Consider the following 72,089-nt stretch of genomic DNA (forward strand, 5'->3'; position numbering starts at 1 on the left):
ATGGTGAGAGTTACACGTGGATATGCACACACCACATGCACACTCAAACACCCACCCACACACCCCACATCTATATGCTACACGTACACACAGGCATACATGCTATATGCACACATGTTACATGCACACACATGCCACATGCATCTGAGAGCAAAGGCTTTAAAACAATCCACCCGGGATCCATTTTGAAGCTTTATTGAAGAAGTGGCCAGGGGAAATATTCAGGGCCAAAGCCTCTGGGGGCTGGATAGTGCTGGTGAGTCATCTTCTTTCATTGTGTAATGTGAATTCAACAAATGGTGCAGAGCCAGGGAGACGCTGATTGAAACGAGTTCTCTCTGTGATGAGTGATGGAGCTGGGTTCTAGAACTGCACTCAGAAAATGGAATGAGATCTATCATGCAGGACAGGGTTGAGTTTTACATCTCAGAGGAGCTGCTGCTGGAGCCATCTCTTGTATGAGTTCTTTATGAGGCCCCTGGCTCGGTTTCTTCTTTGGGGTCATAAGCCACATTGGTGTAAGGTGGTGGAGGGGCCATTGGTGCAGAAGGAACCCCAAAGTTTGCATTGGCAGCATATGGCATGAACAACATGGCCTGCAAAACAAAAGAGATCAGCCTTCTCACCCTCACAACCATCACCTTCCTCACCTTTCCATTCTCGCTCCAGCATCTTCTTCACATTCTTTGCCACCATCACTTTTCTCAGTCCTCCATGCTTACCCCATTACCTTCCTCACTCTTCCATTCCCTTTCATCAACACATTTTTCAGCACTACCACCACCATCTTCCTCATCCCTCTAGTTCTTATAACTGGGGCAGGTGCGTCCCTGGTGGTACTCCCTGCTGTGACTAGAATTACACCAGGGATCAATCTGTGCCATCATCACTGTCAACACCCTACTCGCTGTCGGTCGGATTTTCCCTGTGGAGGGGCATGGGTCCCAGGTGTCACAGAACATGACCCTGGTCTCTTGATATAGTGATGACATTTTGAATACGGAAACTAGAAGTTCTCTTGGGTCCTGACTGCAGCAGGTTTGCGTGAGGCACTGTAGTGGGGCACCTGCCCCACTCCTGGAAAACAGGGATTGAAAGCAGCCAAGCTAGGCTGATTGGGGAAGCAGCCACAGCTGTGGCCAGCTCAATTAGGGCCCAGCTGGCCCTGATAAGAGAGCTGTGGGCCAGGAGCTGGAGCAGTCTCTCTCTAGCGGTGGAGAGAGAAGAACCTAGCTGCCTGGGAGCAGAGTACCAGAGGTAGGGAAGTGCTGGGGAAAGGCAAGAGGAGCTGGGGAGCTCCAGCCTGGGAACTCCCCAGGCTGCAGGCCTTGTGCAAGGCCTAAGCAAGTACTGGGGCTACAGAGGTGTAGCCCAGGGATAGGCAAAGGCAGCAGGTCTTACCCCATTGCCAGTGATGAGTGGCCATTACAGACTGCAGTCTGCCCCAGTGAAAGGGGGCTAGATGATGACTGGCAGTAGCTACTGAAGCAAGGTGGGGATAGAGGGTTGGTCATTCCCCTGGGAGGGGAGACCCAGAGTGGGGGTACTGCGGAGGGCAGAACCCCAGGGTAAATGGCACTGGGGTCTGGGAGGGACACAGGGGCATGAGGCAGGTGAGTCAGCAGAGGGCACTCTGGGCTGGACAAGAGCTAATTCCCAGGATAACCAGCAGGAGGAGCTGCACTGGAGAGTCTCACTTCGCTACAGGCACTTAAAAGGTTAATGTGGTAGGTCTCACTATGCCACAGAGCGTCCCTCCGTGCTCCTTGCTAGGTCTGCTTGAAAATTTCCTGTCAACAAGCTGATTTTCAAAGAAAAAAACAACAAAAAATAAACCCCCAAACTCCAAACTTTTATGTTTAACTCAATGAACTGTTTCATGAAAAGTGTCCAATTTCCTGGGAAAAAATAAACTTTTCATCCAAAAAGTGAATGCCCTAAAACTTAAGAATTTCAATTTGGAAATGCTGCAGTGCCTCATGGGAGATGCAGTTTGTTTGCCTGATGTCCCCATTCTTTGCTATGGATCAGGCTCACTGACTAGACTACATTTCCCACAATGCACCATGGCCAGGGACTCCCAGGATGCAACAACCTCCCTTCACTAAGAGGGGGACAATGTTGGAAGTTGCAGTCAGACTAAGGAGCCTGGCCTACAAAGGAGAATGGCAACATGAGGCATTCAAACTACAGCCCCCATTAGGCACCACAATCTTTTGGGTTTTGTCAAAATATTTTGGTATTTGAATTTCTGCCAAAAAAAAATTAAAAAGTCTGGAAAATTTAGACAAAATCAGGTGGGTTTAATTTTATAAAAACGTAACACAGTTTTCAACACAGTTTGAGAAAACATTAGTTTATCAGTGTGTGAGCCTACCTACTCCCAAGTCATCAAAGGGTTAACCTCATCTCAGCTACGCCCTTTACTCTTCAAAAATGCTCAGAGGAAGGGACAGGAGAACTGCTGCATGGGAGGCAGGCAGGCAGCCTGCCTTTGGGAAGGTCACAGTCACATCAGCCTCACAGCAGTGAGTTGTATTCCAAACAAGGAGTTTCCTGTTGCCTGGATTCATTTATTTCCTTGTCTGGCTAGAAACATTGTCCCTGGAGGGAATGTCCACAGCTGTAGCTTTTGGGAGGGGAGTTTGCAGCATCATGATTCCATGGCTGGTTCTATGCTAGCCCCATCAGCTGCTATAAAACAAAGACTGGTGATGATCCCAAAGGAGTTGTCCACCTGTCAGGTACTGCTGAAGCACAAGGGACTCCATCCGTGCCTCAATACATCCCCTCCACCAAGGGAGTAAGAGCTGGCTGAGCCAGGCGGGGAATTCCATGCTGAGGCAACTCTCTGCTGGAGACATCCAGTGACTTTCAGTGGCACAAAAGGGTGAGATTGCAGCTCAGGTTCTGGCCCAGTTACAGTTTCCTGTCCCCATCCCAGTCCTGTCCCTTCCCCATCATCCCCTCCCCGCCCCAGCTACCTGGCGTGGGGAGATGAAATGCAGCCCCACAGAAATTAAAACACTGACAATGAAGGTCAATGTGGAGGCAGTGAAAACTGCGATTACTTCCCCCTCCCATAAAAAAAGATTCAGTAACTTGGATCATGGTGCCAGCAGCCTCATTAGGAATCAGGGTAAAAAGGGCCAGAAAATAGGGTTATTTCCTCTGCCAAAAATGTCAACAAAAATCTATCAACCACTAAAATATTTTGATTCAACATGGAACCACAGTGCCTCATGGCAGTTGTAGTTTGGGTGCCTTATACTTTCATTGTCCTGTATGAGCTGTGTTCACTGGCAGGACTATATCTCCCATGATTTATCACTTTCCCCTTGTTTGGGAGGGGAGGGGATGTGTCACAAAAGTCCCTGTCCATGGTGCATCATGGGAGATATAAGTGCTGCAAGACACAGCCCATAATGGAAAATGATAGCACATGGCAGCTGAACTACAACTGCCACCAGGCACCATAGTTTCACTTTGAGTCTAAATAGTTTATTTTTCAGTAGGGCTGTCAGTTAATAGCAGTTAACTCATGTGATTAACTCAAAAAAAGTAATCGCGATTTAAAAAATGAATAGTGATTAATCACAGTTTTAATCACACTGTTAAACAATAATAGAATACCAATTGAAATTTATTAAATATTTTTGGCTGTTTTTCTACATTTTCAAACATATCTATTTCAATTACAACACAGAATACAAAGCATACAGTGCTCATTTTATATAATTATTATTTATTACAAATATTTGCACTGTAAAAATGATAAACAAAACAAATAGTATTTTTCAGTTCACCTCCTACAAGGATCTACAGTGTAATCTCTAGCGTGAAAGTGCAAATTACAAATGTAGATTTTTTTTTGCTACGTAAGAGCACTCAAAAACAAAATAATGTAAAACTTTAGAGCCTACAAGTCCACTCAGTCCTACTTCTTGTTCAGCCAAACGCTAAGACAAACAAGTTTGTTTATATTTACAGGAGATAATGCTACCCGTTTCTTATTTATGATGTCACCTGAAAGTGAGAACAGGCGTTTGCATGGCATTGTTGTAGCTAGAGTCGGATGATATTTATGTGGCAGATATGCTAAGCATTCATAATCCCCTTCATGATTCGGCCACCATTCCAGAGGACATGTTTCCATGTTGATGAGGCTCATTAAAAAAATAATGCATTAATTAAATTTGTGACTGAACTCCTTGGGGGAGAATTGTATGTCTCCTGCTCTGTGTTTTACCTGCATTCTGCCATATATTTCATGTTATAGCAGTCTTGGATGATGACCCAGCACGTTGTTCATTTTCACAACACTTTTACTGCAGATTTGACAAAACACAAGGTAACAATGTGAGATTTCTAAAGATAGTTACAGCACTCAACACAAGATTTAAGGATCTGAAGTGCCTTCCAAAATCCGAGAAGGACGAGGTAAGAAGCATGCTTTCAGAAGTCTTAAAAGAGCAACACTCCTATGCAGAAACTACAGAACCCAAACAACCAAAATAGAAAATCAACCTTCTGCTGGTGGCATCTGACTCAGTTGATGAAAATGAACATGTGTCAGTCTGCACTGCTTTTGATGATTATCGAGCTGAACCTGTCATCAGCATGGAAGCATGTCCCATGCAATGGTGGTCAAAGCGTGAAGGGACATATGAATCTTTAATGCATCTGGCACGTAAATATCTTGTGACGTCAGCTACAACAGTGCCATTTGAACATCTGTTCTCACTTTCAGGTGACATTGTAAACAAGAAGAGAGCAGCATTATCTCCCGCAAATGTAAACAAGCTTGTTTATCTGAGTGACTGGCTGAACAAGAAGTAGGACTGGGTGGACTTGAAGGCTCTAAAGTTTGACATTGTTTTATTTTTGAGTGCAGTTATTTTTTATGTACATAATTCTACATTGTAAGTTCAACTTTCATGATAAACAGATTGCACTACAGTACTTGTATTAAATGAATTGGAATACAATTTCTTGGTTTTTTTACAGTGTAAATACTTATAATAAAAATAAATATAAAGTGAGCACCGTACACTTTGTATTGTGCGTTGTAATTGAATTCAATATATTTGAAAATGTGAAAAACATCAAAAAATATTTAAATAAATGGTATTCTGTTATTGTTTAACACTGCAATTAATGCCATTAATTTTTTTAATCACTATTAATTTTTTAATCATTTGACTGCTCTAGTTTTCAGGTGGTCAGTGTTTTGGCAAAATAGCAATATTTTCTGTAGAAAGCAGATGCTTTCTGCTAAAATTCTCATATAGTTAAAACCCCAATTTCCCATCCAAAAAATGATTTGACAAAATTTTTAACCAGGACTAAATCAGGGGCTGTTGTTTCTTCCTTCACTGCCTCCCTCATACACATTCAGGCCCTTCCCCGTGGACACTCCTCCCATCAGGGAAGGCCCTTCATTCAGGCAAACATCTTCCCTTCCTTTCACCACATGCTCTGACTCACGTCCCGTTTGAGAGCTGAAAGACTCACGGTGTTGGGGGTATAGCAGATGGCTTGGGATGCAAAGTACGAGGTTGAGACAGCGATGGAGAACTCCAGGATGGTCATCAAGAACAGCATGATCGTGATCCCCTTGCCAGCACTCTGGGGAGCATAAAACCACAGAGGATGCTAATTAACTTTGACTGCTAGAGGTGTAACATTACACAGGACTGCTGCGAGGTGCATAAAAAATCCCTCTTTTCCCACTTCTGGGGATGCAGAAGTCATAGAATCATAGAATCTCAGGGTTGGAAGGGACCTCAGGAGGTCATCTAGTCCAACCCCCTGCTCAAAGCAGAACCAAACCCAACTAAATCATCCCAGCCAGGGCTTTGTCAAGCCTGACCTTAAAAACCTCTAAGGAAGGAGATTCCACCACCTCCCTAGGTAACCCATTCCAGTTCTTCACCACCCTACTAGTGAAAAAGTTTTTCCTAATGTCCAACCTAAACCTCCCCCTCTGCAACTTGAGACCATTACTCCTTGTTCTGTCATCTTCTACCACTGAGAAAAGTCTATATCCATCCTCTTTGGAACCCCCTTTCAGGTAGTTGAAAGCAGCTATCAAATCCCCCCTCATTCTTCTCTTCTGCAAACTAAACAATCCCAGTTCCCTCAGCCTCTCCTCATAAGTCATGTGCTCTAGCCCCCTAATCATTTTTGTTGCCCTCCGCTGGACTCTCTCCAATTTATCCACATCCTTCTTGTAGTGTGGGACCCAAAACTGGACACAGTACTCCAAATGAGGCCTCACCAGTGCTGAGTAGAGGGGAATGATCACATCCCTCGATCTGCTGGAAATGCCCCTACTTATACAACCCAAAATGCCATTAGCCTTCTTGGCAACAAGGGCACACTATTGACTCATATTCAGCTTTTCGTCCACCGTAACCCCTAGGTCCTTTTCTGCAGAACTGCTGCCCAGCCATTCGGTCCCTAGTCTGTAGCAGTGCATGGGATTCTTCCGTCCTAAGTGCAGGACTCTGCACTTGTCCTTGTTGAACCTCATCATATTTCTTTTGGCCCAATCCTCTAATTTGTCTAGGTCCCTCTGTATCCTATCCCTACCCTCCAGCGTATCAACCACTCCTCCCAGTTTAGTGTCATCTGCAAACTTGCTAAGGGTGCAGTCCACACCATCCTCCAGATCGTTAATGAAGATATTGAACAAAACCGGCCACAGCACCGACCCTTGGGGCACTCCACTTGATACCGGCTGCCAACTAGACATGGAACCATTGATCACTACCCGTTGAGCCCGACCGTCTTGCCAGTTTTCTATCCACCTTACCGTCCATTCATCCAGCCCAGACTTCTTTAGCTTGCTGGCAAGAATACTGTGGGAAACTGTATCAAAAGCTTTGCTAAAGTCCAGAAATAGCACATCCACTGCTTTCCCCTCATCCACAGAGCCGGTTATCTCATCATAGAAGGCAATTAGGTTAGTCAGGCATGACTTGCCCTTGGTGAATCCATGCTGACTGTTCCTGATCACTTTCCCCTCCTTTAAGTGGTTCAGAATTGATTCCTTGAGGACCTGTTCCATGATTTTTCCAGGGACTGAGGTGAGACTGACTGGCCTGTAGTTCCCTGGATCTTCCTTCTTCCCTTTTTTAAAGATGGGCACTACATTAGCCTTTTTCCAGTCATCCGGGACCTCCCCCGATCGCCATGATTTTTCAAAGATAATGGCCAATGGCTCTGCAATCTCATCGGCCAACTCCTTTAGCACCCTCGGATGCAGCGCATCCGGCCCCATGGACTTGTGCTCGTCCAGCTTTTCTAAATAGTCCCGAACTAATTCTTTCCCCACAGAGAGCTGGTCACCTCCTCCCCATACCATGCTGCAGAGTGCAACTGTCTGGGAGCTGACCTTGTCTGTGAAGACAGAGGCAAAAAAAGCATTGAGTATACTAGCTTTCTCCACATCCTCTGTCACTAGGCTCCCTCCCTCATTCAGCAAGGGGCCCACACTTTCCTTGACTTTCTTCTTGTTGCTAACATACCTGAAGAAACCCTTCTTGTTACTCCTAACATCTCCGGCTAGCTGCAACTCCAAGTGTGATTTGGCCTTCCTAATTTCACTCCTGCATGCCTGAGCAATACTTTTATACTCCTCCCTGGTTATTTGTCCAATCTTCCACTTCTTATAAGCTGTTTTTTTGTGTTTAAGACGAGCAAGTGTAACCCTTCTGCCCCTCTGAGTTGGCAGCAACAAGGGCCGGGTTCAGTATCCAGGGGTTCCGTTTCAATAACGCAATGCAAAACCGGCTCGAGCCCCCACCCAGTGACCTGGGACAATTACCTACCACCCCCCGGGCGCCTCCAGGAGGCAATACTTCCCCACTCGCTAGCACGAAGTCTGAGTGTAGCAAAATCCTTTTAATAAAGGAGGAACAAACCGGAAGCAAAACCCCCCTCCAAGTACATTTGGCACTGTCCTTAGGGTCTTAAGTCCAATCACCCCAAAGTCCAACAACCCAAAAGTCTCAGTCTCTGGTCAGTGCCACCCCAGAGTTCAAAAGTTTATCTGCAGAGTTCCCCCCCCCCCAGGTGGAAATGGGGGGGGGTCACACACACAGGGTGCTAAGGGACACCTTACGTGGGCCAGGGCCGACTGCCCCGCTTCTCCGTGGAGTTCTGCTGCAGCCTTCACCAGGACTGGCTCCACACCACCAGCTGTGCTGCTCCTCCAGCAGACCCGTGAACCACGTCAGCCGTCCCCGCAAACCGCTCCACACTGCTCACTGTTCCATGGGCTGCTCCAACGTGCTGCAGACTGCTCCACTCTGCCAGCTGCTTGGTGATAGATCTTCAGGCTCTCCCACTACTTAACACAGCACTCAGTGATCTCAGCTCAGTAAGCTTAGTTCTTTTAGTGACTTCAGCTCTTAGTGATTTCAACTTGTAGTAGTAGAGCCCCAGTGCCACATGGCCCAATATGAATTCAGGTCAGCAACCTCTAGATAGACTCCTAAGGGATTCAAAATTAGCTCTGCTCTTTAACAGTGGAGAGAGGAGGAAGTGCAATTGGTGTTCCAGGCCCTCAAAAGGGGCCCATACCATCAGGTACACACACCAGTCCCCACCCTCTCTCCCTTCACTGGGTTTTGGAACCCATGTCCCTTATCTAGCAAGTACTATTTAATGTAGGTTGAGTCATTTCTATCATAAAGCAGTCTCATAGTTCCTCATTCACATAATTAAGGTAACAGCCCCTTTTTTTCCTTCCTGCCCCAATAACAAAGAAATTGGGGATTCCACAGTGTGAAAATAACCATCCCATGCTGCTGTGTGTTATGCTAAGTGGAGTGGGTTTTCCAATGCAAATGCACATTCCTAAAATTCCTTTGCCCACTCCTCATAATGTACCACCAGATGTCAGGGTAGATCTCATCCTGACTCTGCTTGCATCCTCCCCCCAGCCGAGAATTTGTCGTCCCGACAAATCACATTCCCTACTATACCAACTTACTGGTCCCCTCCAAAGGGCCTCAGATAGCCCACTTTAGCTTTCACAAACCTGTGTGCTAAATGTATTGGCTCCTCACTAATCACCCCAGGTGCATCGTAAGTTAGCCGTTTCACTGGTCTTATTACTCTGTCTCGCCTATGGAGAATCTCTGTTGCTGTGGTAGGGGGGACATCCTCTTGAGTGACGGATGGGGAGGTTTCCTGTGAGTTCCCCTCGGATACTGGCATAGGCCCCTGCATTTCTAGTTCTAACCGTGGAGGATCGAAGGTGCTTGGGACATCTTCCATCTGTATGTCGCCACTGTCCAATAATCTGTGTAAGTCATTACACGGGGGTTCCACCAGTGGCTCAGGAGTGTCAGGAATGGGCCTAAATACTTCTGCCATGGGGTTTAGGGCGGAAGAGGAGGTAGTCTCTTTTGATTCAGCTGATCGAGACTGCAATCTTGTCTTCATCCTAGGATACACCATGGTTGTGTCTTCCTCCTCAGACTCACTCTCAGATGTGCTGAGTAGGGGTAGGTTAGCTGCAGGAGGCCGGTTGTCCACGTTGGGAGGTGGCTTTGGTACAGCACCTTCGTTCTGCCCAATTGCCCTGTTGTGGTCCATCTCATAAGGGCTGCCTACCAATTCCCGCACCGGAAGCAAAAGATTTCTATGCACGGTCTTTGTCTGCCCTGGACCCTCTTCAGGTTTGATCTTGTAGACCGGCAGGTCTCCTAGCTTTTCCATCACCAAGTAAGGTATTGCTTTCCATCTGTCAGCTATCTTGTGTTTGCCAGCAATACCCAAATTTCGCAGCAGGACTCTGTCCCCTGGCTGGAGCTCTTGCAGACGTACTCTAGAATCATATCGATGTTTGTTGCGGTCTGCATTCTTCTGAGCTGCAGATGTAGCTAAGTGGTAAGCATCCCGCAGCTTTTCTCGTAGTCGGGATACATATTGCTGATGGGTTTCATAGCTATCGCCATCCTCTGATACACCAAAGCACAGGTCTATGGGTAATCTTGGTTCTCGCCCAAACATCAAGAGATACGGGGTGACTCCCGTAGCATCGTTCTTGGTGGCGTTGTAGGCGTGCACCAGAAATGCAACATGTTGGCTCCAGGTTGCCTTCTGCTCTGGCCGCAAAGTCCCTAACATATCTAACAGGGTTCGGTTGAACCTCTCTGGCTGAGGGTCACCCTGCGGGTGATAAGGCGTTGTCCTCGACTTTTTAATTCCTGCTATCCTCAGCACCTCCTTCAGAAGGTGACTCTCAAAGTCTCGTCCCTGATCCGAGTGTATCCGGGCTGGGAATCCATAAACTGAGAAATATTTTTCCCATAGTACTCGAGCGACAGTGGTGGCCTTCTGATCACGTGTGGGATATGCCTGCGCATATCGCGTGTAATGGTCGGTCACTACTAGAATGTTCCCAATATTCCTCTTGTCCACTTCTAAAGACAAGAAATCAATGCATACCAGCTCCAGAGGTTTATTGCTGGTGATGTTCTTCAGATATGCAGCCCTCGTGGGCAGAGTTTTCCTTTGAACACATCGAGCGCAGGTCTCACATTTTCTGCGAACATCTTCAGCCATCCGGGGCCAATAGAACCTACTGCGGGTAAGTTCCAGGGTCCTCTCCATCCCTAAATGTCCAAAGTCATCATGCAGGGCCCTCATGGCCAGGCCTCTGTACTCTTTCGGCAGCACTAGTTGGTTCCGTTGCCTTTGTAGAGGATCTGTGATCACGCGGTGTAGCACTCCCTGAATCAGTTTTAGCTTGGTCCATTCTCTCAACAGTAGTTTGCCCTCTGGGGTAGGTGGAACAACCGCAGCTGGGCCTCGCCCCTCCCTTTTGGCAAGTAGTGTATCACGAATGTCAATATCTTGCAGCTGGGCTTCCTGCCAGTCAGCCGCATTGAGCACGGGCAAGGGAGATTGGTCCAAAGCAATATAGTTCACCGAAGCAGAAGGCACGCATTCAGGGGGCAGTCCCAAAGCTTCAGCAACGCATCCATGAAGGCTCTCATGGGCCTCCGGCTCTCTGCGACTCACGCTGCAAATAGCTCTCACTCCATCCGTGGGTATCACAGCAACTCCTGGTGCTTGTGGACGCCTGGACAATGCATCTGCATCTACATTGCTTCTCTCTGATCGGTATTGAATGCTGAAGTCATAGCTAGCCAAAGCGGCCACCCATCTTTGCCCTGTAGCATCCAGTTTAGCACTTGTTAATACATAAGTCAGTGGGTTGTTGTCTGTCCACACCTGGAACTGAGCACCATACAAGTAGTCTCGAAATTTCTCAGTGATGGCCCATTTCAAGGCCAAGAACTCCAGCTTGTGAGTGGGATAGCGTGTTTCACTATCAGACAGTCCTCGGCTGGCAAAGGCTACAGGTTTACGCTTGCCTTCTACCTCCTGGTACAGTACTGCTCCCAGACCCTCCAAACTGGCATCAGTATGCAGGATGAATGGCTTGCTTGGGTCAGCAAAGACTAGGACAGGGGCATGAGTTAGGCAAGTAATGATTTCTCGAAAAGCCCTTTCACATCTCTCATTCCACCGTGGCCCAAAGGGTTCGAAGGGGCTATAGCATCTGTGCACAGAAGGCCCTTTATTCTTGGTCTTAGATTTGTTCTTGCTGGACTGATATCCCCTGGTAAGATCATTGAGGGGTTTTACAATTGTAGCATAGTTTTTCACAAATCTACGGTAGTAGCCACTAAACCCAAGGAAAGTCTTGAGTTCTCTGTAGTTGCTTGGATGTGGCCATGTAGTGAGTGCTTCTATTTTATCAGGATCAGTACTCACACCCTCCTGGGACACGATGTGGCCCACATACTTCACCGAGGTCCTGCAGAACTGGCATTTGTCAATTGAAAGCTTCAAACCATAATCCTCCAACCTATCAAGCACTTTAAGAAGTCTTTCTTCATGCTCTTCCAAAATTCTTCCAAACACAATCAAGTCATCCAAATAAACTAACACTTGCAGTAAATTCATGTCTCCCACAACTTTCTCCATAAGACGCTGAAATGTGGCAGGTGCTCCAGAAATCCCCTGGGGCATGCGTTCGAACTGATAAAACCCTAATGGGCAGATGAAGGCTGTCTTTTCCTTATCTTCTTCACCCAGAGGGATCTGGTAGTATCCACTCTGAAGATCCAACACAGAGAACCACTGGCTTCCCAGCAAACAGTCTAAAGCATCTTGGACTCGAGGCATTGTGTACTGGTCAACCACAGTACGGCGGTTTAGGGTGCGGTAGTCAATACACATCCGGATTTTCCCATTCTTTTTACGGACCACCACAATGGGTGAGGCGTATGAGCTGCGGGACTCTGTAATGATGCCATTTGCAGCCAGCTCTTGAAGATGTTGTCGCACATCTTCCATCTCGGAGAGAGCAAGCCTCCTAGATCTCTCTCGGAAAGGTCGGGAGTCATGTAGTCTGATGTTGTGCTCTACTCCTTTTGCACATCCCACATCCCACTCATGCAGTGAGAACACCTTGGGCCTTTCACAAAGTTTCCTCCTCAGGCGATCTTTCCACTCCTCCGACAATGGTGAATCTCCAAAGTCAAACTTTGCTGGGTCTATTGTTGGAACTTGAGTCTCGCACTGGGGTTTCACAATTGATTCAGGCTCGAAGAGGTCTGCTATCTTTTGTCCTTGCTTCACAACAACATCTCGACTTGTTTCATTAGCAATCAGTATAGTCACCTTTTCTTGGGCTTCAGCAGGTAGGGTTATGACTCCACTGGGGACCAGCACTCCTTCCGGGAGCTCTCCTTCAACTGGCTGCTCTATCATTGCTAATGCCCCTTTACTGCCTTTCAGCCTGGTACTCATGACAAGCACCTCTTGCTCTGTCCTTGCAGGTACTACTAAGGGGGTTGTGCCCATGTACTTCAGTGCCCCAATCGGTAGCTCCGATGTCTCCTTTTTAGCACTCTCAATCTTCCTATAGGCTTCAGCACAAAGCGTATGGATCATCAGGGTACTCAGGTACTGGTCCCCAGCCCGTCGTCTGCAGTAATCCGCGAGCACCTTGAAGAGACTGGAGTTGGTCCCTATCAGCACAGACACATCAGAGGTCCCTTTAGGGTCAGGGCATATTAAGGCAGCTGTGTCTACCTCTTCCCTTACCCCAGCAACCTCCTCTGGGAATTCAAGGTGCACTATGACATACCCTTGATAGGGGTATTCATCCATGCTGAGGCCACACAGACCAATGCCAGTCAGTGGCTGTATAGGCAGGTGCCTAAGCATCTGTTGGTAGAATGACTGAAATATAATAGTCACTTGAGATCCAGTGTCAAGCACAGCTTTACACTCCGCCCCTTCAATCCTCACCATGACCTCTGCTCGAGGCCCTATCAGTCCTGCAGGGATCCCAGCTGGACGGTCTCTTCTGGGGGAATCTTCAAATCCTGTAGGCCTAGGTGGTCTCCGTTCCCAGACCTTCTGACAGCTACTGGGTCTCTCCCAACTGATCCTCAGCTTTTCATATACTAAGGAGGGGTTCTCTTCCTTATGGCAGTTAGCAGCACTGTGCCCATCCTGACCACACCGGTAGCAAAAGAATTGTCCTTTCCCCCTTCGCCGGGATGGGACAGTGGCTCTAGATACTGACTTCTCCATTGTCACAGTCTGAGGCTCCTTATTCCTGGAAATCTTAGCTCGGTCAATGGTGCTTTGCAGCTCAGCTATCCGTTCCGTCAGGACCTGCATTTGTTGGGCAAGTTCCTCTGTGGTGCTCACCATCAGTACACTGGCCATTTGCAGTGGCGTTGTGCTGGCTGGTTCCAATGTTTGGGCTTCCCAACACTCGCTGGCAGCCTGCCTTTCTTCCTCTTCCCTGACCTCCTTTATCAGCTGGGAGTAACTTGGGGGATGATCCTGCCGTTCTCTTAGTCGGAGATGAAGTAGAATCGGGTTCTGATACTGAGTCCCTCTTACAACTTGAGCCAGTCTGGTCTGATCCATCTGCTCAGCAGTCACTGCTCCCCTCATAACAGCTCTCTGAAGTAGTCTCTCCAGCCTCTGTATATAGGCTGAAATTTTCTCACCCTTTTCCTGTCGGGAATCAAGGAATTTACAGTAACTGTCTTCAGGGCTCTCTACGCTCCCAAAGGTATAATCAAGGGCCTCCAGGCAGTCCTTCACACTGACCTCAGGGTCAATGAGCTTCAGGGTACGAAGTACATCTAATGCTGGGCCACTAAGGCTCTCTATTAGACACCTTTGCTTTTCTACATCAGGTACGGCCCACTCCCGCAGCATTTCAGTGGTATGCTCCAACCAGGGTTCAAACTCCTCTTCCCCAGCAAATAACCTTAACTTACGACAAGAGTTTGACGTAGCATAGGCCAACACAATCTTTTCCAATATATGCCCCAGTGCTTGTGCCCAATCATTGGCTGAAGCTGCCGTCCCTGAGCTAGAAGCTGCAGGACTGGGGCCCAACAAACCCGACATATTAGCCATTATACAAACAGTAATTCCCTCAAAATATAAAGACAATTGTTTCCCAATACAGTGGAACACTCAACAGGTGCTTGCGAGGGGTACTGACCCAGGGATCCCGGACGAGCCCCCAAAAATGTAACCCTTCTGCCCCTCTGAGTTGGCAGCAACAAGGGCCGGGTTCAGTATCCAGGGGTTCCGTTTCAATAACGCAATGCAAAACCGGCTCGAGACCCCACCCAGTGACCTGGGACAATTACCTATCACCCTCCCGGGCGCCTCCAGGAGGCAATACTTCCCCACTCGCAAGCACGAAGTCTGAGTGTAGCAAAATCCTTTTAATAAAGGAGGAACAAACCGGAAGCAAAACCCCCCTCCAAGTACATTTGGCACTGTCCTTAGGGTCTTAAGTCCAATCACCCCAAAGTCCAACAACCCAAAAGTCTCAGTCTCTGGTCAGTGCCACCCCAGAGTTCAAAAGTTTATCTGCAGAGTTCCCCCCCCAGGTGGAAATGGGGGGGGGGTCGCACACACAGGGTGCTAAGGGACACCTTACGTGGGCCAGGGCCGACTGCCCCGCTTCTCTGTGGAGTTCTGCTGCAGCCTTCACCAGGACTGGCTCCACACCACCAGCTGTACTGCTCCTCCAGCAGACCCGTGAACCACGTCAGCCGTCCCCCACAAACCGCTCCACACTGCTCACTGTTCCATGGGCTGCTCCAACGTGCTGCAGACTGCTCCACTCTGCCAGCTGCTTGGTGATAGATCTTCAGGCTCTCCCACTACTTAACACAGCACTCAGTGATCTCAGCTCAGTAAGCTTAGTTCTTTTAGTGACTTCAGCTCTTAGTGATTTCAACTTGTAGTAGTAGAGCCCCAGTGCCACATGGCCCAATGTGAATTCAGGTCAGCAACCTCTAGATAGACTCCTAAGGGATTCAAAATTAGCTCTGCTCTTTAACAGTGGAGAGAGGAGGAAGTGCAATTGGTGTTCCAGGCCCTCAAAAGGGGCCCATACCATCAGGTACACACACCAGTCCCCACCCTCTCTCCCTTCACTGGGTTTTGGAACCCATGTCCCTTATCTAGCAAGTACTATTTAATGTAGGTTGAGTCATTTCTATCATAAAGCAGTCTCATAGTTCCTCATTCACATAATTAAGGTAACAGCCCCTTTTTTTCCTTCCTGCCCCAATAACAAAGAAATTGGGGATTCCACAGTGTGAAAATAACCATCCCATGCTGCTGTGTGTTATGCTAAGTGGAGTGGGTTTTCCAATGCAAATGCACATTCCTAAAATTCCTTTGCCCACTCCTCATAATGTACCACCAGATGTCAGGGTAGATCTCATCCTGACTCTGCTTACACAAGGATTTCACTGTTGAGCCAAGCTGGTCGCCTGCCATATTTACTTTTCTTCCTACACATCGGGATGGTTTGTTCCTGCAACCTCAATAAGGTTTCTTTAAAATACAGCCAGCTTTCCTCAACTCCTTTCCCCGTCATGTTATTTTCCCAGGGGACCTTGCCCATCAGTTCCCTGAGGGAGTCAAAGTCTGTTTTTCTGGTTCTTTCCTCCCCCCAGACACAAAACCACAGGGGATTCTAATTACTCTTGGCTGCTAGAGGTAACACAGGGCTGCCGTGAGGGGATGCACTGGGGAGTCCAATTCTGGAAATGCAGAAATGCCGTCCTGGTTCTTCTCTCTTCCTAGGCACACAGAATTCTCCTCCTCATTCAAACTACTCAGCAGCCCTGGTAATTGTGACGCATGGAGCCACACCACTGTCAGGAGATCATAGGATTCTGTTTTCTCCTGAGTTTGCAGGGAGCTGCGCCCCTGCGATGCAGCCATTTGTCAAGATGGAGGATCATAGAGCCTGGATCCAGGGAAGGCCGTGTGGCCTAGCAGATCAAATATTGGACTACAACTCAGAAGAGCTGGATTTGGTTCCAAGCTCTGCCACTAGCTTGCCTGTGACTTTGGACAAGTGGCTTCACTCCCTGTGCTTCAGTGTCCCCATCTGTGCAAAGTGGGATTAAATAAAATAAAACAGACATTGGAGTTCAATCCTATGCCTGCTGAAATCAACGGAGTTATTATTAATGTATATGTTGATAGCAGCTGGAAACCCTAATCATGGAACTCCAATGTCTGTTTTATTTTATTTAATCCCACTTTGCATAGATGGGGACACTGAAGCACAGGGAGTGAAGCCACTTGTCCAAAGTCACCCTATTATGCTAGGTGTTGTACAAAACAGAAGAAAAACATGGTCCCTGCCTGATATTTGACATGAGCAGGAGTTTTGACACTGGCTTTATCAAGCAGTACCAAATGAAAAGTCTGGATCTGAATGCATGGATAGTTTCTACCCTGGGGTCAAAGGCTTGGGACAATTCCAGGCACCTGGTATTTTAAACACACCTGTTAGGGATGCTCCAGGTAGACTTAACCCTGCCTCTGTGCAGGGGGATGGACTGGACGACCTCTTGAGGTCCCTTCCAGCCTTACATTTTTATGATTCTACAGCAGAGTCTGGCAATTTAACAAGATATACCTCATAGTCGTGCCTGTAATCTGACACATTAATAATCATCTCTGTTAGGAAAAGAACTATCCCAATGGCTGAGAAGATGGCGCTAGTGATGTTCATTCCCAGGCTGCCTCTCACCTGAAAGAGACATGCAAAGAGTTAGGCTGTGTGTAGGCAGAGAACAGGTTTGGTTAAAGTAAGAACCAGCTCATCTACGTGTTTTGTGAATGCTCCTACACTCATATGTTTTGGGCAGAACTTAATTGCAGAGTCACTTTTTTTCTATCAGATAAAATTGTATTACAAGCCAAAAATGTAATTTTCAACTTAATGGAAGCTGAACAAGTCTGAAAAACTTTGGCTAAGCAGAGCACTAGTAATTGCTAAAAGACACGTACTACAAGCAAGAAAGTCCAAAAAGTAAAATTGATGACTGGAGCATTTATATCATAAGTGTTGTCACCATGGAAAGACTTGTGTACTGTAACAGACAGACCCCAAAATTCTCAGAGATATGGGATGCTCACCTGGAAGTATCTGAATGATCCTGTTAAAATGAATGGGCTCCCTTACTTCCCCCTCCTCTTTACCCATTTCGTTCCTCCCCATCTCTATCTCCCTCCTCTGAACTTTGCTTTTATTCTTTAAGTTAACTTAATAATTTTGCTTTAACTAATTGATTTTTTATAAACAAATTTTGTTTGTTTGTAAATTGTATAATACAAATAATTGATTTATATTTTAACCGTTCATATTATATAGATACACATATACATAATTAAATGTTTCAAGTACAGCTAAGATTAGGTAGCAACTGGTTAATATACTATGAGAAGTTTATATATAGTTTTTTATTCTGTATATATATTTGGAAAAATTATAATAAAAATGTAATAGATAAAAGATATAAGAACCAGCCCTGAACCCTTACACTCAACTCAAACTCTGCACTTCTTTAGGAAAGTTAGATAAGCCTGGCTGACTCATATTATGATAATGGCTAGAGGTTCCAACTGAGATGGGTTCTTCATTGTGCTGGGTGCTGTACACACATACATATACAGTCCCTTCCCCAAAGAGTTTATGATCTAAAGACACAAGAGAGATAATGAAACATGGAAAGGTGAAGGGAGTTGCCGAAGGTTACTGGAAAAGTGAGGAATCAACTCAGCTCTACTGGCTCTCAGTTCAGCACCACTAGCTTATGCTTTGATCTTGCCACAACTCCGTACTTCAGCTAGGACTGAGAATGGGGAGATGTCATGAGAACAGCATGGCCTTTCTCCAGGGGTATTTTTTCTTCATCCAAAAAAAAAAAGAAAAGAAAAGAAAAGCCCAACGCCTCCCCCTGGAAATACTAGAATATTCTTGAACAAAAAACCTGATTCTTCTTGGGGAAATTGTAACTGGATTTGGGGCCTTTCACCTCTACGTGACCAGCTCCAACCCAGCCTAGTGACAAAAAATTGCTCCCATTTGACATTTCGCAGATTACGTGAAGGGGGCTGGACGTGTCAGTCCAGTTCTTATTTGGACAAGAATCTACAAGAATTTGGACAGTGTCCTCCACTCTGAAGTAACTGACCCCCTTTTTGGCTGTAAAAGAGAGGCCAAGAACTGACTGGGTTGGACTGCTGATTTAGATGCCTTTGGAGGTGGTCCCAGCAGGCCTGGGGTGAGGTGATTTGAGACTAATGTTGCACTGTCCATATGCAAGCCGTGCTAGGACAGGGTGGAGTTCTTGTCTGCCTCTAGCAGCTGAGACACATGAAAGACATTTAAGGCTCCCCATCTGCTAGCTCAAGTAGTAGAGACTTTTCCTTCTAGTGCTGAAGGTTCCCAATTCTAAGCCCTGTGGCTGGTTTAACGGTCGCTGACACATGCTGTGTATGTTCCAGGGTAAATAGGGAGCTTGATTTTTCTGTCTTAGGACCTCTTATAAGCACTAAATTCACTTAAAAATGCAATTTCATTGCTTATGTAATTTTGGGAGTTCAAAAGAACTGCCTGAATTTTAGGGCTTCATACAAGCCAAGCTGTCATATAGATACAGTTAAGGGTCGTATAAAATCCCTCCTGGGTAGCTGTACTGAATCTTTACCTGTAAGGGGTTAAGAAGCTCAAATAACCTGGTTGGCACCTGACCAAAAGGACTAATAAGAAAAGAAGATACTTTTAAATGGAGGGGAGGTTTTGTTTGGGCTCTCTTTGTTTGTTCCCTCACTGGATGGAGAGAGAGAGACCAGGCAGGTAAAACATCTCCTGACAACATACCTGAAACGAGCATCTAAGATTACAAAAATTGTAAGTAAGGCAAGGAAATGTGTTAGATTATCTTTTGTTTTAGCTTGTGAATTTTCCCTATGCTAAGAGGTAATTTCATTCCTGTTTTGTAACTGGGAAGCAGAGTCAGAGGGGAATCCTCTGTGTTTTAAATCTTTTTATTTACCCTGTAAAGTTACCTTACAACCTGATTTTGCAGGTGTGATTCTCTTACTTTTTTTATAAATAAAATTCTTCTTTTAAGAACCTGATTGATTTTCAGTGTCCTAAAAACCAAGGGGCTTGGTCTGTGCTCACATTGTAACCAATTGGTTAGTATATTATTCTTAATATATACCAGGAAAGGGGGTGAAGTGGCTTGGGGGAATATTTTGGGGGAATAGGGACTCCAAGTGACCCTTTTCCTGAATTTTTGTCTAAATCACTTGGTGGTGGCAGCAATACCATCCAAGGACAAGGAAAGGATGTGTGCCTTGGGGAAGTTTTTAACCTAAGATGGTAGAAATAAGCATAGGGGGTCTTTCATGCCAGTCCCCACATCTCTGTACCCTAGAGTTCAGAGTGAGGAGGGAACCCTGATACAAGCCTATCACACTTTAGAAGTTCACTTATCAGAACCACAGCAATAAACCATAGCAATTGGCTATTGCAGCCCTTAGTCACCTGCGAAGCCTGCCAATAGGTAGCTAATATATTTCCGAGAGTGTCTCATTGTTATCAGAGTATGGCTTATGGGGTGAATTATACTTTCCACTTAGAAAAGACTGTTCCTACTATGCAGAGAAAAGAAAATAGCAGGTAAAAGGTAAGAGGCAGAGCTGGTTACAATGTTCAAAATTTCATTGACATGAATGTTTTTGGGGAGGGGGAATGGTGAAAAAATTTCTGCAACATTTTTCATTTATTCCCCTATTTTTTGATCTGCTGTAGGTCTCACTTCAGGAAAGCACTTAAACATGTGCTTAATTTTTAGCACATCCTAAAGTCTCACAGATACTTAGTGCTCTGCTCCATAGGGGCCTCACTGGAAGTCCCTTTCTCTTTACTATTTTGAATATATTTCTGGCTACTTTAATTCTTCTAAATTTCTTCTTTTTTGCAGACTCCCTGGACCCTTTGTCTTTCTTTTGTTCCCTGGTAGCCTGGCTCCCTTTTCAGCAGCTGTTTGCAGCTCTACTTTCTTACTTTCTACTTTTCTTTTCTATTGGGCTCCTAATTGAGGTTTATTAGTCAATAGAAAAATTGAAGGTAGTTGTTGGGCCACAAGCTGCTGCTAAAAATACTGAGGTAGACAGCAGGGAGTCGTTTAAAATATCCCCTTTTCTCTTTCAGCTCCCTATTTGTCTCTGCCGTCTTCCTCTCCAACACGTGTTCCAGCACAAGTTGGTCCAATAAACGATATTACCTCACCTACCTTCTCCCTTTCGAACATTCTTTTTCCATGTTCTTGATCAACAAGCTCTCTGCTCTCTCATCAGCAACTCTCTTCCTCGATAGTGCCCTGGGTGAAGCAGAGCTAAACTCTGAGAATCTCCCCACCCAAAACCTCCCCACCCCGGTTAGGAAAGGGGAGGGAACATTCTCTAGAAACTTACCAGACAGATGTTGCCACGATTCTCAGCTGCAACCGAGAGGGATCCAGAAATGACAAACTGCCCAGGAAAGAGAAAACCATCATTCACACTTCACACTTACAAGAATGATCACTCCTCCAAGACAGGCTGTATGTGATGGAAGCAAAGGGAAAGAATGACACACTTCCCTCAGCAGGGGCAGTCATAATAATTATATCAAGTGTTGGAGAGCAGTTTCCATCTAATAATGCTGCCATCCAGGTTCATCTAAATCCATTTAAGGTGGCACCCGTGTCATAATCCTTCCCCCCAGATTCTCCTCCTCTTCTCTCCTCCTTCTGAGTTCTTGCTCCTTTTTGACAGCTGAACTTGCTCTTCTCCCCATAAACAGAGCAATGAGTGGATGGTCCTGAGAAGAGCTCAGGAAGTCACCAGGTTCCTTACCCCACCTTCCACTCAGTGCAGCTGTGCCATCCCCTGCCTATGTCTCTGCCTATGGAGATTGTATAGTACTTCCATCGCCATGGTATATGAGCATCTCCACATCTCAAGCCTGACCTGCAGTACCCCCAGCTGTTCCAGTGCTGTCCTCCCCAGACTCCCAGCTGTGCTAACACGTCTCAATCCAGACCTGCAGTGCCCCCCTGCTGTCACCTCCACACTCTGTTTTCTGTGGTGGATCAGTCACCATTTTCACTTGACAGTTGAATGGTCCCTGGTTTGGAACCTGGCAGGAGATTTGTCCTTTTTGCTGATCCACCAAGGTTTTTCCCCTCCCTCCATTCAAGGCAGACAAACCCTAATAAGGCCAGTTCAGCCAAGGGTGTCGCAAAGGGATGGAGACCTGAGCCTTGACCTCACCTTAGTAAGCTAGAGGTGCTCAGTAAGTGACCTCACAAAGGCCTGGGCCTTGACATCAGCCAAGTAGGGAAAGGTGCTGAGCCAATGACTTCACGGATGCTTGAGTACCAACATCATCCCAGCAAAAGGGCTAAGGCAGGGACTTCACAGAAGCTTGGCCCTTAACACCAGCCCAACAAGACAGTTTTGGTGAAGAGGGTGAGCAGATTGTCAAAATGCCAGGATACTTGACATGTAGAACAGACAAGGTTGGTAGCAGGGGTTGTGAGAGTGGCACTCAGGGCTGATAGCTGGTGGAAGGCCCCTGTCTTTCAAGCGTGTGTGGGAGGGTTTTATTGGGGGACTAAGGTGGCATGTGGGGAAGGATTTTTGATGCCTAGCCTGGGGCACTGCTTGCTGCAGGACAGCAAACTAATGATCCGCTCAGCAATGGCAGGAAATGGGTCAGCACATTAGATGGGCCAATGGTCTACCAAGTGACAGCAGGAAGTGTGACAGCAGACTAAGTGCCAGTTTGGATGGACTAACGTTCTACTATATTCCAGTTGAATGACATCTGCTGTGGGTTTCTTTTGGTAAAGAGATACTAGGTATTTGTTACTTATTGATGACCATAGCTACAGTCTGCATTGTCTCTTGATACGTAGAACAAGTTTGAAGTAAATGGGGAAGAATCTTGAGATTTGGATTCTATACCGAGTGCTGACACAATTCAACTGCATTACCTTGGGTGACTCCACTACCCCCTTGGTGCCTCAGGCTTCCCATCTGTAAAATGGGGAAAATAATATCTAACTCACTAATGTTTTATTAGGTTTAGTTCACTCATGTTTAGAAAGTGCATTAAGATCCCGGAAGTGTCTGTCTTGCCCTCTGTTTATCTTATGTGTATCACTATAGGTCTCATATATCGGTACAGCATTAATCATAGACAACGATTATATATCCATGTGGCCATGCTATCATTTCATAGATGCTTCCATTTATTCTACTCACAAAAAGTCCTCCCCAGAAGGGGTACCCTCCAAGAATAGAGATGGAAATGTAGTATTCGACGAAAACTGCAGACACACCCCCAAAGCCAATGTGCATCAGTCCAGTCAGGATCTGGATGGCCTGTGGGAAGAGAATGGGGCAGCAAAAACAAGCCAATTCCTTGCCATCTTGAGATGGAGCGGCGCACAATGTCCTGAGCAGAGCTGACCGCAAATTGGAATTTCCATCCTGTGGGAAATTCTGATCTTTTGACAGTTGTTTAATTCAAAATCTGAAAAAATTCAGTTTGGAAATGTTGAAACATTTCATTTCAGTTTGTCAAACCGACTTAAAATATTTCATTTAGGCTTGGTTAACGCTGGACTGAGTCTGCCTGAGTCAGTGTGTTGCCTTAGGGTAATTGTAGTTGAGGTGCCTCGTGCCCCCATTCTCTTCTATGGGCTAGACTTCCTAGCTGGACTACATCTCACATGTGGAATCATGGGACTCCCATGAGATCCCACAGTGGTTCAGTAAAAGAGGAGACCGCAGTGCAGTTTGGAACAGGGAGCCAGTCCTATGTGGAGGAATGAGGCCACCATTTGAACTTGAGGCTTTGTAGCAGCTCAGGTGGATGCAGTTTAAATGTCAAACTGAACTGAGGGGAAACATTTCAGTTCAGTTTGACAAACTGAAGTACTTTGATTTGGGAAGTCCCAACCCAAAACAAAATATTTTGTTTTTGATTTTCTCAATGGAAAATTTTGATTTTGTGGTAACTACATTTCCCACTGAAAAAATGTGGTTCCCCTAATGACCTCCTCAACAGTGACAGGAATCACACCAAAGAATGAATCAGACAATCAAATCTGTGTAAGCTTCGAAGGCTTTTCTCTCTCACCAGCAGAAGTTGGTCCAATAAATAAAAGATATTACCTTACCTATCTTGTCTCTCTAATATACTGAGACCAACACAGCTACAATACTAAATATAATAGTGGAAGATATCAAATTTGCTGTCTGAAGTGAAAACTCCACAACATGAAGAAAAAGGAAAAAAACCTTAAGAGTGACATCTACTTACTTAGCAAATTCAAGATAGAAAATATCATCCACAGATGTCTCACCATCATAACCCTCTGGCCACTACATATAATTCCAAACATGCTGAACAGCTCTTCAGACGAACTTCAGAAAAACTAAGGAACCATTTATTGCACCTCATATATTGCAGAAAGGAGCATCTCAAACAAGAACTCATCACATGCTCCCACACTGGAAGAAAAAACAAAACAAAAACACCAGGGAAGTTACCCGTAAATCATGCAAAAAATCCAAAACAACTGTCAAAGAAATCTGACGACAGGCATCCAAACTAAAAACAAAATGTAGAACCAACTACAACTACTCCACAAACCCCAGAATACCACCTCTGGGAGAAATCAATGCACCAGTACCCACAACATTGATAATACACAACAGATGAAAATCATCATTTTATCAAGACTATCCCTAACTGCAGCTGAATTATCCATATTCTCTAAGGGACTGAACTTCTTCCCCACCACAGAACCCGATACCATACTAGCATGTAGAGAACTAGAAGAATTCTTTTGACGACTCCACCTCAAAGAATTATTTCACAATGACAACACCACTCATAATTACTACATCCCCATCGACAATAAAAAAAAAAGAATCATCTGACTGGACACCACAGAACAGACAAAAATACACTCTTGTTGATTACATTGATTGCTTCAAAAAAGAATTGATTATGAAATCCTCAACAACCCTAACATCCACCACAATCTCTCTACTGCCAGAAGGACAACCATACAGTCCCAGAAATCTAACCAGAGAGTGATCCAACCAAAAAACAAAGGGGTTGCCATTGTAATCCTCAACTATGATGACTATGTTAATGAGGCCAACTGACAACTCTCCGACACCACCTACTCTGAAGAACTCAAATAACACCTCACACCACAATTTATCCAGGAATGTAAGGATATCACCTCATCTTCCCCAAATAGCTCCAAGAGAATCTCTACAAACTCATCTTCCACATACCCAACCCAGGGAACTTCTACCTGCTTCCCAAGATACACAAACAATGGAACCCCAGCAGACATATCATATCTGGCCACAGCACTCTTACTGAAGAAATATAGGAACTCATAGAAACCATCCTCAAACCACTCACCACACAAAGGTTCGGCTTCCTCCAGGATACAACCGACTTCCTCCACAAACTCCGCAACATCAACAACCTCCTTTAGAACACCACCCTTGCCACTATGGATGTCACCTCCCAATACACCAACATCCTTCACAGTGACAGCAAAGTCACCTGACTCAAATATTTACAAGACAATGGACAACCCTCTGATACCTACTACAAGCACATCGCCAAACTCATCCATTTCACCCTCACCCATATTATTTTTACATTCAACAACCAACACTTTGTCCAAACCATAACAACATTCATGGGTATTAGGATGACTCCCCAATATGCTAAACTTTTCATGGGCCATCTTGAAGAAGAATTTCTGGACAAATGCACCATCAAACCAATGATATACCTGAGCTACACTGATGATATTTTCATCCTCTGCACAAACGACCTAAACTCCCTCATAGATTTCCACCACAACTTCAACAACCTTCATCTCTGTCTGTTAAACTCTCTCCCACACCAGCATCAACTTCCTGGACACTGTGATCAGCTTCAACACTGGAACCCTACAGACAACTGGAACCCTACAGACAACAAGAAACCCATGGATCACTACATCTACCCCTCTGAACAGATTCCCTGCTGGGAGACTAAACTCCACTGAAAGGAATGGGGCTGGGACACCAGCAGAGATTTTGGACCATGTCTTTTGAGCCAGAGAAGCCCAAATGTTGCAACAAGATAATTCAAATAGGCCCCTTCTCAGGACTCTGGTGATCTTAACTAAAAAAGGTTAAGGGTTCATTTGGTCACAATTTATAAGCACCTCTGTGGGGAAATAAAATTTAGTAACAGGCTCTTCAATCTAGCAGACAATCTAGCAAATCCAATCTCTAGAAGTTGAAGCTAGACAGACTTGGACTGGAAATAAGGTGAAAATGTTTAACACTGAAGATAACTAGCCATTGGAACAACCTACCAAGAGCTGTGGTGTATTCTCCATCGCTAGCAATTTTTAAATCAAGACTGGATGCTTGAATTCAAACAGGAATTATTCCAGAGATGTTCTCTGGCCTATGGCTCTCTGGCCTAGGTCAGAGTAAATGATCCCAGTGGTCCCTACTGGCCTTAAAACCAATAATCTATTAACTCATTTATTTATTTATATAATTGTAAATAAACTACCAATCATGGGCTTATCCACGTAGACTGATGGATAGAAGTTGTAGATTGGTTGATTTCACTAGTAGTTCAAGGCTGAATGGAATCAGCTCTGCACTGCAGTAACTAGAAGAGGGACCCTTGGTTTGAAGTGTTCCTTCTCAGACCAGATCCTCGGTCGGTGTGAATTAGCACAATGGAGCTACTCTGATTTATAGCAGTTAAATAGCCATCCCCTCCTCCCCAATATGGGGCTGTTTCATTCCATTAGTTACAGAAACAGCTGGTTTATAATCCTTTCCCCCACTTTTTCTTCTTTGCTTGATTAATCCTCATTTCTCCCTGTTTGGGCAGCTAGGACGATTCATTAACCCTGGAACTCTGGGTCTATTCCCCCCGACCCCAGAGCAATGAAGTCTCAAGAAGAGGTCAGACCTATCTTGGGTCCCTGAGATGCCAAGTCACCTGATGGCACTGGCTTCTTGGCATCCTTCCCATAAAGCTGTTGGTAAAAGTAAAAAAGAAAAAGGTGGGCTCTGGAATTTGCTCATGCTCAGTCATTCAGCCACCTTTGCAGGCCCTTCTGCATCGAAATGACTCATTCTCATGGATTGAGAGAAAAGATCACACTTACCCCCAGGGTCTTGGGCTGTGCTTTGAGGAATATCTCCATCATCCCTACTTTCCTCAGCTGTGCAACCTGCTCAGCGGGACTCCCGGGGTACACTGACCCAAGAGGCTGGTTCCCAGGGTTCATGACTCTGAACTGCTGAGGCCCACATTGCACCATCTCAGGAGTCTGGGAAATGGCACCAGAGACTCCCTGGCCTTGGTGGATGATGCCAGCGCTGTTTGGGGGCATGAATACAAGCACCCCATTGGCCATGCTTCCTGGTGCTGCCATGATGATGAAGATGCTGCATAAAAGAGTGATTGGCCCAGATTAAGCCATATGTAATAACACTGACTCCTCAAATTAGCTGAGTAGGAATCTTAGTTAGCTAATGCTCAACCCCTTTCGAGTCCCTGCCATGATTTTGTCCTTCACATGGAGCTATAATTGGAGCACTAGCAACACCCTAAAGATAAGGGTTGAGATTTCAAAAGCTGACTCAAGGATTCAGCCACACAACTCCCATTAAATTCAACTTTCTAGTTGGCTTTTAAAATCTCAGCCAAGGAGCTCTAGTGTCTCCATTCCACCCCTCCTTTTCCAGATGCTCTTAACTTTCTGGATCTTTCACTTTTTGGAATGGAATTTTCCAGAGCTGTGCAATTGATTATCTGATCTGACAGAGGGTAAAATTAACTCAGGTTCTTTGGCACAAAGACTTTGCTGTTGCTCCTATCTAAGTGAAGGAAACATTCCCATTAACTTCAAAGGCATGGGATCAGACCCCAAAGCATTTACGGAAGAGCTGGCCAAAAATGTTCCACCAAAACTGTTTTCTGATGGAAAATTGGGTTTTCCATTAAGTGAATATTTGTGTGTGTGAAAAGGGTCTCCTTTTCACAGAACTTTTCATCACAAAACTGAGAGCTCTCAACCAAAAATGTTTCAATTCAGCTATGTTGCCGTGGTGCCTCATACAATATGTAGCTCAGTTGCCACATATCCCTGTTCCTCACAGCAGGCTGATATCCTTAGCTGGACTACATTTCTCACCATGTGCCATGGCCAGGGACTCCAATAATGCACTGCCTCCATTTTGAAGAGGCATGACCATGATGTGCCACAGGAAATGTTGTCTGACCAGGATTCCAGGCCTGCAGAGGAAAAGGGGGGCAATGACGCACAGGAATTCCTGCATTTCAGCATTTCCAAATCAAAATATGTTAGTATTCAGATTTCCAGTGAAAATTGAATTTTTCTGCGGAAAAAATTGAATTTGTTCCCTCGCTCTAGTTAACAACACAAAGGCTAGTTAATAACAATCACCCAACACTCTAACAGAAAGATGGCTGCAGAGGCACATATGCCTATGTCCCATTTTGTGAAACATTTATAGGTTCTTCCACATGGCAAAGTACAGTACTAACCTCATAGGGGCCAGTCTTCACAACGCTTCCGGCTGCTGCTAGGTTTGGCATGTTAAGAGGCTCTAGATATTTTTTAAGTGTTAATAAGCACTGGAAAGCAGGTTGTGATCACGGTCTGTAAGTGGGAAGATTATTTCTAAGGGTAGAAGGCTCTTTCATTTGGCAGACAAAGGGGAAACAAGATCTAGTGTTGGAAGCATAAATTCAGGCTAGTGCAAGCAGGAATTAAGGGGCTTGATGCAGAAATCCGTGGGGAGAAGTTCTATGGCCTCTGTTACTGAGGAGATCAGACTAGATGACCATAATGATCCCTTCTGGCATTGAAAGCTCTCAATTTAAATGCCGATCTAACCTATGTGGGTAGTAAGGAGGAAGAAAAGGCTAAAGGGGCCATGGGAATAGTCAGGACTGTCTCTTCCTTCCCAGATATTCTATTCTCTCCAACCTGTGCAACCCCTTTTGTCCCATTTCTGTTACCCTTTCACTGGCCAGACCACAGTATTTCATTCATTTGCTTGGGGATGTTGTGGGAGTGGGAAGGTGGCACGGTGACACTACTTGTCTCTATGTTTTCAAAAGAACTGGAGGCACCGACCTTTGGCAGCATCAAATGCCCACCCCAGATCCAGCTGTTATTAGACAAGAGACATCACAGACGATATCAACACCATTCCAACCTCTGAACCCCGTCTCTTTTATTCACTGGCTAGAGCCACGTCATTAGGGTTGCTAGCTGTCTGGTTTTTGACCAGAATGCCCAGGCAAAAAGGGACCCTAGTAGCTCCGGTCAGCTTTGCTGACCGGGCCATTAAAAGTCCAGTTGTTGGCTCAGGCAGGGTCCCCACCTGGTTCCACTATCTGGGAAGCTGTCAGGATCTCCCTCTGGCTCCTAGGCAGAGGGATGGCCATGAGGGCTCTGTGTGCTGCCCCCACCCAGGAACCACGTCCAATGGGAGCTGAGCGGGTGGCACCTGCAGGTGCAGGCAGTGTGCAGAGCCATGTGGTCATGCCTCCGCCTAGGAGCTGGAATGAGATGCGGGTAGCTTCCCAGATAGCGGAACCAGGTAAGGAGCCTGCCTGAGCCAAAAAATCCCCTTCCATGCCCCAACCCTCTGCCCCAGCCCTGAGCCCCCTCCTGCACCCCAAACCCTGGCCCCACCCCAGAGCCCACAGCCACAGCCGGAGCCCTCACCCCCCCACATACTCCAACCACCTGCCTCAGCCCAGGAATCTCCCGCACCCTGAACCCCTCATTTCTGGCCCCATCCCAAAGCCCATACACCTTCTCACACCTTAACCCCCTGCCCCAGCCCGGAGCCTTCTCCTACACCCCAAACCCCTCATCCCTGGCCCCACCCCAGAGCCCACACCTGCAGCTGGAGCCCTCCCCCCCTCTCGGACCCCAACCCCCCGCCCCAGCCTGGAGAAAATGGGCAAGTGAGAAAGGGTGGGGGAGAGCGAGCGATGGAGGGAGAGGGGATGGAGTGAGCGGGGGGCATGGCCTCAGAGAAGGGGTGGAGCAGGGGAGGGGCAAGGATGTTTGGTTTTCTGCAAATAGAAAGTTGGCAACCCTACAAATAGTGGAGAGCAGCTGACGCATGAAAATATTTGAATCAATGCAAGCAAGTTATGTCGCTGCTCCATCTTTCTGTATGAACATTTTCTAGAGGTCTGGGAAGTGACACTTGCTCAAATAGGAGCATGCTGCTTTGAGCCACAAATTTCTCCCTCCCCTTCTCTTCCCCACTTGTCAGGTAATCAGATCTAGTGCTTTCTAAATTCTGACCTCATTTTCCTACAAGACTCCTGAAAGGATCTCGGCATCTCCATGGCTGTCTCGCCCAGTTTGGCCACCAACCCCCAATTTTAATGATCACCCAAGGAAGTGTTTGCCAATGCACTTACTCTGTCACCGCAGCTCCTCTCCTCCGTCCAGCTGTGGGTGACTCCAAGCCTCACCAGGAAATTCTCACAGGCTCATGTAAAGGGGGTTTTATTAGCGTCAGACTTTGAATCCTGCCCTGACTGTCACACTCAGCTCCTCCCTCCTTACTCTGCCCTGTTTTACTGCAGGGCTCCAAAGTCCTGTTCCCTTCCCCCATCCCCATCAGGGTCCCTCATATGCCTTTTCCCCATCCTAATCACCATCCCTTCTGGGTCAGAGCATATGGGGCTCCACATAGGAGCCCACCAACACTCCCCTTTGGCCACCAGGGTCACTACTGAGTAAAACGAGACCCTTCCTTTTCCTGTTTGCCTAGAGGAAACTGCCACAACCGGTTGGACATGTTCAGATCAAAACTTTTGATTGGTGAAAAACTGGGTTTTGTTATAAACAAAATTGTTGCCTGGAAAGCTGAACACCCAGAAAAAAATTGTCTGAAAACTCAATAATTTTCAGTTTTTTGAAAAAAACTAGGAATTTTTCACTGAAAATTTTGATGAAAACAACCATTTTAATTGACATTTGCCATGGATAAAAGGCCTTTTTCCAAACAGCTCTAATAAGATCATTCAGTACTTATCTAGTGCTTTTTGTCTCCAAGGTATGTGCTCTCTCTCTTTCTGTAGCATCCTACTTTGCTGCATCTAAGCATCTTAAATATTTAGGAACTTCTTATTCAGCATTTACCACTAAGAGAAATTGTGAGGCTCTGTGATCCTAAATGCCAGCAGTACACAGACAATACCCATCTCTGGATCTCCTTGAGATCAAATAAACACACTCCCATCACCCAGCTGCCTGGTACTTGAGTGACGAAGCAGTGGATGAAATGCCATTAGGTGCAGCTAACCGCAGCCAAGATAGAGCTAATGTTAGTAGAGAAGAGGAAATATTTTGAAGCATTGGCTTAATACCATCACATCTCCCTCAGACTCTGTGCTTGCGAGACAGGAAATTATTGGTTTCTTTGCAACCATTCTGAAGGGAAAATGGGCTCTTTTCCAAAGGAATGTCTGTAAATAAGCCAGACAAAGAGACAATCTGATTTAAATCATTTGACTATGAACAATTTAGTCAACTTTGCTAAAAGAACATAAGGGGTTTCTGTTGGAATTTAACTGCCCCCAAATGTATACAAATGTAATCTATGTACAGCTATGTAAAAATTAAAGCAGTGTAAGGGCTAAGTAAAAGCATGTGTGTGTGTAAATATATTGTGTAAATATGTGAGGTTTTAAGTACCTAAATCAACACTCCTGATTTATAAAACTCTGTTCTGTAGGTTTAAGATAAACTGTTTTTTGTTTTGCTTTGTTTTTAAATAATACCACTAAAATCCATTTGAATCTTTCATTCAAAGTTGCAAAACTGAGAGACACTTTTTGCCAGACACAGGTAACTAGTGTTGTTTGGCTTTGGTATTTGGCATTTAACCCTTAAGATACCTCAATGCTTTTTAAAGTTCAATATCTGTTTAAAGACCAAAGTCGTGGCTGCAGCAGAGCAGTCAAACCCAGGAGAATGGGAAGAGATTCTGGATTTGTTTTTTGCTAACAAAATAGAAAATAAGAGCGGTAGTAAAAGAATAAGAAATTTTTAAAAAGACAGTGCCCTTCTGGAGCAACAGCAGGGGTGAGGTGCACAAAGAAGCAATGTGAGAAACACTGAGTCTTAGGCCTGGTCTACACTACGAGTTTATGTCGAATTTAGCAGCGTTAAATCAAATTAACCCTGCACCTGTGCAGACAACGAAGCCATTTTTGTCGACATAAAGGGCTCTTAAAATCGATTTCTGTACTCCTCCCCAACGAGTGGAGTAGCTCTGAAATCGACATTGCCGGTTCGAATTAGGGTTAGTGTGGACACAATTCCATGGTATTGGCCTCCGGGAGCTATTCCACAGAGCACCATTGTGACTGCTCTGGACAGCAATCTGGACTTGGATACACTGGCCAGGTAGACAGGAAAAGCCCCGCGAACTTTTGAATTTAATTTCCTGTTTGCCCAGCATGGAGCGCTGATCAGCACAGGTGACCATGCAGTCCCAGAATCGAAAGAGCTCCAGCATGGACTGTACGGGAGGTACTGGATCTGATCACTGTATGGGGAGACGAATCCGTGCTATCCGTGCTATCAGAACTACTTTCCAAAAGATGGAATGCCAAAACATTTGAAAAAATCTCAAAGGCCATAATGGACAGAGGCCACAACAGGGACTCAACACAGTGCCGCGTGAAACTTAAGGAGCTGAGACAAACGTACCAGAAAACCAAAGAATCAAACGGATGCTCCAGGACAGAGCTGCAGACATGCCGCTTCTACACTGAGCTGCATGCAATTCTGGGGGGGGCACCACCACTGCCCCACCCCCTGTCCATGGACTCTGATGATGGGGTGTTCTCAGTCGCCATGCCTGAGGATTTTGCAGATGGGGAAGATGAGAAGGAGGAGGAGGACAAGGTTGAGGAGAGCACACAGCACACCGTTCTCCCCGACAGCCAGGATTTTTTTTCTCAGCCTGACTGAAATAGCCTCCCAACCACCCAAGGCGGTAGCCCGGACCATGAAGCCATAGAAGGGAACTCTAGTGAGTGTACCTTTGTAAATATAAAACATGGTTTAAAAGCGTTTTTTAATTATTAATTTGCCCTGAGGACTTGGGTTGCATGCATGGCCAGTACAGCTACTGGAAAAGTCTGTTAACGAGTCTGGGGATGGAGTGGAAATCCTCCAGGGAAATCTCCATCAAGCTCTCCTGGAGGTACTCTAAAAGCCTTTGCAGAAGGTTTCTGGGCAGTGCAGCCTTAACCCATCCTCCATAGTAGGACACTTGACCACGCCATGCTAGTAGCAAGTAATCTGGTATCATTGCATGACAAATCCTGGCAGCGTATGGTCCCGGTGTTTGCTTGCATTCAAGGAACATCCGTTCTTTTATCTCTCTGTGTTATCCTCGGGAGAGTGATATCGTTCATGGTAACCTGGTTGAAATACGGGAATTTAATTAAGGAGACATTCATAGGTGGCTGTTCCTACTGGACTGTTTGCCTGTGGCTGAAAAGAAATCCTCCCTGCAGTTAGCCAAGCTGTGGAGGGTGGGAGAGGGCATTGGCGCTGAGCTGTTCGGGTTTGGATAGCAGGGATCTTCCCTGATACCAGCCACACGGTGCGGTGGGGGGAGCGTTAAAGCGATCATCCCAGAGAAAATGATGGGGGGGTTAGTTTGGTTTCTGCTGTGCAGCGCTCAGAATGTCGATGCTTGCCACGGTACTATGGATGCACACCGCCGAATTAATGTGCTTAGTGTGGACGCATGCACTCGACTTTATACAATCTGTTCCCCAAAATCAACTTCTGTAAAATTGGAGTAATTTTGTAGTGTAGACATAGCCTTAAGGTCGCTCTGAGTAATCAGACTGTGACTTTGATAAGGGTACATGAAAACTCTGTGAGCACAAAATAGTTACATCTTATGTAAAAATTGATGTGGCTAATATAATGTTATAAAAGTTAAACTATGAAAGGAATGTGCATTTTTCCCAGGACATGTGCAGTGTATATTGTAGAAGGTGGAAAAAGAAGTCAACCCTAAGAATAAGAGAGGGACAGGTTAACCCTCAGTAGAAAAAAAAAAACTTTGTGTGTGTATGCAGTGCTGAAATCTGAAGACAGACACAAAAGGGGCCTGCTTATATGCATGATACCCCTACGTTATAATTCACTAAAACCCCAAGGATATAATTAAATTAAAGCCTATGCAAAGATTTAAAGAGGACATTGAATACCCTGGCCTCAAAAACAAATTGTCTAAATAAAAGGTATTGTATAATAAGCTACTTTTAATAGATTTGATGTTAATATTAAACATTGGGATAACTTTAATGTTAATAAGTACGCCTGTAACAATGTAAAGTATATGATTTTTGGAAAAAAACCTTGAAGGTCATATGGTAATGATGCTTCTCAGCTATTACCTGTGAATAAACTTAAAGCTTAGCACAGCAGGAAAAACATTACAAACCTGGTCTGCTGTATAAAAAAGAGAAACTGAGGTACACCACCTCATGAATTTAATGACTGAACAGTGGGATACTTTCCCCTAAACCCTTAAAGGCTAAAAACCATTAAACCTGGCCTGCCTATAGAACAAAAACACAGGAAAGTATGGGGGTAATTCCTCTGTTTTGCCTGCAATCAGCAAAGGTATTTGTAAAAGAAAGGGATATTTAAGAAATAAACTGCCACCCCAAAAGGGGCAGAAAAATGTTCTTTTTATCTTTCAGAACTTCAGGAAAAGCTGGTACCAGCGAAGAGCAACCCAGAATACCATAAATCTACTGTTGCAACAAAAATTGTGTTTTGTGTTTTGTCTTGTGTTGTTTGTCTTGTTGCTAGCATTGTTGTGCATTGTGTTACAAAAAAACCCACACTACTGCATTAGGCAGAAAAGGATTAATAAGCATTGTAACTGTATTTACAGAAACCACTGTTGCAGAAGGGCAGAGGTCAAGAAATGCCAGTTTGTTAACAGGGAACATCTTCATGTAGCAGACACCATATTAGAAGAGATTGGTTTTGGAGTAGGGATTATGAATACTGTAGACGTGGAGGTAATTAAGAATAAGTTAAATTCCTTGTCACAACTGCAAGATAGTCTCATTCACAAGCAGGAAGATACTACTGTGAACTTGGTACAAATAGGTCTGGAAAACCTAAAAGCAACATGGAATATGTGGCAGTGGCTAAACACCACCTCCTGGCTGCTGTATGAACAAGAAATAGAATTAGGGAATAAAACTGCCTTGGCCACAGAATGTTCTGAGATGCAAATTCTTAGTTTAACATCATTTGAACACAAAACGCTTTGGGTAATATCTGTGAATGTTCTGGTATTAACGCATCTTTTAAAGCAGCGGAAGAGGTCCTTGTTTAACACCTACAAATATGAATGGATGCAATATGTTTCCAGCATGGTTAAGCCTGATTTGTTGTTAGGTGAAATTATTGATAAAATTGCTCACTGACAATCTGTGGAGACAGAGATATAGAAAGTGAGCCCACTCCCAAATTTGACCATGGGATCCTTTGGGCTATCCCAGGTTATGGATCAGTGGGCTGGGAAAGAGGAGAAATTATTGGACACCCGAGGGGTAAGGAATGGAGCCCTCAGAAATGGGTGTGCTTGTCCCTACCTGTCACCACAGAATCATGCAGCAAGGACACATCATTGGGAACATGTGTATGAGATGAACTAGAAAACGTGACACGTGTTCTGTACAATGGACAATGTGTATGTGTTACATCCTGGGAAACAGTATTTTGGGAGGATGCAAGTATTAGCCAACCCCCAGTGGATGAATGTAGATGTAATGCCTGTATATGATATACTAGCAATCACATGTACTATTTACCAAAGACAGAAGCAGCACAGAGCACTATAACCGCCACCCTGGTTAATTTCTCTGTTACCCTTGGCCTGGATTGGCACAATCTAACTGATCACTTATTGTCAGAAACAAACGTGACTCAGTTTTTACAACAGAGACAGAAGGTGATAGAGAAGGGTGTCATTCAAATATTACATGCAAATGGAGACATGCTAAAAATTGCTAAGTCTGAAAAAGAATTGACAGCCTATCATTGGTACAACTTTTTACAGGTTGGTCCCCGACCTCTAAGGGTATATTGCTTATTATTATGTTTCACAGGTACCCTCATGTCTATTATGTCTATGTCCATGTCTATTTCACAGGGACTCTCATGTACTTAGGTATGCAACCCCCACACCCATGTACACACACTCCAGCATGTGCACACATCCAATGTGTGTATGCACATGCACCAATATACAGACCATTATTAACAGGCATGCACATGCATCACCGCACACCCATGTACACACACCACATATTTACACACACACTGATCCTCATATACACAGGTATGCAATCCCCACACTCACACCCATGTACACCGACCATGTGTGTATACACACATACAGAGCCATGCAACCCCACACTCACACATACATGCACGTGCATGCACACACATATGCACCACAGTGAACAAACACATGAAAAGACCCAACTTCGGGCTCCTGTTCATTCTTGTATTGAAGAAGCTGGTGGGAAAATGTTTGGGTGTAAGGCCTGCTGGGGGCATTTGCCAAAGGATGGTCATCATGGATCTTATTGCATTCTGCACAGTGTGAAACCAGCTAATGGCTGAGAACCCATACCAATGTGACAGACACACCCACAGCGCGAAGAGCAGAGAGACTGACCAGTGAGGGAGCTGAGTGCTGAGATTGTACTCAAGAAAAGGAAGGACATCTATCAGAGGGGAGGGTGTTGGGTTTTACTCCTCGGAGCAGTTGCTGCTGCAGGAGTGATTTCTTCTGTGGGTTCCTTCGCAGGCCCTCTGCTCAGTTTGTATCTTGGGAGCATAAGCAAAGCTGCCATAAGCTGGTGCAATACTGCCACACCCTGAAGCAATGCTACCATAAGCCAGCAGAGGGTGCACTGGAGCAGAGGGAGGTCCAAGATCTGTGCTGATGGCATATGTTGCAGAAAACATGACCTGCAAAATACAAGAAGTCAGCCCTCACTGGTAAAATGATCCTCATCATTCCTCCAACCACTATCCTCATCCCTCTCATTACCATTATCATGGAAGTCATAGAATCATAGAATCTCAGGGTTGGAAGGGACCTCAGGAGGTCATCTAGTCCAACCCCCCTGCTCAAAGCAGGACCAAACCCAACTAAATTATCCCAGCCAGGGCTTTGTCAAGCCTGACCTTAAAAACCTCTAAGGAAGGAGATTCCACCACCTCCCTAGGTAACCCATTCCAGTTCTTCACCACCCTACTAGTGAAAAAGTTTTTCCTAATGTCCAACCTAAACCTCCCCCTCTGCAACTTGAGACCATTACTCCTTGTTCTGTCATCTTCTACCACTGAGAACAGTCTATATCCATCCTCTTTGGAACCCCCTTTCAGGTAGTTGAAAGCAGCTATCAAATCCCCCCTCATTCTTCTCTTCTGCAGACTAAACAATCCCAGTTCCCTCAGCCTCTCCTCATAAGTCATGTGCTCCAGCCCAAACTGGGCCAAACTCATTTCAGGGGTGAATCTGGTCCTTCACCACCAATGCCTATATGAACCCCCTACGTACTAGCCATATTCTTTTCCCTAGAGAGGTGAATGGGCAGGTACCATGAAACATGCTGCTGGTCTCTTGCTGTTACGCTCAATACTTTGGGTATGTCTACACAGCAAAAAAGTCCCACAGCAGCAAATCTCAACGGGCCCAGGTCAACTAACTCAGGCTTATATTATGGTGCTAAAAATAGTGTAGATGTTCTCACTCAGGCTGGAGCCCAGGAACTGAGACCCTCCTTCCTTGCTGGGTTTCAGAGTCCAGGCTCCAGTTTGAGCGGAAATGTCTATATTGCTATTTTTCACGCTGTAGCGTGAACCCTACAAGCCTAAGTCCGTTGACCTGGGTTCTGAGACTCATTGTTGCGGGTCTTTTTTTTTTGCAGTGTAGACATACCCTTTGAACAGAGAATCTTGACGCTCTTGTTGGGAGAATGCAAAGGTATTTACACTTATAGCAACCTTTGCTTGAGAGCATCAGAATCAAAGTCCCAGACCCTTTTGGTGAGCAGTGTGAAGAATTGAGTATTTAGCCTCAAATGACTGAGCTGGCCTTCCTAGAGAAGGACAGGTTGGCCAAGCTGTATGTTTGCTACTGATCTTTAGCACACTTAAGCTAGGGGTCAATGTGGTGGCAGTGAAAACAGAAATGATTTTATCCTTTAATAAAATGATCCACAGAATTGTGCTGAGCTGCCAGCTGACTGGAAAGGAATGTGATGCTGTAACCCACACACCTCCTTGGGTGTGGTGTTCTGTCCCATCTAGTAGCACCAAGACTACTTAGAGAACAAGATTAATGAGCTTGCTTTATAGCCTTAACTAACAGTTTAGCTCATGCACTAAGCTCCACAAGTCCCCGGTTTGATCCTACCTGCAGAGGACCAGGTCTGTCGGGGTTACAATACCACCACATTTTTCATCATTCAGCTAGAGCAGGATGGGAAGCAGATTTTCCATTTTGCAGGAAATTCCACAATTCTGACATTCCCCCCTCCTCCCATTCCAAAACAAAAATAAAAACATCTGAAAGTTCTAGTGAAATTAAATTTTGGGGGAAAAAATTGTTTTAGGTCAATCAAAACATTTTAATTTGGACCTTTTTATATTTTTTTATATTTACAACTATTAAAATATCAATGAATTTATTTTTGAGAAATCATTGTGGAATGAAAAAAAAATCAAAACTTTTAATTCCAAAAATGTTGAAAAGGGACATTTTGAAATTATCAGGATATTTTGTTTCTTTTCATTTCCCCCTCCTGCAAAAAAATTTCATCAAAATAGTCACACTTTTAAATGTTTCACTTTCAATGAAAAGTGTTTCACATAAAAAAACCCTTCAGTGAAATAATTCAGTTATAATCGCAATCCCTAGTTTCACTCACTCCCAGTTATACCCTTCTGCCATCAGTTATCAAATCTAGCAGGAACAAACATCATTCCAGACTATGACCTGACTTCAATTCCACTGAGGAATAAAACACTCATTGTATCAGGGTCACAACAGGTCACTTGTAGCCTGAAGTACACAGCGGACGGGGAACTCCACAATGATGTCAAGAGCAGCATGACCAAAATCCCCTGGAGGGCTCAAAGTCACATGTCATTTCCTACTGACTATTAGAGATAACGCCTTCCCCGGGACTGCTGCTCTCCTTTCCCTCCATTCCTGGGGACACAGACATCCATGTCTGGCTCTTTCCTCCTCCCAAGCACTCCCCGGAGCATCTCCTCCTTACCCATAATTATTTAGAGCCTAATTCAGCTGCTCTTACTCTGCCTGAGTAGGCTCTTACTCCACCTAAGGGGACTTTCATCTCTCGACCAGTAAGACTACTTCACAAGCCAGGTACTGTTTGTTCCAGGAGTGCTCTATAGAAGAGATGTAGATGTATGCTATACACTGGTCTATATAGACAGTTAATAGAAAGAGCGCCACCTATTAGAACATAAGAATAAGTTGTTATGTACTGCAAGTGACTTCCTGCTCTTAACACTACTCACACTGAGAGAAGAGTCTGGCCTTGATTTATTAGCCACATTATTATTAATTATTATTATTATTATTTTAAAAAAAAGCCTGACCTTCAGTCTGATCCTGCTTCCCCTGATTCAAGAGGAGTTTTGCTATTAGCCTCAATGTGATCCAGATCAGGACCATTAAAAAAAAAAAGTCACAAATCTGGAACCAAACTCCTAGAAAATTTCTGGCTTCCAGAGCTGGGATTGGGACAACTCCAGGCTCTTGGCTTTCTAAACACATGAAGCGATTTGAGAAGTCACATCTCCAGGCAGAGTCCAGTCACTTACCAGCAAAAGCTAAAGCTCCCTACTAGAGGCATTGCCGTAATGTGTGCTGTTCGGGATCAGATCCATTAGCAACAGAACGATCCCAGCAAAGGAGCTAACAGCACAAGGCAGGCTCATTCCCAGGCAGCTTCACACCTCCAAGAGATCCACAAAAGGGCTGGCAGGAGGACAAACAGGTTTTGGCTAAAACAAAAAACAACCCATCAGCCTTCTCTCTCTCTCTCTCTCACACACACACACACACAAAATCTCAGACCCCTGAATTTCTCTGGGAGTCTAGAAAGAGTCTTGTTTTCCCTTTGTTCAACAGCTGCCAAATTTCTTGACTTTGTCTAAGACAGGAAGGTACTGAATCACTGTGACACAGATTTTCAGCTATGTTAGGCAAGGATTGACTTTTTTTTTTGTATAGTGCTTAGCACAATAAGGTCCTGGTCCATGATTTGGCAAGTCTCAGCACTTCTGTGATTCAGTTTCCCCATCTGCAAATTGGGGCTAGTGATGCTCAACTCATCTGTAAAGTGCTTTTGCTGTAAAGTGCTTTGAGATCTTCTAATGAGCTAGGTATTATTAATAAAACCACCATCCCTGCTGTCGATAATTGGCACCTTTGTTCTCATTCGCAGCAGAAAGAGCAAGGATTGATTGCACCATGTAGACTGAGTTGCCATGGTGCTGATATGCAAAGCAAGTTTGCCCGCATTTGTTTGAAGGAAGTAGTTAACAGAAAGCAGGGAGTGAAATTTAGGTTCTAGTAAAACTTTTACTTAGCTAAACCAGACAATGTCATTGTCAAAACAGATATCTCTGAATCAATTTTTTGGAACTAACAAAAGTTCAGAAAAACAGAATGGAGATGCAAGTGACTCTGAATGTGACAAGGAAGAAGGGTTAGAAAAGAAAAAGAAACTTTCGGCCTTCAGTCAAAAATACTATTAATCTTACATTAAGTATGGGTTTGCTGCAAGTGAGGATGTAGAACGCTCAAAACCTCTCTGTGCTGTGTATGGCACAACTCTGAGCAATGCTGCTATGAAATCTTCAAAAATGATTTGACACCTTGAAACCAAACATCCAAATTTAAAAAAAAAAGCCAGTGGAATTCTTCCAACAGAAGTGAGATGAAGTGAAGGGGCAAAAGAAACTGCTGCTATGTTAAAAGCATCATATCTGCTGTCCCTATGCATTGCTAAATGCAAATCACTATTTACACCTGGTAAAGAACTAATGGTGCCTTCAGTAATAGATGCCTGTCACAAAGCCTTGTGTGATACAGCTGCCAAAAAAGTGAGTTGCATTCCACTGTCAGTGATACAAAATTCACAATTTTAACAACTATACCGAGGACAATATAAAGCACTGGAAACAATTTCTTGTCTGCCAAGACCAGTCGAATCATGATATTGTAGAATATCATGGGGGGAGGGATAGCTCAGTGGTTTGAGCATTGGCCTGTTAAACCCAGGGTTATGAGTTCAATCCTTGAGGGGGCCACTTAGGGATCTGGGGCAAAAATTGGTCCTGCTAGTGAAGGCAGGGGCTGGACTCAATGACCTTTCAAGGTCCCTTCCAGTTCTAGGAGATTGGTATATCTCCAATTATTATATTTATTTATTTATTTAATATATCAAAGCTCAGTTGATAGAAAGGGTGAGAGTATCAAGCTGGTGTGCAGTTCAGTCGGATGAGTCAATGGACATTTCTAACACAGTGGTTCTTACTGTTTATGTGCACTACGCCTATGAAGTCTACTCCGCTGAGAAGAACTGCCACAAAACACAACAGGTGCTGAAGTCTTCCGGGTCCTAAATGAGTATGTGACAGGCTGCAGTGACAGGCAGACATTCAGGTGTAGATGGATGTTGCTCAAGCAATGCACTACTTTGTTCACTGAGAGGTCTTGGCAGCCAAGAAATTGTCTCCAGTGCTTAATATTGTCCTTGGTATAGTTGTTAAAATTGTGAATTTTGTGAAAGCAAATAGACTCAATTCTCACAACTTTGCTACGAGTGAAGAAATGGGGTCTGAACACCATCACTTACTCTTACAGGGTGAAGTGCAGTGGTTATCCCATGGCAAAGTATTAAACCCAGTGTATGAGCTGTGATGTGAACTTGAATCTTTTCTGTCTCTAAAGACGACTTTGGAAACCACATGAGGATCTCACTAGATCGATACCTCCTTATTCTGCAAACAGCAGAGATGGGTTAACCTGCCTGCTTCCTGTGGTATGACTTTGTTTTCTGTGAACTGCACCATTAAATATATGTCATCTGCCTTATGTCAATCTGAGATAGAGTTAATGCAGCATGTTACAAAGGATGAGCCACACACTGTGTGCTCTCTCCCTCTCCCCCTCTTCCCCTCTCCTGTGTTCTTCCCGATTTCTCCTAGGGTACAGCTACACTTCGGAGGTGTAATTTCCAGCTAGGGCCGACATACCTGAGCTATCTTTGACTGAGGTAGTGCACTAATAATAGCAGTGTATCCATGGCATACATACCTAGGAGCTCAGACGGAATTGTATTCAGGCAGCTAGCCCCAGTTGCCGTGGCTACTCTGCTATTTTTAGCACACTAGCTTGATGTAAGTCTACCCAAGATGGAAATTACACATCCACTTAAAAGTCACACTGGCTGAAACGACGTGGTTGCTCTACAGGCAACAGTTTCTGCTCCTTTGGATCTTTTCTAGTTTCAAAAATCTGGTCGACTAAAAAAATCCAAACAAACAAGGGTGAAACCTAGAGTTTGCTCATCCGTGGTTACTCTACATTCAGACTCTTGGAGATCCCTCACAGTCCTGTATGCATTGAATTGATTAGTCCCCATGGAACAAAGTGTGGGTAGAAATCCAGGGGCGGCTCTAGGAATTGCGCCGCCCCAAGCAGGGCGGCATGCCGCGGGGGGGGCGCTCTGGCGGTCGCCGGTCCCGCGGCTCCGGTGCACCTCCTGCAGACGTGCCTGCGGAGAGTCCGCTGGTCCCGCTGGTCCCAGTGCTCTGGGCTCTGGGCTGGTCCCGCGGCTCCGGTGGACCTCCCGCAAGCACGCCTGTGGATGCTCCACCGGAGCTGCGGGACCAGCGGATCCTCCGCAGGCACGCCTGTGGGAGGTCCACCGGAGCCGCCTGCCGCCCTCCCGCGGCACGCCGCCCCAAGCGCGTGCTTGGCGCGCTGGGGTCTGGAGCCGGCCCTGTAGAAATCACACTCACCCCCAGTGCTCTGGGCATTTCTCCAAGGAATGCCTGCACCACCCTCTGATTCAAATGTGGTATGCTGTTTTGAGGTTGATTCCTGTGGTGCGTAGTCCCTAAAGGTTAGTTCTCAGGATTCATGGCCCCAGCCTGCTGATTCCTGGACCACCTCATCTCCTTTGGCTGGGCCAGCCTGATGATGTAGGGAGCATTTGTGCGAACGACCATCAACACTCCATTGGCTGCGCTTACTAATGCCCTCCTTGTGTCAAAGACACTGCAAAAGAGATGGGATTCACTGAACTGAGTGATGAGTCAGCCCTAGCTAGCAAGTGTCCTAATGTCCCAAAAGCAACCTGTGGGCCTCCCCACTGTTGGCCTCCTTACATTCAGAAGAGCTCTCACTTCCTATCACTTCACTAGTACTTAATCCATGCCAAAGCTGTGCCCCTCAGTGGGGTGGTCGAAAACTTCCTTAAACCTTTTTTGATGGAAAACTGGTTTGTTTGGTTTGCAAAAAGTGTTTGATTTCCATGAAAACAATTTGGATTTCTCACCCAGAAAGCCTAATGCCTTAAAACCAAATAGTTTGATTTAGAATGGTACCTCTTGGGAGTTGTTCCTCATCTCCATTTCCCTCTAGGGGCAGACTACTTTTCCCATGATGCACTGTGGACAATGATGTCCACAATACTCTCCCTCCACGAGATGAGACAATGGTGCATTATGGGAGATGTAGTCTGGGCGGAGACTGGCATATACAGGAAAATGGGAGCATGAGGCACCATGGCAGCATTTCCAAATTGAATATTTCAGTTTTCAGATAAAATTATTTGGTTAATTTTTTTTTTTTGGCAGTTGAATTTCCACTTGATAGATAGGATGCTTTAGAGTGGGCCCAAAGGCCCACAAGATAGGCTGAGCAGGTGATCACACACTTGATGCATGAACAAGGGGGGCTCAGAAGTTGGGTGAATGAAGTCAGCAAGCAGGAGCTGGATGGATAAACCCCCACTTGCACTCAAGCTTGGGAAGTGCCAATAAAAAAGTTCTCAGTACTGATAAGGAAGCTGCTTGTAGGCCAGGAACTGCTCAGGCCATGAATTTTGTAATCAAATGCTTCACCAGGTGCCGTTAATTAACCACAGGCAATTAAATGCTTTAACTGTGATGTAAACTTGCTTATATAAATTTGTGCTGTATTGAAGAAAGGAGGGTGGCTGGTTCTGGTTCTCTGTGGAGAACGGGCTTGTTCTTTGTTATGTGTGTGCATGCATCAATAAAGAACTTGGTTTCGGACTTTGCTGGGTTGCCTGTCTCTCTTGTGGTCAGACAACAAACCTGAAAAGTCTGGGATAAAGATAACCCCGACATGCTGAAAAAAACACTCCTCCGCGCGCCCCCCCCCCCCCCACACTTAATGCAATCACGTCCCAGTTTTATGGGGGTTGGTTTTTCATAGGATATCCCAAGATTCTCTTTCAGGACACCTGAAATGTTCCAGCTTTTCATTTGATCAATCCTAATGTGGATATTTTTATAACTACAGCATGGAGACCTGTTGCTAGGCCAGATGGAACTTGATCTATGTTTGCCAGGAGCAAACAATCCTGTAGAGCAAGCATTCAGTGGGAAAAGTGTTTGAAGTGCAGGGAAAGTTGAATGAGCCTGAGCTGCTCTTTTCCCTAGAGTGCAAGTTAACAATGCTTGTTTGGGGTTCCACCATACACTCGTTCAGACACTTGGTTACTGGAAAAAACCTTCCACTCTGGCAGGTACCAACTTCAGCACACATGTTTTTTTTAAAGTATACTGTTGTATGAGTATTTCACAACTCTGTCTCCAAAAGGATATTGCAGAACAAGAAGGGCTTGGGGGAAGGGATGAGAATGAACAGGGGCCTGCAAAAGCTTTGATATGCAGAGAGATTGAAAAGACTAGGATTGTCACCTTAGAAAGGAAATGAATAAGAAGGCTCATGGTAAAACTATAAAATAATTAGGCTTGGCAGCATGAGATTTTTTTATAATTTTGACAGATAATATTAATGTTTATGTTTAAGCATTGTTTCCGACTTTTATCTATTTACACTTGCACATTTGCACAAAATAATAGGTTATAAGCACTTTTTTATGTTAATCCGTTTAAATTTTCACAGTTGTGGGAAACTATGGAGGGGTGAGGCAGTAATTATTTAATGACAGTAGATGCTGAGATTCATAAAGTTAAAGCTTTATAATTGTTAAAATATAAATTGTCAACATCACACATCAAAATATACAAAGTAAATATCTTTAAATCAAACTCAATGTTCTCAGGCAGCATTTTCCTTACTTTGCCTCTCTGTCCATTTCAATGGTCATCAATGGAAATATTTTTGTTATTAGTTTCTGTGTGTAATGTGAAATCAGAGTTTACCGACATTTTCTGACAAAGATCAAATCCCTCCAAACCTACAAATAATGAATGATTTAAAGAAGAGAGATTGGGAGCCTCTGTTCTCCCTGCCTTCTAAACAAGAATGAGGGGAAATTGAAAGGTGGGACTGTTCTGCAGCCATGTGGATGGCATGACCTCCAACACCTGTCCAGTCCTCTGTGTTGGGGACCCGTGTGCTAGATAATCAGGAATACTGCTCCGCTCTCCCGCAGGCAGATGGGACATAAGTGTTGAGTCTGAACTTTTCATGAGTTTAAACTTAACCCAGACTTGATGTCTCTATCTGAAACTTTTAATCAAAGCTCTGACCTGCGAACTACTCATGACACCCCCCCCTCCCAATAAGCAGCCATCTCCTCCTTTGTCTTTTCTAATTTACATTTTAACCTGTTTTATCCTGTAGAATCTTGATTGATTATGCATGACCATTATGATCTGTTAATCACTTTGTTTACTTCTGTGTATAAACATTGATGCTCACCCCTAATAAACTTGCCACACTTACTCCGAAGCTTTTAAGCTAAGGATGGTGTGAGCCCGTTGATCAACGAATTGTCTGGTCTCTGACAGATTTGTGAGCCCCATACCAACTCCGCACAAACTCGGGTGCTGGAGAGGTGAGTAAGGACTTGCTTTTTACCTAACATAAGCACTAGTAGGTGCATTAGTAGGAGCATTGCCAGCAGATCGAGAGAAGTGATTATTCTCCTCTATTCAGCACTGGTGATGCCACATCTGGAGTATTGCATCCAGTTTTGGGCCCCCACTACAGAAGGGATGTGGTCAAATTGGAAAGAGCCCAGCAAAGGACAACAAAAGTGATCAGTGGCCTGGGGCACATGACTTAAAAGGAGAGGCTGAGGGAACTGGGCTTGTTTAGTCTGCAGAAGAGAAGAGTGAGGGGTGATTTGATAGCACCCTTCAACTACCTTAAGAGCTCAGCTGTTCTCAGTGGTGGCAGATGACAGAACAAGGAGCAATGGTCTCAAGTTGCAGTGGCAGGAGGTTTAGGTTGGATATTAGGAAACACTATTTCACTAGGAGGGTGGTGAAGCACTGGAATGGGTTCCCTAGGGAGGCGGTGGAATCTCCTTCCTTAGAGGTTTTTAAGGCCCAGCTTGACAAAGCCCTGGCTGGGATGATTTAGTGGGGTTGGTCCTGCTTTGAGCAGGGAGTGGGACTAGATGACCTCCTGAGGTCCCTTCCAACCCTGATATTCTATGATTCTATGACTGTGTCTCCCTCTTCAGTCCCTTGGATTCTGAAATTCATTTTGTTCTGACTTCAGTAGATGCTACCCAGGATCCCAGAACCAGGTACTAGCTACAGTTCTTTGGAAACCCAAGCTCCTGGCATTGCCCTATTGGACTCTCAGAGCTGCCAGGGGACCAGTTTCTTCCCACAGCAGCCACCAGTGCTGACCTCCAGTTCCTCCCTTTCTTTCCTCTGATTTATTAGATTTCATTTCTCCCTGCCCATCAGACAATCAGACCTGCTGCTCTTTAAAAGCCTGACTCAGAGCTCACTGGAGTCAATGGAAGTCTTTCTGCTGACTTCAATGGGTTTTGGATCAGACCTGAAATAGAGTTCATTTTCCTTGAAGCTCAGAGGCAGTGACCAGGGCATTCCCCTTTTAACAGTCCCCCCAATGCAGTGATTGTCAATGCACTTACTCAGCACTCCCTGTGCTCACCTCTTTCCAGCTCCAGATGTCTGCAGCCTCTCCAGGAAATTCACTCGGATTTATACAAGATGTTTTTTTTGAGCATCATGTCCTCTCCTTGTCCAAGTTACACTCGCACAGCTCGCTCCATCCTCTTCTTCCCCCCTCCCTGTTCCAAAGTCCGCTTTTTCAATAGCTACACCTTCCCATTGGGAGAGTCTCTTTTCATCTGGATCACAGCAGGGTAGAAAATATGATTTTCAATCACTTGACCATGGGAAACGTTAGTGCTTCTGTGACTTGACTGCCTGTAGGGCCAGCTCCTTGGCTGTCATAAACAAGGCCTGTTCTAGTGATGGCAGAGCAGGGCTTCACCCTGGGTGCCTGGGGCTCCTGGGCTGTGCTGGTCAGATTTTGGGGGTGGGGGGTGATTTCTTCTTGCGTGGCTGCTCGTTGAGGGAGCTGAAAACATTTTCTGCACTGGCCTGCAAAATGGCTAGGGCCTCTCCTGGGTGTAAACCTCGGAACTACAATGATTTGAACTAGGTGGGGATATGGTCCCCTTGACTGACAGAGTGACACCGATTTACACCAGCTGGTAACTCATCTATTGAAACCAATGGAGCTATGGCTGATTTACACTGGCTAGGGATCTGGCCCCAGTGACACCAATGACGCTATGGCTGATTTATACAGATGGGGATCTGGGCCTTACTGGTGTCTTCAATTTCACGTGAAGTACTCACCGCTAGTGGCTGACTCAGACTGTGTCAGCACTGAGACTGGGGGCCTGTGGACACTATGGCCCAGTCCAGACTGGAGCAGTTTGCCCCAGCAGAGCTGCCAAAAGAAAGAGTCCAGCCCAATGATCACAGCATGGTCTGGGTATGTGCCTTGCTGATTGTCACCTTCATAAGTGACAGCTAGGTCATTAAAAGAGGAAACTTCTATCCCAGAACAGCTTCTCAGCCCCGGAGCGAATCACATCAATCCTCCTTTACTTGGGCCTCTTAAGTGCATAGATCCTGCTGTTCCTGTTCTCCGAGCAGGGCTACAAGTGGTCTGTAGTGGTCAGTAAATGAGTTCAAAGGATACCTGTTAACAGAGGAATCCCAAATTGTACTATAGCCTCTGTAAATACAGCACCAACTGCTGGCATAGATCACATTTTAGAAGATGTTGTGGGGAAGACATCAGTTTCTGGGTAGTTTGGAGCAAAAATATTCGCCCAACATATACTGAGCCCATAGAATTCTCCTAGTCAAACAGTGAGACCCCCACAATTTTTTGTTCACACCCCACCTGGGTTGCAACGATGCACTTCTCCCCCCCAATCCCAATTTTCCATCATGCTAGATCCTGGCTTAGCTGTTGCTGTGTCTCCATATCTGTCCATTTCTCTCAAACAGGAATTACTTCAAGGCAGCCTTAGGCCCTGTGCTATACAGGAGCTCAGACTATCACAATGGTATCTTTGGACTTCAGAGATCTAGGAGTCTTTCCTTCCTTCTCCCTTTACCCCAGCAGCTCCTCCACCCCATCCCCCGACTTGCCAGAAAGTTACATGTATGTGTGTGTTATATGTTGTTGGTGCCACAAAAGAGTTGCAACCACATATGATAAATCTGGGGTGGGCGTGGCTCTGGCATGGAAATACCTGAGGAGTGACAAAGAGGAATGTGAACTGCAGAGAATATTGTGGTGTAGGAGGGACAGGTTCTTATTAGCCTAACCCCATGGTGGCTGCACCTATGCCAGATGGGGCTGGGCCACAGCAGCTTTCACAGCAGACGATTGTGGAAGCAAGGAAGCCTCAGCGGATGCCCTGTATGTGTGCACTGTACCCATGCCTGGCTGCACCAGGGGCTGATAGAAAAGCACAGAGGGAGGGGAAGGTGGCTTTCAGGCCACCAGTCACCCACAACTGTAGCAGTATTTTTACAGGGGGAGACGTGGTAGATTCAGGATCATGCAACTTCTCTGCCCCCACCCCTTGCTCCTTCTCCCTGCCTCCGCTTAGTGCCACCCCCGGCTTGGGAAATGCTGCCATAAACCATGTTTTTTGCCCCATGAGTCAGCTCTCTGGGAGCTGCAAGGAGAGGGGAAAAGGTTTATGGAAGCAGGCATGGAGCCCTTTCTATTTGCAGTCCCTAGGCCCAGCGCCCATCCCACCCGCCTGCCTCCTGGGAAACTCCCTCCCCTTTACACATGCCCTTTGTTTCCTTGAGAGGGACTCAGCCTCTGCTGCTCTTTGATCTCTTATATTTTAACCCCTGACATCCAAGCCAGGACGGCACCCACTGAAGCCATAAAGCATAAGCACGGTTAGTCTCTGTATGGCCAAAGAGGGCATGCTGGATTGTACACAATGCATGGTTATAGCTCAAGAGGCCACATGCATGGCCCGTGGTGAGGCCCCAACATGCTGCCAGAGCAGGACCTGGGGAGTTCCGTCAAAGGCCAGTCTTGAATGTTGCACCCCCCACTCCTGCATCCTAGGGGAGGAGGTATTTTGGGGGCAGGAATGGGGACAAGGGGGAGAACAGTGGTATAAAGCCAGCTAAGTCCTGCCCCTGCACTCAGCTGAGACACACCAGGGGAGGGAAGTGGTGGAGCCAAGCCCCTTTGACATGCTGGCTATTCTGCACCTGGCAAAGCGCCACGGGGTACAAATTAGAGCAGTCCTAAGGCCAAACCAGCCCCCCTAGTTCTCATAAACTGGCAGAAGGGGCACTGCTGCAGGATGAGTCCCCCAGTTTCTGTTCAAAGGGTTTGGTGCCAAGTATGTAGCTTGGGAAACAGAAGAGACAATTTGCAAGTCATCATCTTCCTCCTCCTCACCACCAAACAGCTTTCTCATCCCCCTTTTACTGCCAGCCTCTAGAACTGGTCAAAAAAAACGTTTGTAACAAAAAACAGTTTTAACAACACTGAAATTTGTCATGGAGAAACTTCATCTTCCCACAGCTAACCACCATCGTCTTCCTCATCCCCTTTTTACTGCCATCCTCAAGGGCCAGTTGAAACATAAAAATGAAAAACAAAGTTTTGACAACAATGACATTTTTCTGTGGAGAAATCTGATTTGTGTGGACATTTCTGGGTTTTCCACAATGCTTGTCAAAATATTTCGTTTCGAAAAGTTTGAAATCCCACTTTTACTTAAACAAAAATAAATTCTTTATTTTACCATTTCCTTCCTCCCCCCCACCCCCCCATGGAAAAAAGTAGGAAAAAATAGATGAGAAGTGAGATTTTCCCCACCAAATCTAATCAGGGGAAGAAATGAAAAAAAATAGTGTTTTTTTTTTTTAAATCATACATCATGCTTACCCTTTTGGAGCAGCTCTGCCATGCTCGTATTCTTCATCAACACCACCACCACCCTAATTCTAACAGTCATCTTCCTATCCTGCATTCATCGTTTCTTCCATCCCCGCCCGTCAGGGCCTTGGTTGTGCTCTTTATGGATGGGGCTTGTCAGCAGGGCCGGTGCAATCTATTAGGCGACCTAGGCGGTCGCCTAGGACACTAGGATTTGAGGGGCAGCGACTGCAGCCAGCATTTAGGCGGAGGGATCTGGGGCTGGGGGGCACGGGGAGGGCCGCCTGCAGCAAGTAAGGGGGAGGGGACTCCTTCCCGAGCACACCGTCGCTGCTTCACTTCTCCCACCTCCCAGGCTTAGGCGCCGCAAGCCCGGGAGGCGGGAGAAGTGAAGTGGCGATGGCGTGCTTGGGGTGGAGGTAGAGCAGGGGTGAGCTGGGGTGCGGGGGGGTGCCTCAGGGCGGGGGGGGGGTTGGGGAGCTGCTGCAGGGGGGGGCGCCTCAGAGTGGAGGGGGAGAACTGCCGCCGGGGGGGCGCCTCAGGGCAGGGGCTTGGGAGGGCACAAGGTGGAAGTTTCGCCTAGGACACAAAACATCCTTGCACTGGCCCTGCTTGTCAGAAATAGAGATGGCACCAGAGGTTCTCATTTAAGCTCCAGGGAGGCTGGAGACTCTCAACTGATCAGAGCTGGAGAACATAGGTAGGTACCCAGAACTCCAGCAAAGAGAAGGCCAGAAGCACGACAGAACGCTCCCTAGCTACACACTTGGGAATACACAGGCAGAAAATCATGTGCAACATCGATTGCTCCTGACACAAGACAGACCACAGCAATGAACCCAGAAATATCTTATTCTACTTTGCACCTGTCTAGCAGAGCTGTCAAAAATAAATAAATAAATAAATAAATAAATAAAATGGATGGGAGAAAAATGGTAACAAAAAGTTTTGTATTTAATTTGATCCATCTTGAACCCTGCAAAGTGAAAACACCTTGGCAACAAATTCATATTGTTTTCATATTGCAGGGTTCAACATGGACCAATTATTTTCAAAATTGGAGAATTTTGTATATTATTCTGATTTCCCATATTTTAATTTTCTGTTCCCCCCTCTTTCTTTCCATCTCCTTGTACTCCAAGTCATATTTGGAGAAAATCTGTTTAAAATGGCAGGAAAGAAAAGAGAAAAAACAAAAGGGCTGGGAAGGAGGGGGAGGGTGACAGATTAAAAGAAGGAACACACTCCAAAGAAAAAACTATTAAAAAATTAAGAATTTTGAAAATGGACAATTTTTTACCAAAATAATGGTATGGGAAACAGAATCCTGAGTCCTGTGCACTAACCACTATGCCACTCTTCCAGATGTACAGTCCCTTCAACTGAAGAGCTTGTACTTCTTGAGACTGTCTTGCTCTGGACTGCAGAGCAGTACAGCTAGGCACATATGGAAACATCTGGGACAGAAGACACTAGCCAACTACAGATGCCTATAGTAGCCCCAGAGGTGGAAGGATAACAGTCCTCAGATATGTTAAGGGCTGTTATAAAGATGATTGCGATCAATTGTTCTTCCCCATCATGGCTGCTTTTTTAGGGCAGGATGAAGGTGCGTGGCAAGGTGCACGCACGAATGGGCCACATTCACATGGTGGGAGCAGGTCCCACTATGATCAGCAAGAGCTCCAGGAGCGAGCATTACCCTCACAGTGATTAAAGGAAGAATCTGGATGGAGCCGGGGCTCCAGTTTTACATTTCAGAGGAGCTGCTGCTGGAGTGATTCCAATTCCCTTCTTGGATGCTCTGCTGAGCCTCTCTGTTGTTCTAAGCCAGGGCCACGCAGAGGATTCAGGGGGTCTGGGGTCTTCGGCGGCAGGGGCCCCCGCTGCTGAATTGCCACCGAAGACCCGGCACTTCGGCAGCGGTTCCCGGGGCAGAAGAACCCCCCGCCACAGGTCTTCGGGGCACTTCGGAGGCGGGTCCCAGGGCAGAAGGACCTCCCGCCGCGGGTCTTCGGGGCACTTCGGAGGCGGGTCCTGGGGCGGAAGGACCTCCCGCCACTGAATTACCGCCGAAGACCCGGGTATGAAAGGACCCCCCACTGCGGGTCTTCGGGGCACTTCGGAGGCAGGTCCCGGGGTGGAAGGACCTCCCGCCACTGAATTGCTGCCAAAGACCCAGCACTTCAGTAGCGGGTCCCGGGACTGGAAGGACCCCCCCACCACGGGTCTTTGGGGCCCTGAGGCAGTGGGTCCCAAGGCGGAAGGACCTCCCCCCGCGGGTCTTCGGGGCACTTCGGCAGCAGGTCCCGGGGCGGAAGGACTCCTCGCCGCTGAATTGCTGCCGAAGACCTGGAGCGGAAGAGGCTCCGGGGGCCCCGAAAAACTCTCGTGGGGGCCCCTGCAGGGCCTGGGGCAAATTGCCCCATTTGACCCCCTCCCTCTGGGCAGCCCTGTTCTAAGCTGGCAGGTGAGGCAGAAGGGAGCCCCAAAGTCTCTGCTGAGAGGGTTTGGCACAAAGTATGTAGCCTGGGAAGCAGAAGACAGTGTGGAAATCATCATCATCTTCCTCATCCCTATAACCACCATCAGAATCAGTCAACCTCCAGCTAGTGGAGACTAGGGGGACACTTCCCCAGGCACAGGTTGCCCTATAACCCCCTGCCACCTTCCTTCCTCTGAAGCATCTAGTGCCAGCCAAGATAAGACAGAGGAGAGAGAGATCAGTAGTCTGAGCATTGGCCTGTGAAACCCAGAGTTGTGAGCTCAATCCTTGAGGGGGCCAGTTGGGGATTGGTCCTGCTGTGAGCAGGGGGTTGGACTAGATGACCTCCTGAGGTCCCATCCAACCCTGATATTCTATAAGTCTGGGTTAAATGGACCCATGGGTTTGACCCAGTGGGACAATTCCTGCATATTAGGCCCTGTGTCAGTCATGCTCTTCACAGCAGGGATGGGGTTTACCACATGCCCTCACCTCACCAGATCCTATTTTTAAATGGTGACCTCATCTAACTTGGGGATGGAGCTCAGCACTCACCAAGAGGTGACAGACACCGAACTCCAGGAGGTTGAAGATCAGAAGCATGACGGAAAGTCCCCTGAGGAACACAAAACCATAAACACAGTCCCACACGCTGCAGTGATGAGCACAAAACCCTCTTACTCTGCGACTGCGTGCAGTGAGAAGCCCAAACGCTGGAGATTTTCCCAATCAGCTGCCTCCACACCACAGAGATCTTGTTAATTTCACTCCCTGGCGGGAGCAGTATTACAAATTGTGGACTGTTTGTAACATTCACAATGCCCCCTAGAGCTTGGCATGGGCACATTTTAATATGGAGTAACAAATGAAAGAGGACAATTTACTACTCAGAAGTTGCTATCTTTCAGTGCCCCGCCCTGAAGATCACTCATCAACTATGCAACCCCCTCCCCGTCTCAGGGCTTGACAAGTGTAATCTTGCCCACTCAAATCCATTCAAAGCACTATGGCAAAGATCATTTTCCTGGCTCATTGCGCTGACCATGCCCTGTAGATGTGGGTGAATTTTTTTGGCAAATTGTAAATTCATTTTTAAAAAAATGCATTTTTCAGGGCACTGAAACTATCAGTGAATTTGGGTTTCAGTGAATAGTTTTAGCCAAAATATCCCCCTCCCCCCCAAGTTGAAGCTGTTTGTTTCAAGCATTTCAAAATGAAACATTTTGACTTTTTGTTTCAAAACAATGGTTTGTTTAGAAATTTAGCGTAAGACAAAAAGGTGAAAAACACCCCAAAATGAAATGACCCCCCCCACACACACAATAGTTTCAGTTTCTTGTTTTGGGTGGTTTTTTTGATCCAAAACTAATTTAGGGAGGATATTTCTTTTCTGCCCCTGAACCAAAAAAAAAACAAACAACCCTCTAACCTCACCCCTCTCTTTTCCACCCCTCACCTCACCCTCTCTTTTCCTCCCTCCACTGGCTCCCCTGAAGCTGCATCAAACACAAACTACTCATCCTTCTGTCTAAGGTGCCTCCCAGCCTCTTGTCTCTCTTACACTATCAATACCTGACTCCCATCTCAGCTCAGCCAATGACCCCAGCCTTCATCATCCATTTAAACTTTTTTCTCCCATGCATCTTCATGCCCGTGCCTGCAGGCGCTGCCCCCTCCGCTCCCATTGGCCATGGTTCCCGGTCAATGAGAGCTGTGGAACCAGTGCTGGGAGCAGGGGCAGCATGCAGAGATTCCCTGAATGCCCCTTGCCTACGGGCCACAGGAGCATGCCAGTGAGCCGGTGCTCATGGCTCCAGCCCTACGGAGGAGGGAGGTGCTGAGGCTCAGGGACTGGGGTCTGGCCCGCGGTGTGGAGACTTGCCATGGGCTGGATTAAAAGCAGCAGCAGACCGCATCCAGCCTGCAGGCCTGTGGGGCCCCACTTAGCCCGAGGCCCTGTGCTGCAGCCTCTAAAGCCCCTGCATTATTCCAGCCCTGCTCACATCATATCACATCAGCTCCCTGGGAGATTGGCTCAGATGTCCTGAATCCCTTTGCAAAGGCTGTAAGAAGGCCCAGATTGCTCTTTAAATAACCTTCCTCCCCCAGCATTCTGTGGCCAGGTAATGAGTCTGATCAGCAATACAGCTGGCAAATGTCCTATGTGATTGACAGTGTGTGGAGTCATTTGAGCTTGACTACTTCTCTTGGTGAATGATCAGCAATCACTTAGATTGCAAAGGATTAATGGTTCATCCTGTATACTCAGGTTCCAGGTATAAATAGTTTATAAGTGGGTAATAGATGTCTTACTAAATGATTAATCAATTGTTAGAGAGACAAGGTGGGTGTTAACCAACCATAGCATATGCTACTCATACCTGTAACTTGCTTAGAGCAGCCGTTAATCACTGAGCGATCCTTTTTAAGATAAACAAGGTGGGTGAGGGCCAAAAAGATATTACCTCACCCACTTTGTCTTTCTAAGATCCTAGGACTGATATGGTTACAACATTACATAATCCTTTATAAGACATTTATAAATGGAAATATCATGTAGAGTGTGACCAATGAATTTCTAGCACCTGGGGTAGAGGTAACACCAGGACTATGTCAATACAGTCCCAGAAACAGATGCATTCAGGGACTGAAACACTTATTGGAACTGAATGTTGTAACTTGGGCAGCTCTGCTTAATGAGCTGAAGATGGTGCATTAATGTAACTATATAACCCATACCATTCAGTGTGGTGCCCAGTCACTCTCTGGTGGTGGTCTGGATATGGACCCATTGAAGAGCCTACTAAAGGGTCAAGCTTTTCAGCTCAGGCAAGAGGGGCTCCTACTTTTAAGATCCAGAAGTTGAAGGTTCAATCTGCACTGCCAAAGCTGGGGCATTGTGTTACAAGTGGTGGCCCATGTGATTCAGTGGGTAGGTGGGGATTATGTAACATCTTTGTGACATGTACTAGTAGTCCAGCTACAGAAGCTAGCTGGCTGCTGCTTTTCCCACTTAATGGATACAGTCCTGTAGCTCAAGTAGGGGCAGGTGCTGCAATGCTGAAGGCCCCACATTCAGATCTTAATGATAACCCCATGGCTTCCAAGCTGATCTCAGCAGCTGAAAGTGAAACTGCCTCTGCATTTTTTTTTGCCAGTAATAAAGATGCTGACAGCCAATTTTTCCTGTTATTTACACCGCCACAACCCCATCGGCTTCAAATTCTTCCCTTAGCTATATTTCTGTGCCATTCCTGCCTTCAGGGATATGGCACCAGAGTAAGTGAAGACAGAATGTAAAGGCAGCAAAGCGAAGTGAAGTGAAGACAGTCCCTGCAGTTGGGACTTAGGCCTTGTCTACACTACACAGTTTTGTCGGCAAAAGTCAACTTTTATAGACAAATCAGTGGAAGTGTACACACAACAATGCTCCTCCTGCTGATTTAACTCTCCTGCTATGCTGACAAAACAAAACCCCCTTGACAAGCGGCATAGAGTTCTTCATGATATAGTTAGAGCGATGCAGTGTTAGTATAGACAATGTGCTTGCTTATGTTGCCCTAATTGGCCTCTAGGATGTGTCCCACAATGCCCATCAATGACCGTTCTGGTCAGCAGTTTGAGCTCCTCTGGCCTACAGGTACATAGGCATGCACACTCTCCCCCCTTTAAAGGCCCAGGAATTTTTGAAATTTGTCTTTCTGATTGCTTGATGTGGACTAAAAGAACAGGAGTACTTGTGACACCTTAGAGACTAACAAATTTATTTCAGCATGAGCTTTCATGAGCTACAGCTCACTCTTTCGGATGCATAGAATGGAACACACAGACAGGAGATAATTATACATACAGAGAACATGAAAAGGTGGAAGTATGCATGCCAACAGGAAAAGTCTAATCAATTGAGATGAGCTATCATCAGCCGGAGAAAAAAAACTTTTGAAGTGATAATTAAGATGACCCATAGAAGGTGTGAGGAGAACTTAACATAGGGAAATAGATTCAATTAGTGTAATGACCCAACCATTCCCAGTCTAAGCCTGAGTTAATTGTATCTAATTTGCATATTAATTCAAGTTCAGCAGTCTCTCTTTGGAGTCTGTTTTTGAAGTTTTTTTGTTGCAAAATTGCCACCTTCAAGTCTGTCACTGAGTGGTTAGAGAGGTTGAAGTGTTCTCCTACTGGTTTTTGAATGTGATGATTCCTGATGTCAGATTTGTGTCCATTTATTCTTTGTTGCAAGGATAGGTTCCTGTGTTAGTGTTTAGGTTGTATGGTGTGCGGTTGCTGGTGAGTATTTGCTTCAGGTTGGGAGGCTGTCTATAAGCGAGGACTGGCCTGTCTCCCAAGATCCGTGAGAGTGAGGGATCATCTTTAAGGATAGGTTGTAGATCTTTGATGATGCGCTGGAGAGGTTTTAGTTGGGGGCTGTAGGTGATGGCTAGTGGCGTTCTGTTATTTTCTTTGTTGGGCCTGTCCTGTAGTAGGTGGCTTCTGGGTACTCTTCTGGCTCTGTCAGTCTGTTTTTTCACTTCAGCAGGTGGGTCTTGTAGTTTTAAGAATGCTTGATAGAGAGCTTGTAGGTGTTTATCTCTGTCTGAGGGATTGGAGCAAATACGGTTGTATCTTAGAGCTTGGCTGTAGACAATGGATTGTGTGGTGTGTCCTGGATGGAAGCTGGAGGCATGTAGGTAAGTATAGCGGTCAGTGGGTTTCCGGTATAGGGTGGTGTTTATGTGACCATCGCACACCATACAACATAAACACTAACCCAGGAACCTATCCTTGCAACAAAGCCCGATGCCAGCTCTGTCCACATATCTATTCAAGGGACACCATCATAGGACCTAATCACATCAGCCACACCATCCAGGGCTCGTTCACCTGCACATCTACCAATGTGAAACATGCCATCATGTGCCAGCAATGCCCACTCTGCTATGTAGATTGGCCAAACCGGACAGTCTCTATGCAAAAGAATAAATGGACACAAATCTGACATCAGGAATCATAACGTTAAAAAACACCTTTTCATGTTCTCTGTATGTATAAATATTTCCTGTCTGTGTGTTCCATTCTATGCATCCAAAGAAGTGAGCTGTAGCTCACGAAAGCTCATGCTGAAATAAATTTGTTAGTCTCTAAGGTGTAACAAGTACTCCTGTTCTTTTTGCGGATACAGACTAACACGGCTGCTACTCTGAAACCTGTCATTGATGTGGACTGTTCACACAGCATCTTCCCAGCTGACCATGCCGGCTTGCTGCTACAGACATGCCCCCTCATGGAGCTGTTGGATCTCCTGGGTCTGTGGGGAGAGAAGGCTGGGCAGTTGCAGCTTTTGATATTTACAGGCAGATTGCTTGTGTCCTGCAGAAGAGACATGAAAGGGGCATGCAGCAGTGCCGTGCTAAGATCAAGAAGCTGAGGTGGGCATATCAGAAGGCAAGGGAGGGCAACCAGTGCTCTGGTGCAGCGCTGAAGACATGCCACTTCTATGAGGAGCTGCATGTCATCCTCAGCAGTGACCCCACTGCCATGAGCCCCTGGACACTTTGGGGGAACTGGAGGCAGCAGCCAGCGCAGTCAACCCCGAGGATGAAGTGGTGAACAAAAAAGTGAACCTGGGGGAGGATGTGGGACATATGACAGGATTATCTGGTGACAGAGCCTGTTCAGCTGTGCAGTGAGGGCCTGGCAGAACAGTTTGTTAATGTACATCGGGCTGTCCCGGGAATGCTCCACAGAGATCTCTAGGAAACTTTCCTGTAGGCATTCTGCAATCTTCTGCCAAAGGTTCCTTGGCAGTGCTGCCTTGTTTCTCCCCCCGCTGTAGGAAACTTTGCTGTGCCAACTGGCAATTATTTCTGCAGGGACCACAGCGGCACACAGGCAAGCAGCATAGTTTGAAGCCATACACATGCAGGAGATGCACCCTTGGATCCTGGGTTACTCTCAGGAGTGAGATATCAGGTTCAATTACCCCAGCCTGTGGAAAAGGGTGCCAATATTCAGAATATTCTCTCTAGGTGCATGTAGTGACCTTCTTTGCAAACCACCCAGACCCTTTGTCCCTTCTTGCCTATTGTCCCTTCCCCATTTGTCAACCTCCCCACCCCTTGCCGAACTCACCATATTTGGGTCTTTCACCGAGCTGTGTGCTAGCAAAGGGAAAGTGAAAAAGAGGTGTATGAGACTTTTGTGACTCACAGCTTTGAGTGCACTCACAATACTCTCTCTGTTCATTGTTTCTTTGGCTTCTGCAGATGTGCCCTGGAGGACCAATGCCTACACACCAGTGGAGCACCTCTGTCAGATAAGGATGCGAACCAGGAGGAGTAAGGAGGATATGTTTAGAGCCATTCTGCAGTCAACAGATGCAACACATAGCAAAACAAGCATGTGGAGGGAGAGAATTAATGAAAAACTCAGGCCTGACAGTCTGGAAAGGAGACATGGGCAGGAGCAGATAATAAAGCTACTGGAGGACCACACAGAGATGCTCAAGTCCCTTATTGTGCTGCTGTCTGAGCATATCCGTGCATGACTCCCCCAGCAGCCAACCCAGAAAAGTGTTCCATGCCCTCCCCAAACTCCCCCAACACATTCCTCGCATATTCCATCACAGTACTTCTTGAAATCCACCCCTAGAAACTGGTTTCATGATGAAAACTGGAGTTACACACAGCGGTGAGAACCTGAACCAAGAGACCGTTCCTCATTGCCATGTCCCCTGTTCGGAAAAAAAAAGGTTTTATTCTCTAATTAGGTCTAGTCTTTTTTTTTTTAAAGAGTCTTTATTTGTGTCATCAACAATAGATGATCTGCACAGATTTGTCATCATCGGATCGATGGACTACCAAGAAGATTTGTGTCATGCACACAGTAGTTGCTGGTAAAATTCAAAGACAGTGGTTATAGGCAGGAACATTTGTTCACGACAATTAAAGCTCAGGAAGCAAGAATTACATGGGTCATTTAAGGTAGCAAGTAAACATTGCTTGACAGAATGTATCACATACAGACACATTACTAGTGCTTATTGTCAAAATGCTCCTTCAGAGCCTCCCTGATTTTAATAGCCCCCTGCTCACTCCCTCTATTTGCCCTGGTATCTGGCTGCTCAAAATCAGCAGCCAGCTGATCAACCTCGGCACTCCATCCCTGGGGGAAATGTTCCCCCTTTGCTTTTCAAATATTATGCAGTGCACAGCAGGCTGCTATGACCATCAGAATATTTTCCTCACTGAGGTCTAGCTTGTCAAAAAGGCAGCGCCAGCAGCCTTTTAATTTGCCAAAGGCACGTTCAATGGTCATTCAGCACCTGCTGAGCCTGTTGTTGAAATATTCTTTGCTGCTGTCTAGGTTTCCAGTGTAAAGCTTCATGAGCCATGGGAGCGGGGTCTCCCAGGATCACTATGGGCATTCGCACATGCCCCATGGGAATCTTCAGCTCTGGAAAGAAAGGCCTAGCATGCAGCTTTCTATACAGTCCAGTGTTCCTAAAGATGTGTGCATCATGCACCTTCTTTGACGAACCAACATTGATGTCAGTGAAACAGGCACAGTGATCCATTAGTGCCTGCATGGCCATGGAGAAGTAGCCCTTTTGTTTGATGTACTCTGTTGCAAAATGGTTTGGGGCCAAAATTGGGATACGAGTGCCATCTATCACCGCACTGCAGTCAGGGAATCGCATTTCCGTGAAGCCATCAATAATTTCCTGCACATTACCCAGAGTCACAGTCTTTTATAGCAGGAAGCAATTATTGGCCCTGCACACTTGCATCACTGCAAGCCCCATAGTGGACTTTCCAATTCCAAATTGATTCATGACTGGCCAGTAGGAGTCTGGAGTTGCCAACGTCCCCATAGTGATTGTCTCTCACTTTTCCACTGTGAGAAAAGTTCTCATTCTGGTGTCCTTGTACTGCAGAGCAGGGAGGAGCTCTGCATACAGTTCCAGGAAGGTGGCTTTGCACATCCGAAAGGTCTGCAGCTACTGCTTGTGAAAGTAGAATGAATTATATTGTAAAAATAAGAATGGATTAAAGAAATGTTGTATGTACCTTTAAGCAGAAATAAGAAATGTTGAAATACAGGTGCCACGAAAAGAAACATTAGGCATAAACAATGGTGCTAATGGCAAAACATTAACAGAAGATGGGTAATAGTTAGTAAGGAAATAAGATATGCATGCCTAGCCCAGGTAAACTTATCTGATTCTGCCTCCTTTGTTATCTTGTTAAGTTCTCACCCTTTTATCTGTATAAATAAGATAGTTTGTGTCTTGCATGGTGCTCACATTATCTGGGTGTCATTAGCAGAGCGCTGTGCTAATAAAACAGAGTGGTCTGACAAACTGTGAGTCCTGAGTCTAACTTTGACATGCTCATCATCCCATACATGCATCATGATGTGATCCCACCACTCAGTGCTTGTTTCCCACACCCAGAACTGACGGGCATGTGCAGCTGCTCCGTGAATCCCAGCAGTAATCTTGAATTGTTTCTTTCCATTGCACAAAGCAGGGCAGGCACTACAGATTCACATTCTGTTTCCCACTCATGTTTCAGAGTAGAGAACACCCTATCACCTTTGGGGGAACACGTTTCACAAAGCAATCACTCTATGGCTATGTTTAGATGACTTCATTTACAGTAGTGCAGCTGCTGAATCTCTTCTGGTGAAGACATTCTAAACCAACAGAAGAGCTCTCCCATCGGCTTAATAACTCCTACCTCTGCAAGGGGCAGATTGCTATGTCTACACTGGCGCTTAGGTTGGTATAACTTACGTGGCTCAGGGGTGTGGATTAATCACACCTCTGAGTGATGTACGTTATATCTAAGTACTTTGTAGTGTAGCCATAACCTATATCTGACCTATCAGTCCTCGCCCTCAAAGGAAATCTGCACATTGCCTTCAAAAGACAAACTTGGGAACTTAAATTCATAGCTCTGCTAGGCACTAAAAATCAGGAACTGAATAGAGACACTGGATTTATGGCTTATTACAACAACCTGCAACCTATTAATCCCCTTTTTTGTCTTATGACTGCAGAGGTGTTAGCTGGCCACTCTACCTTGAATGGTCCCTTGCAATATGTGCTAATTACTTATGCTAAACAATCTATTCCACCTTGCATTTTGCTGTGACACTGGGAGTACCTTGTGGAGACCTGAAGAAGAGCTCGGTGTGACTCAGAAGCTTGTCTCTCTCACCAACAGAAGTTGGTCCAATAAAAGATATTCCCTCCCACACCTTGTCCCTCTTTTAACATCAAGAGATTCAAAAGTGACTAGCCATGTAGAGGCACCCAAATGGAAACCTCTTAAAAGACACTCACCCTTTGAAAATCAGGTCCCTTTAAAGGATTTCTCAAGGGGGGGGCACCAAAAATCAGTAGGCACTTTCAAAAATCTTGGCTGTGGCCTAGTGTACCGGATTGGGACTTCAGGAACCCTGTGTTCTTTTCCCAGCTTTGGTGTGCTGGGCAACCTTGGCACGTCACTTCCCTTTGCTGTACCTCAGTTTCTCCAACTGTAAAATGGAGATAATGATACTGACCTCCTGGGTAAAGTGCTTTGAGATCTACTCATGAAGAGTACTAGGTATTATTATTGGCTAGACTTGCCCCGAGGAGTTCTTTACTCTGTAAAGAGTAAGCCCAGGTACCTGAGTCCTGAGCTGTCTACACTGGAACATGATACCTGTCTGTCTAGTGGCTGTAAAGTCAGTGACATAATCATGCCAACACTAAGGTTGTTTACTATCACAGAGTACATATGTTGCCCTAAATCTAGTTGCTTATGTAACCATACCACTCTCTTTCAAATGCTGACTTGCTGCTCAGCTGATAACACACACTGTGAGTTCTGTGGGTTTATTGTACTGATCTACTCTGCTGATTGCTACTGGGTCTCTGGTGCATTAGCCACTGGTTCAGCAGAGGTCCCCATGGGTATTTACAGGAGTCCGGAGCTTCCAGGATTCCTTGTTGTCATACTGAGTGAGAGCAGTTCAAAGGTCAGATTCTCAGTCAGTAGAAACAGGCATAGCTCCTTTGCAGCCATTTATATCAGCTGAGAAGCTGTGCCTATGTTTCTATATATAGCAACCCGCCTTCTGATATATCCTAGAAATCATATTTAATGCTGTAAGCAGGACTCATCCCTCGAGTGTCTCTGTGGCTGGGTGCAGTACTGTAGTCCTTTCCCTGCTCCCGGTGTCCCTGTAGGTTGTCAACCTCACTTGGTAGGATTTCAGTGGCCCAGCCCTCTGTCCAGGTCACACAGCCAAAATGAACCCTTTCTGGGGTGGCAGAGTCCAATAAATAATCTATCTGTTCTCACCAAAGTCTTCAGCCCTGGCTCTGAACCCTTTAAATTCCTCCCTTCGCTCTGGCTTCCAAACAAGTCCTGTCCATTTCTTGGGGCTTAGGTTAGGCTTGTCCCCTGCTTCTTGGGGTTTACACTATTTCGCTGGTGGGGGAACTGTTAGAGAGTCCTTCACTCTCACACTTCCCTGGTCCTTCTCGCATGAACAGAGAGCAACAATACCTGAAGTCCAAAGGTGCAAACAATTCGATGTTTATTGGGGTGAACTTCCAGCAAGCTTAAATTCAAATTCCTTTTCCTTATTTTAGAATTCCAACTTACTTCCTGCTTGCCCCTAATTTATATAGTAATATTCTCAGCTATACCTTAACCAATCATTCTACTAAAATGTACCTAACCAATCCTAATGTATTGTAACATGATTAGCTAAACAATTATATCTCACCACCTTAATTAGTTTACACCCAGCAAAATTAATTATACAGCAGACAGAAACAAGTACAGAACCAGACAGAGACCATGCAAATAAACATACAAAACAATACAGAAGTGAGGATTTCACAACTACATTTATACAGACATAAGGGTTTTACAACTACATCTATACAGACATAAGGGTTCTCCAGCTGTGTCTATTGATAAGTGAGTTCTTACCAGACAGAAAATTATCAAACTAATTTTCCTTTTACATGTTTTAGGCTCTTCCCATTCTCTGGAGGTGATAGATCGAATCACCTTCCTAAAATCCCCAGATTGCCTTATTTTAATATAACTAGTTTGGAATGTGAGGATGTGACCATACATTTCCCAGTTTATGGCTGCTTAGCTGAAGAACCAGGCCTCAGACTGTCACAGTAAGAGAAGACCATTACACAGGCAGTGATTTTTTATTCTTTCTTTTATACTTCTATAACTAGCTAAGTGATAAGAATACACCTAAATTCTTAAAGTATAGGCCTTTGCAGATAGGCCTGAATATCTATATCCTAACACTCCACCCCCTTTTTTTTTCTCTCTTTTTTCTTTTGGGATCCTCCTGCCTAGGTATCCCTGGAAAAGCATAGGACATATGGCGACACATTTCCTGATAGGGCCAGGCATCAAGGTGGAAGGTGTCAATATTCCATTTGTCCCACTGCTCCTTGTGTAGTATAGTGCCCTGCACCTTCTCTCGTATGGGCATACCACACCTATTCCAATTAGTGTTCCAGACTTCCCATTATAGTGGGACTGAGAAGCTTGGGTCTGGGTTGTCTAGTGCACTGAGGGGGAGGGGTTACTACATTATGTATAGGTTATAATTAGTGGCTATTCGCTAGAGGGTTATGGCCCCCTTAATTGTTTCCATATACAACGTAACACAAATACAATTAACAATACACCAGCTGCTATGATAATCCACAGCAACACTGAGAGTCCTGACCACTGCAATATGGTCCAACATCCTGGCCACCACCAAAAACACTGCTTCTCCTCCTTCAATAGGGTTAAAATTTTGTCAGCACCATCCTGTAGTGTGTATTGTAAGTGTGTCCAACTGTTGGCGCTTGCAGCAAGTTGCTCTTGTAATTTTTGTGTGCTTTTGTCCATATTGTGTGTCCACTGAAAATCCACAGTGAAATTTGGTATTGTCCAAACCAGTTCAACTACTTGGTACGGCCTGGGGTAGTAGGTGCTGGTTTCATTGTTTACAATGATTAAGTCCACAGACTCATTGGTGCACCACAGTCCAGGTGGCAGTGTATAGAAGTTCATAATTTGGTCATATACTGGAAGGATTTTGCCTCCTAGTGTTATATTGCAGGATTGCATACATTCCCAACAGAATACACCATACCCCATATACATTACCCCTAAAGGCCCCAACTTTGCAATAGGCCATTGATCCTGCTCCTCCATAGTCATAGGAGAGGGGCACATCCATATTCCTCCTCTGGATATACAACTGCTTAATGTGATGACAGTCCAATTTACCCCATTCCACCCCCCCACACCTATTTCCTAGTGGCTCCCAACGTGCTCCCCCTTCCCTAGTTACTCCCATAGAGTTGAAGGGGACCACCTTATTTGCATTTCCTTCCCATGGTATCACAGTAACAATTACACAAGAACTCCTCCTACAGGTGGGGGATGTTATTTTCCAGGTAGATGGGTATGATTTTGCAATTGTGGATAAATATGGGCTAGCCTCACGATTTAATACCGAAGGCCATTGTTCTGACCAAGCATCTCTCATAACATTACCAACTGAGCACTTTGAATACCCACACACACTTCTCCCCATGTTAATCTTCTGAAGCCATCCCCAATCCATGTCACCAGGTCCCCTGCCCAATGCGTTAACTGCAAGTTTACCTCTACTGCTGTTCTCCACCCTGTGGCAACTGCCGATAGTTGCTGTGCCATTAATTCATTAATTTGTTGTTGAAATTTTACATTTTGGCTTACTAATTGTTTGGTTACCCACTCATCCCCCAGATTCCATAGTGTTCCCCGCTGCCCACAGTCCCCTTTTCCGATGATGATTCCAGGTGTGTCCCCTCACCCACCAATTAAATTGTTGTTTCAACCCTTTTATGTACATACTACAATTAGGATGAATTTGGTCCACCCACCATTCCTTGGGGCGTATCACCCATGTAATAGAGTGAAAGGACACATTAAAAAGTGCTGGTTGCACCTGCTCCCACAATGGCTCCCATACATTTGCTTGTCAGGGAATATGGCCTGCCCACTACTCCAGATCCCAACCCAGGGACCTGATAAACATCAGCCATATACTGCTGAATTCAGTTTGTGGTTGCTACTTCCCTAGAGTGAACACCTTTTCAAAAGACAAAAGTGGGACACATGCAGGAGCCCCGCCTCCCTTTGTGGCTCCATCCCTGCTCCTCCTCAGGCCCCGCTCCCTAGCCAGGCCAGAAGCTGGAGCTGGGCATGGTAAGAGCCACCCAGGAAGCCCCAGCTGCTGTGGAGAGCCCTGGACTCTCCACTTGCCCTGGGTGTGGGACTGGGGTGCCCGAGAGCAGCCCCCAGCCCATGTCCCTTCCCTTCCAGTGTCACTGCCCAGGGCAGCTGGAGGGTCCAGCACCCCTGGTCAGGTCCCTCTCTCCCTGCTAACCCAGCTATACAAGTGCAGCCACAGATAAACCCTGGCTAATCCTCAGGCACCTGTGGCCAGAGAGAAACATTTCCCTACTCCTCTGCTCCCAGCCAGCTTCCACACTGCCCTGCTAAGGGCCTGAAGGTCCTTTTACCTGAGCCTGATGGGCTCTGACTGGCTGCCACTAGCCCATGGAAGGTCACGTATCTGTAGTTTCCAAGATGTCTGCTCCAGACAGGCCTGCAGGAGCTTCTTTGCTGCTTCATTCCTCCCACTTTGCTGTTTCCTGGGGCAGGGTGTACCAGGACCATGAGGACCCCTGTAGAGCCCTAAAGGCCAGGTGCACCCTGTCACAAACACCTTCATCTCAGTGAATAGGCTGCTCATACAACACTTACCCGCAATGCTCACCTTTGAGAAGTTTCCCTGTTGTCCTCTGGGTCAATACAGACAAACCTTTGGGTCTGGTTCCTGTGAAACACAGTCCAGAAAGTCTGGCACAGCTGGACTTCAGACTGCAAAGTCCTAGGGAGTAGCTATTCCAAAAGGCAGGTGGTATCAGGGACCACTGCCTTCTTGGGTCAGTCAATACTGGCACCATATTTGTGGCAATAGAAATAATGATAAATTCCAGAGGGGAGAAAGGCATTGGCTTTCTTTGTGCCATTCAATCCTTGGCTCTCTGCTAGAGTTGGGTGAAAATTTTCACACTAAACTATTTTTTGGTGACAAATGCAGATTTGGTAACACAAAAATAGTTCGTGAGTTCATGTCAACTTTGCCATATTGTTCATTTTGGGGAACCTCTCTCCCCAAATTTCTGAAAAAAAAAACATCAACAACAAATTGTTTTGATGTTTTCTAAGTGTAACCTTTCAATGTTTTGACTTGAAACAACTTTTCATTTCAAAATTTTCTTTCATTTTGTTTTTTAAAAAAATCTAAAAATGATCAAAATCTAAATGAAATGTTACAGTTTTGTGAAAACAAAACATGTTGTTCAACCCTAAATATTGTTTTTATCTTTGTGATCTGTGTTTTTGATTTGACCCCAAACAAAATTTTTTCTTGACTTTTTGAAATTGCAAACAAACGGAAAATTCCATAATCACCCAGCTCTAATGTCTACAGAGACTGGCTGCAAGGGTGTATCTCACTGCAAGATGGCACAAAATACCCAGAGATCAGGATTTAAAGTTTTAAACAGGTGGTTTATTTAAAAAGTAAAATAGAAACAACCAGAAATACAACCAAACATAAAAAGATTGAGTCAGATGCAGGACATTTAGGCAAGTTTCAATATATCTTAAATGTTCCTATAAGTTACCAAACTTACAACTACAAGGGTACGTCTACACTGCATAAAAAACCCATGGCACTGTGTCTCAGAGCCCGGGTCAGCTGACTTGGGTTCTCAGGGCTATGAAACTGCAGTGTAGATGTTCAGGCTTGGGATGGAGACCGGGCTCTGAGACCCTCCCCCTTTATGAGGTCTCAAAGCCCAGGCTCCAGCATGAACATCCACACTGCAATTTTATAGCCCTGCAGCCCAAGCCCCACAAGGCCTAGTTAGCTGAGCCAGGCCAGCCGCGGCAATGCTTAGGGTCTTTTATTGCAGGGTAGACGTAGCCAAAGGATGACTGTTATAAAGGTCACCTCACGCTAAGGATCCCTGATTTCCAGATAGGCTTTTTATAGCCGGAAGAAGTTTCCCATGATTGCTCTTAAAGGACCTGATGCAAGGTCTATAGAAGCCAGTGGGAGACTCCGTCACCCCCACCCAATCCTCCCACCCACCTTTCCCCTATAAGGCTCTTCTCAAAAGAAGCCAATAAGCAATTAGAGAAAAATCACTCAGTCCACACGACAGGGGAGAAAAAAGCCATGCCCATCTGTTTGGGGACTGGCTACACCATGAGGAGAGAGAGACTGGTTATAAACCAATGGCTTCCTTCTTGCGGCAGCCATATTTGCCTGGGAGGCAATGACCCCTCTGTCTAGATAGGGTTCTCCAGCCTTTTAGCTGTGGAGGAACCGGGAGATGAGGAATTTCTCATTATGGCCTGGGCCCCTTACCCCCTGCCCTGCTCTGCAGAGCAGTTGCCAACCCCTTGGGATGGTGTGTCATAGGAGTTGAGGCCATCACAGTGGGTTTTTGTTACCTGGCGGCCTTACCTACTAAGAACTAGGCCTCATTTTGCATGGGACACCGGGCTGTCAGATGATAATGCTTTCCAGCCACTGCTGCCCTGCGGCTAGATTAGCATCAATGATCTGGAGGCTCCAAAGTCTGTGCCCTGCACCCACCCACAGTGAAGGCCTGTCTGGGTCGCTGCCTGGGGCAAAATCCATTGATGGAGAGAGAGGGGCCATAGTCACTCTGTAGCCATTGGACACTAGCTACCCTGTTCCAAAGCTGTTCAAAGCAGCAACACCCCGGCTGTTACCCCAGTGCAGCAGACCCCTGGATCAGGACTTTCCAGGGTGTGTGGCCGGGGCAGCCAGGTACAAATTAGAGCATCCCTCAAGGCTGTTTTAACTAGATCAGGGTCAGGATTCCAAGCTGCCACTCCCTGTTTCTGTGCTGGGTTCTGTGCTGACGGAGGGCAGAATGGGGGCCTGGGAGAGCACAGCTAGATACACGGGTGATTGTCACATGTTTGTTTGGAGGTGCTCCTGCCCCGTGTTTCACTCTGGCCCCCTGCCTGCTCTCAGATCTCTCTGCCCAGGGGGCACTCATGCACAGCTGACGTGTTGCCCCTTTGACAGATTCATTGACCAATTCCCCATGCAGCCTACAAGGAGCACGGGCTAGATGTTACCTCTTGGTTCAAGGTAGAGTAGGCCAGGAAACATGCTTTAAAGTCTCATCTATGGGCAACACACAGGCCTGAGCCCATCCCAGAAGAAGGGGACAGCAGGTCCCCCGGAATGCAAGACAGGGACCAGGGGTGGGAAGAACATTGGCAGTAACTGAAGAAAATCTGTCATGCAGGCAGGGGGCCAGAATTTGCTCCTCAGAGAAGGAGCAGCTGCTGCTTCTGCTCTTGGGCCGACTTCTCCTCAGGTTCTTTCTTGGGATCCCCACTCAGACTCGTCCTTCGGATCATAGGCCACATCATTGTAAGTTGGCGGATGAGGCAATTCTGCAGCGGGCACCATGAGGTCTGCCCTGATAGTGTTGGGCACAATCAGCATGGACTGGAAAACAGGGAAATCAGCCTCTCATTGGCATCATCATCACCACCACCATCACCTGCATGCAGTCTCGGAGGAACTGAGCCAATGCCCATCGAGGTCCATGGGCGTCTCTCCAATGATTCCACTGGAGCATGTCCTGTTCACCAGCAGCATCCGCTACACCCACTGCCATCTTCCTGGCATCATCTGAATCATAGTGGCCACCATGCCCATGTTACCCAAGCCCCACTACTGCCTCCCTGAGATATGCTCTGCTAAACAGGGATGGGGTTAAATGGAAGCAAACCTCTCGCCATGCTTCCCAGACATGGAGCTGGCCAGCGTCCCCGTGGGATCAAAACACTCACCTCATGGGAGTTGAGGCGGGTTGCCCGGCACCAAAAGAGTGCGGTGGCGACTGCAATGCAGAACTCCAGAATGGTGAAGATCAGTAACACGATAGAGATCCCGTTCCCGGCCTGCTCGAGAACAGAAAACCACAACAGTATAGCCATTAACACCATATACCCCCGACCAGGGCAGAGGCTGCTCTGTGCTACATACAACTCATGCCCTCTCCTGCCTCGAGCTGCCCCCCAGAGTCCATTCCTGAAGGCACAAAAATCCAGTTCCACTTCCTCTCCTCGTCTAATGGGGTACACCAAGATCCATTCCAGTGGGCTCCCCCAGTGTCAGCTCAGACTTTTCTATCTGCCAGGATGCTGCACCCCAAGGGCCAGATTCTTCACTGGTATAAATCAGCTTTGAATTGGCTTCAATGGAGCAACACTGATTTACACCAGCTGAGGATCTGTCCCCAGTGTCATCCTCAATCCATGTTTGCAGGGTTATAGCTGTGTGGGCCCCAGGATATGGGTGAGGCAAAATCTTTTATTGGACTAACTTCTGCTGGTGAAAGAGCTAGACAGAGCTCTGCTTCAGACCAACAGAAGTTGGTCCAATAAAAGAAAGATTTTGCCTCACCCACCTTGTCTCTCTCTAATCCTCAATCCATATTATTTAGCATCTAGAATGTCCTGGGCACATCCCCTTCAGATTCTTGACTTAGACTTCAGCACTAACAAAGAGGAAGCCCCATCTCTTCTCCAAAGGAATCTATCTCAGGGTTTACACCTTGCCCAGTGCATGATGGGGCAAGGACTTGGGAGTTTTGCTGGTGCTGTGTGAAGATTCAGGGAGTGCAGTTTAGGGTCCCACCTCAACAAAGCACTTTCATTCCAATGTTGACCTTTTTATACTTTTTTTCTTTAAAAAATATAAAAAACAATGAAGTTTGTTTTGAAATAGTCCTTTCAAAACGTTCTGTTCTGTACATGCTGAAATGGGACATTTCGACATTTTCAAAACTGCTTTCCCCCAATTTTTCTTCCTAAACAAAACATTGTCACTGCTGGCACGTTTTTAAATGTTTCAATTTTGACTAAAGCAGCATTTTTTGTCTAAAAAGGGGGTCACTCAAAATACCAACCAATGCCAATGTAATTTGTGCCATGCTCATCACCTTAGCATCTCAGCCCCTTGCCACTGTTCCCATACCTACACAGAAGGCTAGATCCTCCTCTCTCTCCATCTCTCTTAGAGCAACAACAGATCTCCCCAAGATGTTCATTCCAAACCAAAGATCTGTGAATAGAAAGCTGCCGGCAGGATCTAGACAGTCGCTTACCATCACTAGATAGTTGTAGTAGTCATAGTTGGAGTGGTACAGTCCATTTATATTCAGGTCTATTATAAAAGCCACTATCCCAAGTAATGCAAAGATGGCACTGATGACATTCATGGTCTGGCTTCCTTTCACCTGGAACATACACACAGAGGGTGGAAGGCATATTGCTATGTGTGGATGAAATAAATAATCATCTGGAATCTGGTTAGTAACTTGCAAGTTATCTTGCAAGTAACTTGAACCAATCCTCTAATCTGAAACCATGCATCTGTGTCTCCTGGCTTTCTGGAAACCCAGCCTCTGAAGCATTCCTGAGGGTTGACCTACAATAGGAAGCTCCAGAAATCACGAGACGATGTTCCCAGCCTGGGATCTTGCAGACCAAAGAGCTCAGTAAGATTAGACGTTAATATGGAGAATGAGAACATCCATAGCCACATTAGACAGGATTAAAATTAATTTAGACTAGGTATAAACTCTCTTACTACAGAGAACAAACCAGACATCAGCTATCTGTGGGTAGAAAGGAACTTTCCATAGGGGCAGGTTATGGGGTTTCTTGCACCTTCCTATGAAGCATCTGATATTGGCCACCACCAGAGACAGGGTTCTGGGTTGATGGCCTTGGGTCTGATCCAGTGTGGCAGTTCCTGTGTTGCTCAAGTTTGGAGGAGCATCTGAACTTTGGGTGTATAGCTGGCCCTCATGAGGTTGGTCCATAATTTGGTTATAGCTCTTCATAACATGGCTGCAGCTGTGCAACTGAGAACTGTTATTGGTGGATGAAGGTTACGAGCCTACATAGAACTCATTGGCCCCTCTGTATCCATCTCCGTGTTGTATCCCTCTCCCTGGAATATGTCTGAGATGATGGTTTTCATCATTCAGACAAACATCTCAGGACTTAAGAGTGAGGGCTTTTCTGATCTTCAGACAAACCTACCCACTGGACTGCAACATAACCTTCCTCTCCACTCCCTGAACTTTTAATGGAGGGCAAACCCACACCACATGCTACAGGGGGATGCCCTGAAATAGCATCAGATACTTCATGTGAACCCCACCCCTGCCCTGGAGAGGTTCCTCTCTCACACCAGAAACCACACCTCCTGGGGGAGAGGAGGAATTCAGCCTTTGTGTTCACCTGCTGCCTGGCATTCTGCTTTCACCCTGGTTAGAGTGGAGTTA

General features: G+C 45.9%; 2 protein-coding genes across 2 annotated transcripts in view; both read right to left on the reverse strand.

Annotated features, from left to right (window-relative positions):
• Positions 1-217: 217 nt before the first annotated feature.
• LOC120393426 (membrane-spanning 4-domains subfamily A member 15-like) lies at positions 218-30,021 on the reverse strand. Its single transcript, XM_039517969.1, has 7 exons — positions 29,978-30,021; positions 26,667-26,949; positions 22,711-22,830; positions 20,875-20,931; positions 17,021-17,134; positions 5,515-5,628; positions 218-596 (listed from the first exon to the last, which is right to left on the reverse strand). The coding sequence occupies exons 2-7, from the start codon at positions 26,934-26,936 to the stop codon at positions 468-470; spliced, it is 804 nt and encodes a 267-aa protein (XP_039373903.1). The 5' UTR covers positions 26,937-26,949; positions 29,978-30,021; the 3' UTR covers positions 218-467.
• Positions 30,022-67,224: 37,203 nt separating this feature from the next.
• Positions 67,225-72,089, reverse strand: part of LOC120393404 (membrane-spanning 4-domains subfamily A member 15-like) — an 8,839-nt gene continuing 3,974 nt past the window's right edge. Inside the window, exons 4-6 of the mRNA XM_039517899.1 lie at positions 70,902-71,033; positions 69,583-69,693; positions 67,225-69,235 (exon numbers count right to left, since the gene is read on the reverse strand). Of these exons, the coding sequence (XP_039373833.1) occupies positions 69,098-69,235; positions 69,583-69,693; positions 70,902-71,033 (381 nt within the window). The 3' untranslated portion in view covers positions 67,225-69,097. The remainder of the gene's footprint in view (positions 69,236-69,582; positions 69,694-70,901; positions 71,034-72,089) is intronic.

This window comes from Mauremys reevesii, unplaced genomic scaffold (genome assembly GCF_016161935.1).
Source record: "Mauremys reevesii isolate NIE-2019 unplaced genomic scaffold, ASM1616193v1 Contig2, whole genome shotgun sequence".
Classification (NCBI taxonomy): domain Eukaryota; kingdom Metazoa; phylum Chordata; order Testudines; family Geoemydidae; genus Mauremys; species Mauremys reevesii.

Coding starts and splice junctions, on each gene's coding strand:
- LOC120393426 (XM_039517969.1), bottom strand. CDS start 26,936: ATGGCAGCACCAGGAAGCATGGCCAATGGGGTGCTTGTATTCATGCCC. Junction 20,932..22,710: donor CCTTCTGGGGAGGACTTTTT/GTGAGTAGAATA, acceptor TTTCCTGGGCAG/TTTGTCATTTCTGGATCCCT. Junction 5,629..17,020: donor ATTACAGGCACGACTATGAG/GTATATCTTGTT, acceptor TATGCTCCCCAG/AGTGCTGGCAAGGGGATCAC.